This window comes from Myxine glutinosa, unplaced genomic scaffold (genome assembly GCF_964187855.1).
Source record: "Myxine glutinosa unplaced genomic scaffold, kmMyxGlut1.1 SCAFFOLD_393, whole genome shotgun sequence".
NCBI classification, from domain to species: domain Eukaryota; kingdom Metazoa; phylum Chordata; class Myxini; order Myxiniformes; family Myxinidae; genus Myxine; species Myxine glutinosa.
The window spans coordinates 99,939-172,027 of NW_027616499.1; the positions used below are offsets into that span (position 1 = coordinate 99,939).

Sequence of the window (72,089 nt, forward strand, 5' to 3'; positions counted from 1 at the left end):
GTGTTAGTGTTGAAAAACCACTTTTCGCACTTGTGTTGGTGCAGGAAACCACTTTTACACTTGTATTAGTGTGGAAAAACCACTTTTCGCACTTGAGTTAGTGTTGAAAAACCACTTTTCGCACTTGTGTTGGTGCAGGAAACCACTTTTGCACTTGTATTAGTGTGGAAAAACCACTTTTCGCACTTGTGTTAGTGTTGAAAAACCACTTTTCGCACTTGTGTTAGTGTTGAAAAACCACTTTTCGGACTTGTGTTAGTGTTGAAAAACCACTTTTCGCACTTGTGTTAGTGTTGAAAAACCACTTTTCGCACTTGTGGTGGTGCAGGAAACCACTTTTGCACTTGTATTAGTGTTGAAAAACCACTTTTCGCACTTGTGTTGGTGCAGGAAACCAATTTTGCACTTGTATTAGTGTTGAAAAACCACTTTTTGCACTTGTGTTAGTGTTGAAAAACCACTTTTCGCACTTGTGATAGTGTTGAAAAACCACTTTTCGCACTTGTGTTAGTGTTGAAAAACCACTTTTCGCACTTGTGTTAGTGTTGAAAAACCACTTTTTGCACTTGTGTTGGTGCAGGAAACCACTTTTTGCACTTGTATTAGTGTGGAAAAACCACTTTTTGCACTAGTGTTAGTGTTGAAAAAGCACTTTTCGCACTTGTGTTAGTGTTGAAAAACGACTTTTCGCACTTGTGTTTGTGCAGGAAACCACTTTTGCACTTGTATTGGTGTGGAAAAACCACTTTTCGCACTTGTGTTAGTGTTGAAAAACCACTTTTCGCACTTGTGTTAGTGTTGAAAAACCACTTTTCGCACTTGTGTTGGTGCAGGAAACCACTTTTGCACTTGTATTAGTGTGGAAAAACCACTTTTCGCACTTGTGTTAGTGTTGAAAAACCACTTTTCGCACTTGCGTTAGTGTTGAAAAACCACTTTTCGCACTTGTGTTGGTGCAGGAAACCACTTTTGCACTTGTAATAGTGTGGAAAAAACACTTTTTGCATTTGCGATAGTGTTGAAAAACCACTTTTCGCACTTGTTAGTGTTGAAAAACCACTTTTCGCACTTGTGTTGGTGCAGGAAACCACTTTTGCACTTGTATTAGTGTGGAAAAACCACTTTTCGCACTTGTGTTAGTGTTGAAAAACCACTTTTCGCACTTGTGTTAGTGTTGAAAAACCACTTTTCGCACTTGTGTTAGTGTTGAAAAACCACTTTTCGCACTTGTGTTAGTGTTGAAAAACCACTTTTTGCACTTGTGTTAGTGTTGAAAAACCACTTTTCGCACTTGTGTTGGTGCAGGAAACCACTTTTGCACTTGTATTAGTGTGGAAAAACACTTTTTGCATTTGTGATAGTGTTGAAAAACCACTTTTGCACTTGTATTAGTGTGGAAAAACCACTTTTCACACTTGTGTTAGTGTTGAAAAACCACTTTTCGCACTTGTGTTAGTGTTGAAAAACCACTTTTCGCACTTGTGTTGGTGCAGGAAACCACTTTTGCACTTGTATTAGTGTGGAAAAAACACTTTTCGCACTTGTGTTAGTGTTGAAAAACCACTTTTCGCACTTGTGTTGGTGCAGGAAACCACTTTTGCACTTGTATTAGTGTGGAAAAACACTTTTTGCACTTGTGATAGTGTTAAAAAACCACTTTTCGCACTTGTGTTAGTGTTGAAAAACCACTTTTCGCACTTGTGTTGGTGCAGGAAACCACTTTTGCACTTGTATTAGTGTGGAAAAACCACTTTTCGCACTTGTGTTAGTGTTGAAAAACCACTTTTCGCACTTGTGTTAGTGTTGAAAAACCACTTTTCGCACTTGTGTTAGTGTTGAAAAACCATTTTTCGCACTTATGTTGGTGCAGGAAACCACTTTTGCACTTTTATTAGTGTGGAAAAAACACTTTTTGCACTTGTGTTAGTGTTGAAAAAACACCTTTCGCACTTGTGTTAGTGTTGAAAAACCACTTTTTGCACTTGTGTTAGTGTTGAAAAACCACTTTTCGCACTTGTGTTAGTGTTGAAAAACCACTTTTCGCACTTGTGTTAGTGTTGAAAAACCACTTTTCGCACTTGTGTTGGTGCAGGAAACCACTTTTACACTTGTATTAGTGTGGAAAAACCACTTTTCGCACTTGTGTTAGTGTTGAAAAACCACTTTTCGCACTTGTGTTGGTGCAGGAAACCACTTTTGCACTTGTATTAGTGTGGAAAAACCACTTTTCGCACTTGTGTTAGTGTTGAAAAACCACTTTTCGCACTTGTGTTAGTGTTGAAAAACCACTTTTCGCACTTGTGTTAGTGTTGAAAAACCACTTTTCGCACTTGTGTTAGTGTTGAAAAACCACTTTTCGCACTTGTGGTGGTGCAGGAAACCACTTTTGCACTTGTATTAGTGTGGAAAAACCACTTTTCGCACTTGTGTTGGTGCAGGAAACCAATTTTGCACTTGTATTAGTGTGGAAAAACCACTTTTCGCACTTGTTAGTGTTGAAAAACCACTTTTCGCACTTGTGTTGGTGCAGGAAACCAATTTTGCACTTGTATTAGTGTTGAAAAACCACTTTTTGCACTTGTGTTAGTGTTGAAAAACCACTTTTCGCACTTGTGATAGTGTTGAAAAACCACTTTTCGCACTTGTGTTAGTGTTGAAAAACCACTTTTCGCACTTGTGTTAGTGTTGAAAAACCACTTTTTGCACTTGTGTTGGTGCAGGAAACCACTTTTTGCACTTGTATTAGTGTGGAAAAACCACTTTTTGCACTAGTGTTAGTGTTGAAAAAGCACTTTTCGCACTTGTGTTAGTGTTGAAAAACGACTTTTCGCACTTGTGTTTGTGCAGGAAACCACTTTTGCACTTGTATTGGTGTGGAAAAACCACTTTTCGCACTTGTGTTAGTGTTGAAAAACCACTTTTCGCACTTGTGTTAGTGTTGAAAAACCACTTTTCGCACTTGTGTTGGTGCAGGAAACCACTTTTGCACTTGTATTAGTGTGGAAAAACCACTTTTCGCACTTGTGTTAGTGTTGAAAAACCACTTTTCGCACTTGCGTTAGTGTTGAAAAACCACTTTTCGCACTTGTGTTGGTGCAGGAAACCACTTTTGCACTTGTATTAGTGTGGAAAAAACACTTTTTGCATTTGCGATAGTGTTGAAAAACCACTTTTCGCACTTGTTAGTGTTGAAAAACCACTTTTCGCACTTGTGTTGGTGCAGGAAACCACTTTTGCACTTGTATTAGTGTGGAAAAACCACTTTTCGCACTTGTGTTAGTGTTGAAAAACCACTTTTCGCACTTGTGTTAGTGTTGAAAAACCACTTTTCGCACTTGTGTTAGTGTTGAAAAACCACTTTTCGCACTTGTGTTAGTGTTGAAAAACCACTTTTTGCACTTGTGTTAGTGTTGAAAAACCACTTTTCGCACTTGTGTTGGTGCAGGAAACCACTTTTGCACTTGTATTAGTGTGGAAAAAACACTTTTTGCATTTGTGATAGTGTTGAAAAACCACTTTTCGCACTTGTGTTAGTGTTGAAAAACCACTTTTCCCACTTGTGATAGTGTTGAAAAACCACTTTTCGCACTTGTGTTAGTGTTGAAAAACCACTTTTCGCACTTGTGTTGGTGCAGGAAACCACTTTTGCACTTGTATTAGTGTGGAAAAACCACTTTTCGCACTTGTGTTGGTGTTGAAAAACTACTTTTCGCACTTGTGTTAGTGTTGAAAAACCACTTTTCGCACTTGTGTTGGTGCAGGAAACCACTTTTGCACTTGTATTAGTGTGGAAAAACCACTTTTCGCACTTGTATTAGTGTGGTAAAACCACTTTTGCACTTGTATTAGTGTGGTAAAACCACTTTTCGCACTTGTGTTAGTGTTGAAAAACCACTTTTCGCACTTGTGTTGGTGCAGGAAACCACTTTTCGCACTTGTGTTAGTGTTGAAAAACCACTTTTCGCACTTGTGTTGGTGCAGGAAACCACTTTTGCACTTGTATTAGTGTGGAAAAAACACTTTTCGCACTTGTGTTAGTGTTGAAAAAACACTTTTCGCATTTGTGTTAGTGTTGAAAAACCACTTTTTGCACTTGTGTTAGTGTTGAAAAACCACTTTTTGCACTTGTGTTAGTGTTGAAAAACCACTTTTCTCACTTGTGTTGGTGCAGGAAACCACTTTTGCACTTGTATTAGTGTGGAAAAAGCACTTTTTGCACTTGTGTTAGTGTTGAAAAACCACTTTTCGCACTTGTGATAGTGTTGAAAAACCACTTTTCGCACTTGTGTTAGTGTTGAAAAACCACTTTTCGCACTTGTGTTAGTGTTGAAAAACCACTTTTCGCACTTGTGTTAGTGTTGAAAAACCACTTTTCGCACTTGTGTTAGTGTTGAAAAACCACTTTTTGCACTTGTGTTAGTGTTGAAAAACCACTTTTCGCACTTGTGTTAGTGTTGAAAAACCACTTTTCGCACTTGTGATAGTGTTGAAAAACCACTTTTCGCACTTGTGTTAGTGTTGAAAAACCACTTTTCGCACTTGTGTTAGTGTTGAAAAACCACTTTTCGCACTTGTGTTAGTGTTGAAAAACCACTTTTTGCACTTGTGATAGTGTTGAAAAACCACTTTTCGCACTTGTGTTAGTGTTGAAAAACCACTTTTCGCACTTGTGTTAGTGTTGAAAAACCACTTTTTGCACTTGTGTTGGTGCAGGAAACCACTTTTTGCACTTGTATTAGTGTGGAAAAACCACTTTTCGCACTTGTGTTAGTGTTGAAAAACCACTTTTCGCACTTGCGTTAGTGTTGAAAAACCACTTTTCGCACTTGTGTTGGTGCAGGAAACCACTTTTGCACTTGTATTAGTGTGGAAAAAACACTTTTTGCATTTGTGATAGTGTTGAAAAACCACTTTTCGCACTTGTGTTAGTGTTGAAAAACCACTTTTCGCACTTGTCTTAGTGTTGAAAAACCACTTTTCGCACTTGTGTTAGTGTTGAAAAACCACTTTTCGCACTTGTGTTAGTGTTGAAAAACCACTTTTCGCACTTGTGTTGGTGCAGGAAACCACTTTTGCACTTGTATTAGTGTGGAAAAACCACTTTTCGCACTTGTGTTAGTGTTGAAAAACCACTTTTCGCACTTGTGGTGGTGCAGGAAACCACTTTTGCACTTGCATTAGTGTGGAAAAACACTTTTTGCACTTGTGTTGGTGCAGGAAACCACTTTTGCACTTGTATTAGTGTGGAAAAACCACTTTTCGCACTTGTGTTAGTGTTGAAAAACCACTTTTCGCACTTGTGTTGGTGCAGGAAACCACTTTTGCACTTGTATTAGTGTGGAAAAAACACTTTTTGCATTTGTGATAGTGTTGAAAAACCACTTTTCGCACTTGTTAGTGTTGAAAAACCACTTTTCGCACTTGTGTTGGTGCAGGAAACCACTTTTGCACTTTTATTAGTGTGGAGAAAACACTTTTCGCACTTGTGTTAGTGTTGAAAAACCACTTTTACAACTTGTGTTAGTGTTGAAAAACCACTTTTCGCACTTGTGTTAGTGTTGAAAAACCACTTTTCGCACTTGTGTTAGTGTTGAAAAACCACTTTTCGCACTTGTGTTAGTGTTGAAAAACCACTTTTCGCACTTGTGTTGGTGCAGGAAACCACTTTTGCACTTGTATTAGTGTGGAAAAACCACTTTTCGCACTTGTGTTAGTGTTGAAAAACCACTTTTCGCACTTGTGTTAGTGTTGAAAAACCACTTTTCGCACTTGTGTTGGTGCAGGAAACCACTTTTGCACTTGCATTAGTGTGTAAAAACACTTTTTGCACTTGTGTTGGTGCAGGAAACCACTTTTGCACTTGTATTAGTGTGGAAAAACCACTTTTCACACTTGTGTTAGTGTTGAAAAACCACTTTTCGCACTTGTGTTAGTGTTGAAAAACCACTTTTCGCACTTGTGTTGGTGCAGGAAACCACTTTTGCACTTGTATTAGTGTGGAAAAAACACTTTTCGCACTTGTGTTAGTGTTGAAAAACCACTTTTCGCACTTGTGTTGGTGCAGGAAACCACTTTTGCACTTGTATTAGTGTGGAAAAACACTTTTTGCACTTGTGATAGTGTTAAAAAACCACTTTTCGCACTTGTGTTAGTGTTGAAAAACCACTTTTCGCACTTGTGTTGGTGCAGGAAACCACTTTTGCACTTGTATTAGTGTGGAAAAACCACTTTTCGCACTTGTGTTAGTGTTGAAAAACCACTTTTCGCACTTGTGTTAGTGTTGAAAAACCACTTTTCGCACTTGTGTTAGTGTTGAAAAACCACTTTTCGCACTTGTGTTGGTGCAGGAAACCACTTTTGCACTTGTATTAGTGTGGAAAAAACACTTTTTGCACTTGTGTTAGTGTTGAAAAAACACCTTTCGCACTTGTGTTAGTGTTGAAAAACCACTTTTTGCACTTGTGTTAGTGTTGAAAAACCACTTTTCGCACTTGTGTTAGTGTTGAAAAACCACTTTTCGCACTTGTGTTAGTGTTGAAAAACCACTTTTCGCACTTGTGTTGGTGCAGGAAACCACTTTTGCACTTGTATTAGTGTGGAAAAACCACTTTTCGCACTTGTGTTAGTGTTGAAAAACCACTTTTCGCACTTGTGTTGGTGCAGGAAACCACTTTTGCACTTGTATTAGTGTGGAAAAACCACTTTTCGCACTTGTGTTAGTGTTGAAAAACCACTTTTCGCACTTGTGTTAGTGTTGAAAAACCACTTTTCGCACTTGTGTTAGTGTTGAAAAACCACTTTTCGCACTTGTGTTAGTGTTGAAAAACCACTTTTCGCACTTGTGTTGGTGCAGGAAACCACTTTTGCAGTTGTATTAGTGTGGCAAAACCACTTTTCGCACTTGTGTTAGTGTTGAAAAACCACTTTTCGCACTTGTGTTAGTGTTGAAAAACCACTTTTCGCACTTGTGTTGGTGCAGGAAACCACTTTTGCAGTTGTATTAGTGTGGAAAAACCACTTTTCGCACTTGTGTTAGTGTTGAAAAACCACTTTTCGCACTTGTGTTGGTGCAGGAAACCACTTTTGCAGTTGTATTAGTGTGGAAAACACACTTTTTGCACTTGTGATAGTGTTGAAAAACCACTTTTCGCACTTGTGTTAGTGTTGAAAAACCACTTTTCGCACTTGTGTTGGTGCAGGAAACCACTTTTGCACTTGTATTAGTGTGGAAAAACCACTTTTTGCACTTCTGTTAGTGTTGAAAAACCACTTTTCGCACTTGTGTTAGTGTTGAAAAACCACTTTTCGCACTTGTGTTGGTGCAGGAAACCACTTTTGCACTTGTATTAGTGTGGAGAAAACACTTTTCGCACTTGTGTTAGTGTTGAAAAACCACTTTTACAACTTGTGTTAGTGTTGAAAAACCACTTTTCGCACTTGTGTTAGTGTTGAAAAACCACTTTTCGCACTTGTGTTAGTGTTGAAAAACCACTTTTCGCACTTGTGTTAGTGTTGAAAAACCACTTTTCGCACTTGTGTTGGTGCAGGAAACCACTTTTGCACTTGTATTAGTGTGGAAAAACCACTTTTCACACTTGTGTTAGTGTTGAAAAACCACTTTTCGCACTTGTGTTAGTGTTGAAAAACCACTTTTCGCACTTGTGTTGATGCAGGAAACCACTTTTGCACTTGCATTAGTGTGGAAAAACACTTTTTGCACTTGTGTTGGTGCAGGAAACCACTTTTGCACTTGTATTAGTGTGGAAAAACCACTTTTCACACTTGTGTTAGTGTTGAAAAACCACTTTTCGCACTTGTGTTAGTGTTGAAAAACCACTTTTCGCACTTGTGTTGGTGCAGGAAACCACTTTTGCACTTGTATTAGTGTGGAAAAAACACTTTTCGCACTTGTGTTAGTGTTGAAAAACCACTTTTCGCACTTGTGTTGGTGCAGGAAACCACTTTTGCACTTGTATTAGTGTGGAAAAACACTTTTTGCACTTGTGATAGTGTTAAAAAACCACTTTTCGCACTTGTGTTAGTGTTGAAAAACCACTTTTCGCACTTGTGTTGGTGCAGGAAACCACTTTTGCACTTGTATTAGTGTGGAAAAACCACTTTTCGCACTTGTGTTAGTGTTGAAAAACCACTTTTCGCACTTGTGTTAGTGTTGAAAAACCACTTTTCGCACTTGTGTTAGTGTTGAAAAACCACTTTTCGCACTTGTGTTGGTGCAGGAAACCACTTTTGCACTTGTATTAGTGTGGAAAAAACACTTTTTGCACTTGTGTTAGTGTTGAAAAAACACCTTTCGCACTTGTGTTAGTGTTGAAAAACCACTTTTTGCACTTGTGTTAGTGTTGAAAAACCACTTTTCGCACTTGTGTTAGTGTTGAAAAACCACTTTTCGCACTTGTGTTAGTGTTGAAAAACCACTTTTCGCACTTGTGTTGGTGCAGGAAACCACTTTTGCACTTGTATTAGTGTGGAAAAACCACTTTTCGCACTTGTGTTAGTGTTGAAAAACCACTTTTCGCACTTGTGTTGGTGCAGGAAACCACTTTTGCACTTGTATTAGTGTGGAAAAACCACTTTTCGCACTTGTGTTAGTGTTGAAAAACCACTTTTCGCACTTGTGTTAGTGTTGAAAAACCACTTTTCGCACTTGTGTTAGTGTTGAAAAACCACTTTTCGCACTTGTGTTGGTGCAGGAAACCACTTTTGCAGTTGTATTAGTGTGGCAAAACCACTTTTCGCACTTGTGTTAGTGTTGAAAAACCACTTTTTGCACTTGTGTTAGTGTTGAAAAACCACTTTTCGCACTTGTGTTGGTGCAGGAAACCACTTTTGCAGTTGTATTAGTGTGGAAAAACCACTTTTCGCACTTGTGTTAGTGTTGAAAAACCACTTTTCGCACTTGTTTTGGTGCAGGAAACCACTTTTGCAGTTGTATTAGTGTGGAAAACACACTTTTTGCACTTGTGATAGTGTTGAAAAACCACTTTTCGCACTTGTGTTAGTGTTGAAAAACCACTTTTCGCACTTGTGTTGGTGCAGGAAACCACTTTTGCACTTGTATTAGTGTGGAAAAACCACTTTTTGCACTTCTGTTAGTGTTGAAAAACCACTTTTCGCACTTGTGTTAGTGTTGAAAAACCACTTTTCGCACTTGTGTTGGTGCAGGAAACCACTTTTGCACTTGTATTAGTGTGGAAAAACCACTTTTCGCACTTGTGTTGGTGCAGGAAACCACTTTTGCACTTGTGTTAGTGTTGAAAAACAACTTTTCGCACTTGTATTAGTGTGGAAAAACCACTTTTCGCACTTGTATTAGTGTGGAAAAACCACTTTTCGCACTTGTGTTAGTGTTGAAAAACCACCTTTCGCACTTGTGTTAGTGTTGAAAAACCACTTTTCGCACTTGTGTTGGTGCAGGAAACCACTTTTGCACTTGTATTAGTGTGGAAAAAACACTTTTCGCACTTGTGTTAGTGTTGAAAAACCACTTTTCGCACTTGTGTTAGTGTTGAAAAACCACTTTTCGCACTTGTGTTGGTGCAGGAAACCACTTTTGCACTTGTGATAGTGTTGAAAAACCACTTTTCGCACTTGTGTTAGTGTTGAAAAACCACTTTTCGCACTTGTGTTAGTGTTGAAAAACCACTTTTTTCACTTGTGTTGGTGCAGGAAACCACTTTTTGCACTTGTATTAGTGTGGAAAAACCACTTTTTGCACTAGTGTTAGTGTTGAAAAAGCACTTTTCGCACTTGTGTTAGTGTTGAAAAACGACTTTTCGCACTTGTGTTGGTGCAGGAAACCACTTTTGCACTTGTATTGGTGTGGAAAAACCACTTTTCGCACTTGTGTTAGTGTTGAAAAACCACTTTTCGCACTTGTGTTGGTGCAGGAAACCACTTTTGCACTTGTATTAGTGTGGAAAAAACACTTTTCGCACTTGTGTTAGTGTTGAAAAACCACTTTTCGCACTTGTGTTAGTGTTGAAAAACCACTTTTCGCACTTGTGTTGGTGCAGGAATCCACTTTTGCACTTGTGATAGTGTTGAAAAACCACTTTTCGCACTTGTGTTAGTGTTGAAAAACCACTTTTCGCACTTGTGTTAGTGTTGAAAAACCACTTTTTGCACTTGTGTTGGTGCAGGAAACCACTTTTTGCACTTGTATTAGTGTGGAAAAACCACTTTTTGCACTAGTGTTAGTGTTGAAAAAGCACTTTTCGCACTTGTGTTAGTGTTGAAAAACGACTTTTCGCACTTGTGTTGGTGCAGGAAACCACTTTTGCACTTGTATTGGTGTGGAAAAACCACTTTTCGCACTTGTGTTAGTGTTGAAAAACCACTTTTCGCACTTGTGTTATTGTTGAAAAACCACTTTTCGCACTTGTGTTGGTGCAGGAAACCACTTTTGCACTTGTATTAGTGTGGAAAAAACACTTTTCACACTTGTGTTAGTGTTGAAAAAACACTTTTCGCATTTGTGTTAGTGTTGAAAAACCACTTTTTGCACTTGTGTTAGTGTTGAAAAACCACTTTTTGCACTTGTGTTAGTGTTGAAAAACCACTTTTCGCACTTGTGTTTGTGTTGAAAAACCACTTTTCGCACTTGTGTTGGTGCAGGAAACCACTTTTGCACTTGTATTAGTGTGGAAAAAACCCTTTTTGCACTTCTGTTAGTGTTGAAAAACCACTTTTCGCACTTGTGTTAGTGTTGAAAAACCACTTTTCGCACTTGTGTTGGTGCAGGAAACCACTTTTGCACTTGTGATAGTGTTGAAAAACCACTTTTCGCACTTGTGTTAGTGTTGAAAAACCACTTTTCGCACTTGTGTTGGTGCAGGAATCCACTTTTGCACTTGTGATAGTGTTAAAAAACCACTTTTCGCACTTGTGTTAGTGTTGAAAAACCACTTTTCGCACTTGTGTTGGTGCAGGAAACCACTATTGCACTTGTATTAGTGTGGAAAAACCACTTTTCGCACTTGTGTTAGTGTTGAAAAACCACTTTTCGCACTTGTGTTAGTGTTGAAAAACCACTTTTCGCACTTGTGTTAGTGTTGAAAAACCATTTTTCGCACTTGTGTTGGTGCAGGAAACCACTTTTGCACTTGTATTAGTGTGGAAAAAACACTTTTTGCACTTGTGTTAGTGTTGAAAAAACACCTTTCGCACTTGTGTTAGTGTTGAAAAACCACTTTTTGCACTTGTGTTAGTGTTGAAAAACCACTTTTCGCACTTGTGTTAGTGTTGAAAAACCACTTTTCGCACTTGTGTTAGTGTTGAAAAACCACTTTTCGCACTTGTGTTGGTGCAGGAAACCACTTTTGCACTTGTATTAGTGTGGAAAAACCACTTTTCGCACTTGTGTTAGTGTTGAAAAACCACTTTTCGCACTTGTGTTGGTGCAGGAAACCACTTTTGCACTTGTATTAGTGTGGAAAAACCACTTTTCGCACTTGTGTTAGTGTTGAAAAACCACTTTTCGCACTTGTGTTAGTGTTGAAAAACCACTTTTCGCACTTGTGTTAGTGTTGAAAAACCACTTTTCGCACTTGTGTTAGTGTTGAAAAACCACTTTTCGCACTTGTGGTGGTGCAGGAAACCACTTTTGCACTTGTATTAGTGTGGAAAAACCACTTTTCGCACTTGTGTTGGTGCAGGAAACCAATTTTGCACTTGTATTAGTGTGGAAAAACCACTTTTCACACTTGTTAGTGTTGAAAAACCACTTTTCGCACTTGTGTTGGTGCAGGAAACCAATTTTGCACTTGTATTAGTGTTGAAAAACCACTTTTTGCACTTGTGTTAGTGTTGAAAAACCACTTTTCGCACTTGTGATAGTGTTGAAAAACAACTTTTCGCACTTGTGTTAGTGTTGAAAAACCACTTTTCGCACTTGTGTTAGTGTTGAAAAACCACTTTTTGCACTTGTGTTGGTGCAGGAAACCACTTTTTGCACTTGTATTAGTGTGGAAAAACCACTTTTTGTACTAGTGTTAGTGTTGAAAAAGCACTTTTCGCACTTGTGTTAGTGTTGAAAAACGACTTTTCGCACTTGTGTTTGTGCAGGAAACCACTTTTGCACTTGTATTGGTGTGGAAAAACCACTTTTCGCACTTGTGTTAGTGTTGAAAAACCACTTTTCGCACTTGTGTTAGTGTTGAAAAACCACTTTTCGCACTTGTGTTGGTGCAGGAAACCACTTTTGCACTTGTATTAGTGTGGAAAAACCACTTTTCGCACTTGTGTTAGTGTTGAAAAACCACTTTTCGCACTTGCGTTAGTGTTGAAAAACCACTTTTCGCACTTGTGTTGGTGCAGGAAACCACTTTTGCACTTGTAATAGTGTGGAAAAAACACTTTTTGCATTTGCGATAGTGTTGAAAAACCACTTTTCGCACTTGTTAGTGTTGAAAAACCACTTTTCGCACTTGTGTTGGTGCAGGAAACCACTTTTGCACTTGTATTAGTGTGGAAAAACCACTTTTCGCACTTGTGTTAGTGTTGAAAAACCACTTTTCGCACTTGTGTTAGTGTTGAAAAACCACTTTTCGCACTTGTGTTAGTGTTGAAAAACCACTTTTCGCACTTGTGTTAGTGTTGAAAAACCACTTTTTGCACTTGTGTTAGTGTTGAAAAACCACTTTTCGCACTTGTGTTGGTGCAGGAAACCACTTTTGCACTTGTATTAGTGTGGAAAAAACACTTTTTGCATTTGTGATAGTGTTGAAAAACCACTTTTGCACTTGTATTAGTGTGGAAAAACCACTTTTCACACTTGTGTTAGTGTTGAAAAACCACTTTTCGCACTTGTGTTAGTGTTGAAAAACCACTTTTCGCACTTGTGTTGGTGCAGGAAACCACTTTTGCACTTGTATTAGTGTGGAAAAAACACTTTTCGCACTTGTGTTAGTGTTGAAAAACCACTTTTCGCACTTGTGTTGGTGCAGGAAACCACTTTTGCACTTGTATTAGTGTGGAAAAACACTTTTTGCACTTGTGATAGTGTTAAAAAACCACTTTTCGCACTTGTGTTAGTGTTGAAAAACCACTTTTCGCACTTGTGTTGGTGCAGGAAACCACTTTTGCACTTGTATTAGTGTGGAAAAACCACTTTTCGCACTTGTGTTAGTGTTGAAAAACCACTTTTCGCACTTGTGTTAGTGTTGAAAAACCACTTTTCGCACTTGTGTTAGTGTTGAAAAACCATTTTTCGCACTTGTGTTGGTGCAGGAAACCACTTTTGCACTTGTATTAGTGTGGAAAAAACACTTTTTGCACTTGTGTTAGTGTTGAAAAAACACCTTTCGCACTTGTGTTAGTGTTGAAAAACCACTTTTCGCACTTGTGTTAGTGTTGAAAAACCACTTTTCGCACTTGTGTTGGTGCAGGAAACCACTTTTGCACTTGTATTAGTGTGGAAAAACCACTTTTCGCACTTGTGTTAGTGTTGAAAAACCACTTTTCGCACTTGTGTTAGTGTTGAAAAACCACTTTTTGCACTTGTGTTGGTGCAGGAAACCACTTTTTGCACTTGTATTAGTGTGGAAAAACCACTTTTTGCACTAGTGTTAGTGTTGAAAAAGCACTTTTCGCACTTGTGTTAGTGTTGAAAAACGACTTTTCGCACTTGTGTTTGTGCAGGAAACCACTTTTGCACTTGTATTAGTGTGGAAAAACCACTTTTCGCACTTGTGTTAGTGTTGAAAAACCACTTTTCGCACTTGCGTTAGTGTTGAAAAACCACTTTTCGCACTTGTGTTGGTGCAGGAAACCACTTTTGCACTTGTATTAGTGTGGAAAAAACACTTTTTGCATTTGCGATAGTGTTGAAAAACCACTTTTCGCACTTGTTAGTGTTGAAAAACCACTTTTCGCACTTGTGTTGGTGCAGGAAACCACTTTTGCACTTGTATTAGTGTGGAAAAACCACTTTTCGCACTTGTGTTAGTGTTGAAAAACCACTTTTCGCACTTGTGTTAGTGTTGAAAAACCACTTTTCGCACTTGTGTTAGTGTTGAAAAACCACTTTTCGCACTTGTGTTAGTGTTGAAAAACCACTTTTTGCACTTGTGTTAGTGTTGAAAAACCACTTTTCGCACTTGTGTTGGTGCAGGAAACCACTTTTGCACTTGTATTAGTGTGGAAAAAACACTTTTTGCATTTGTGATAGTGTTGAAAAACCACTTTTCGCACTTGTGTTATTGTTGAAAAACCACTTTTCCCACTTGTGATAGTGTTGAAAAACCACTTTTCGCACTTGTGTTAGTGTTGAAAAACCACTTTTCGCACTTGTGTTGGTGCAGGAAACCACTTTTGCACTTGTATTAGTGTGGAAAAACCACTTTTCGCACTTGTGTTGGTGTTGAAAAACTACTTTTCGCACTTGTGTTAGTGTTGAAAAACCACTTTTCGCACTTGTGTTGGTGCAGGAAACCACTTTTGCACTTGTATTAGTGTGGAAAAACCACTTTTCGCACTTGTATTAGTGTGGTAAAACCACTTTTGCACTTGTATTAGTGTGGTAAAACCACTTTTCGCACTTGTGTTAGTGTTGAAAAACCACTTTTCGCACTTGTGTTGGTGCAGGAAACCACTTTTCGCACTTGTGTTAGTGTTGAAAAACCACTTTTCGCACTTGTGTTGGTGCAGGAAACCACTTTTGCACTTGTATTAGTGTGGAAAAAACACTTTTCGCACTTGTGTTAGTGTTGAAAAAACACTTTTCGCATTTGTGTTAGTGTTGAAAAACCACTTTTTGCACTTGTGTTAGTGTTGAAAAACCACTTTTTGCACTTGTGTTAGTGTTGAAAAACCACTTTTCGCACTTGTGTTAGTGTTGAAAAACCACTTTTCTCACTTGTGTTGGTGCAGGAAACCACTTTTGCACTTGTATTAGTGTGGAAAAAGCACTTTTTGCACTTGTGTTAGTGTTGAAAAACCACTTTTCGCACTTGTGATAGTGTTGAAAAACCACTTTTCGCACTTGTGTTAGTGTTGAAAAACCACTTTTCGCACTTGTGTTAGTGTTGAAAAACCACTTTTCGCACTTGTGTTAGTGTTGAAAAACCACTTTTCGCACTTGTGTTAGTGTTGAAAAACCACTTTTCTCACTTGTGTTGGTGCAGGAAACCACTTTTGCACTTGTATTAGTGTTGAAAAACCACTTTTCGCACTTGTGTTAGTGTTGAAAAACCACTTTTCGCACTTGTGATAGTGTTGAAAAACCACTTTTCGCACTTGTGTTAGTGTTGAAAAACCACTTTTCGCACTTGTGTTAGTGTTGAAAAACCACTTTTCGCACTTGTGTTAGTGTTGAAAAACCACTTTTCGCACTTGTGTTAGTGTTGAAAAACCACTTTTCGCACTTGTGTTAGTGTTGAAAAACCACTTTTCGCACTTGTGTTAGTGTTGAAAAACCACTTTTTGCACTTGTGTTGGTGCAGGAAACCACTTTTTGCACTTGTATTAGTGTGGAAAAACCACTTTTCGCACTTGTGTTAGTGTTGAAAAACCACTTTTCGCACTTGCGTTAGTGTTGAAAAACCACTTTTCGCACTTGTGTTGGTGCAGGAAACCACTTTTGCACTTGTATTAGTGTGGAAAAAACACTTTTTGCATTTGTGATAGTGTTGAAAAACCACTTTTCGCACTTGTGTTAGTGTTGAAAAACCACTTTTCGCACTTGTGTTAGTGTTGAAAAACCACTTTTCGCACTTGTGTTAGTGTTGAAAAACCACTTTTCGCACTTGTGTTAGTGTTGAAAAACCACTTTTCGCACTTGTGTTGGTGCAGGAAACCACTTTTGCACTTGTATTAGTGTGGAAAAACCACTTTTCGCACTTGTGTTAGTGTTGAAAAACCACTTTTCGCACTTGTGTTAGTGTTGAAAAACCACTTTTCGCACTTGTGTTAGTGTTGAAAAACCACTTTTCGCACTTGTGTTAGTGTTGAAAAACCACTTTTCGCACTTGTGTTGGTGCAGGAAACCACTTTTGCACTTGTATTATTAGTGTGGAAAAACCACTTTTCGCACTTGTGTTAGTGTTGAAAAACCACTTTTCGCACTTGTGTTGGTGCAGGAAACCACTTTTGCACTTGTATTAGTGTGGAAAAAACACTTTTCGCACTTGTGTTAGTGTTGAAAAACCACTTTTCGCACTTGTGTTGGTGCAGGAAACCACTTTTGCACTTGTATTAGTGTGGAAAAACACTTTTTGCACTTGTGATAGTGTTAAAAAACCACTTTTCGCACTTGTGTTAGTGTTGAAAAACCACTTTTCGCACTTGTGTTGGTGCAGGAAACCACTTTTGCACTTGTATTAGTGTGGAAAAACCACTTTTCGCACTTGTGTTAGTGTTGAAAAAGCACTTTTCGCACTTGTGTTAGTGTTGAAAAACCACTTTTCGCACTTGTGTTAGTGTTGAAAAACCATTTTTCGCACTTGTGTTGGTGCAGGAAACCACTTTTGCACTTGTATTAGTGTGGAAAAAACACTTTTTGCACTTGTGTTAGTGTTGAAAAAACACCTTTCGCACTTGTGTTAGTGTTGAAAAACCACTTTTTGCACTTGTGTTAGTGTTGAAAAACCACTTTTCGCACTTGTGTTAGTGTTGAAAAACCACTTTTCGCACTTGTGTTAGTGTTGAAAAACCACTTTTCGCACTTGTGTTGGTGCAGGAAACCACTTTTGCACTTGTATTAGTGTGGAAAAACCACTTTTCGCACTTGTGTTAGTGTTGAAAAACAACTTTTCGCACTTGTGTTGGTGCAGGAAACCACTTTTGCACTTGTATTAGTGTGGAAAAACCACTTTTCGCACTTGTGTTAGTGTTGAAAAACCACTTTTCACACTTGTGTTAGTGTTGAAAAACCACTTTTCGCACTTGTGTTGGTGCAGGAAACCACTTTTGCACTTGTATTAGTGTGGAAAAACCACTTTTTGCACTTCTGTTAGTGTTGAAAAACCACTTTTCGCACTTGTGTTAGTGTTGAAAAACCACTTTTTGCACTTGTGTTGGTGCAGGAAACCACTTTTGCACTTGTATTAGTGTGGAAAAACCACTTTTCGCACTTGTGTTGGTGCAGGAAACCACTTTTGCACTTGTGTTAGTGTTGAAAAACCACTTTTCGCACTTGTATTAGTGTGGAAAAACCACTTTTCGCACTTGTATTAGTGTGGAAAAACCACTTTTCGCACTTGTGTTAGTGTTGAAAAACCACTTTTCGCACATGTGTTAGTGTTGAAAAACCACTTTTCGCACTTGTGTTTGTGCAGGAAACCACTTTTGCACTTGTATTAGTGTGGACAAAACACTTTTCGCACTTGTGTTAGTGTTGAAAAACCACTTTTCGCACTTGTGTTAGTGTTGAAAAACCACTTTTCGCACTTGTGTTGGTGCAGGAAACCACTTTTGCACTTGTGATAGTGTTGAAAAACCACTTTTCGCACTTGTGTTAGTGTTGAAAAACCACTTTTCGCACTTGTGTTAGTGTTGAAAAACCACTTTTTGCACTTGTGTTGGTGCAGGAAACTACTTTTTGCACTTGTATTAGTGTGGAAAAACCACTTTTTGCACTAGTGTTAGTGTTGAAAAAGCACTTTTCGCACTTGTGTTAGTGTTGAAAAACGACTTTTCGCACTTGTGTTGGTGCAGGAAACCACTTTTGCACTTGTATTGGTGTGGAAAAACCACTTTTCGCACTTGTGTTAGTGTTGAAAAACCACTTTTCGCACTTGTGTTAGTGTTGAAAAACCACTTTTCGCACTTGTGTTGGTGCAGGAAACCACTTTTGCACTTGTATTAGTGTGGAAAAAACACTTTTTGCATTTGTGATAGTGTTGAAAAACCACTTTTCGCACTTGTTAGTGTTGAAAAACCACTTTTCGCACTTGTGTTGGTGCAGGAAACCACTTTTGCACTTGTATTAGTGTGGAGAAAACACTTTTCGCACTTGTGTTAGTGTTGAAAAACCACTTTTTGCACTTGTGTTAGTGTTGAAAAACCACTTTTCGCACTTGCGTTAGTGTTGAAAAACCACTTTTCGCACTTGTGTTAGTGTTGAAAAACCACTTTTCGCACTTGTGTTAGTGTTGAAAAACCACTTTTCGCACTTGTGTTGGTGCAGGAAACCACTTTTGCACTTGTATTATTAGTGTGGAAAAACCACTTTTCGCACTTGTGTTAGTGTTGAAAAACCACTTTTCGCACTTGTGTTGGTGCAGGAAACCACTTTTGCACTTGTATTAGTGTGGAAAAAACACTTTTCGCACTTGTGTTAGTGTTGAAAAACCACTTTTCGCACTTGTGTTGGTGCAGGAAACCACTTTTGCACTTGTATTAGTGTGGAAAAACACTTTTTGCACTTGTGATAGTGTTAAAAAACCACTTTTCGCACTTGTGTTAGTGTTGAAAAACCACTTTTCGCACTTGTGTTGGTGCAGGAAACCACTTTTGCACTTGTATTAGTGTGGAAAAACCACTTTTCGCACTTGTGTTAGTGTTGAAAAACCACTTTTCGCACTTGTGTTAGTGTTGAAAAACCACTTTTCGCACTTGTGTTAGTGTTGAAAAACCATTTTTCGCACTTGTGTTGGTGCAGGAAACCACTTTTGCACTTGTATTAGTGTGGAAAAAACACTTTTTGCACTTGTGTTAGTGTTGAAAAAACACCTTTCGCACTTGTGTTAGTGTTGAAAAACCACTTTTTGCACTTGTGTTAGTGTTGAAAAACCACTTTTCGCACTTGTGTTAGTGTTGAAAAACCACTTTTCGCACTTGTGTTAGTGTTGAAAAACCACTTTTCGCACTTGTGTTGGTGCAGGAAACCACTTTTGCACTTGTATTAGTGTGGAAAAACCACTTTTCGCACTTGTGTTAGTGTTGAAAAACCACTTTTCGCACTTGTGTTGGTGCAGGAAACCACTTTTGCACTTGTATTAGTGTGGAAAAACCACTTTTCGCACTTGTGTTAGTGTTGAAAAACCACTTTTCGCACTTGTGTTAGTGTTGAAAAACCACTTTTCGCACTTGTGTTAGTGTTGAAAAACCACTTTTCGCACTTGTGTTAGTGTTGAAAAACCACTTTTCGCACTTGTGGTGGTGCAGGAAACCACTTTTGCACTTGTATTAGTGTGGATAAACCACTTTTCGCACTTGTGTTGGTGCAGGAAACCAATTTTGCACTTGTATTAGTGTGGAAAAACCACTTTTCGCACTTGTTAGTGTTGAAAAACCACTTTTCGCACTTGTGTTGGTGCAGGAAACCAATTTTGCACTTGTATTAGTGTTGAAAAACCACTTTTTGCACTTGTGTTAGTGTTGAAAAACCACTTTTCGCACTTGTGATAGTGTTGAAAAACCACTTTTCGCACTTGTGTTAGTGTTGAAAAACCACTTTTCGCACTTGTGTTAGTGTTGAAAAACCACTTTTTGCACTTGTGTTGGTGCAGGAAACCACTTTTTGCACTTGTATTAGTGTGGAAAAACCACTTTTTGCACTAGTGTTAGTGTTGAAAAAGCACTTTTCGCACTTGTGTTAGTGTTGAAAAACGACTTTTCGCACTTGTGTTTGTGCAGGAAACCACTTTTGCACTTGTATTGGTGTGGAAAAACCACTTTTCGCACTTGTGTTAGTGTTGAAAAACCACTTTTCGCACTTGTGTTAGTGTTGAAAAACCACTTTTCGCACTTGTGTTGGTGCAGGAAACCACTTTTGCACTTGTATTAGTGTGGAAAAACCACTTTTCGCACTTGTGTTAGTGTTGAAAAACCACTTTTCGCACTTGCGTTAGTGTTGAAAAACCACTTTTCGCACTTGTGTTGGTGCAGGAAACCACTTTTGCACTTGTAATAGTGTGGAAAAAACACTTTTTGCATTTGCGATAGTGTTGAAAAACCACTTTTCGCACTTGTTAGTGTTGAAAAACCACTTTTCGCACTTGTGTTGGTGCAGGAAACCACTTTTGCACTTGTATTAGTGTGGAAAAACCACTTTTCGCACTTGTGTTAGTGTTGAAAAACCACTTTTCGCACTTGTGTTAGTGTTGAAAAACCACTTTTCGCACTTGTGTTAGTGTTGAAAAACCACTTTTCGCACTTGTGTTAGTGTTGAAAAACCACTTTTTGCACTTGTGTTAGTGTTGAAAAACCACTTTTCGCACTTGTGTTGGTGCAGGAAACCACTTTTGCACTTGTATTAGTGTGGAAAAACACTTTTTGCATTTGTGATAGTGTTGAAAAACCACTTTTGCACTTGTATTAGTGTGGAAAAACCACTTTTCACACTTGTGTTAGTGTTGAAAAACCACTTTTCGCACTTGTGTTAGTGTTGAAAAACCACTTTTCGCACTTGTGTTGGTGCAGGAAACCACTTTTGCACTTGTATTAGTGTGGAAAAAACACTTTTCGCACTTGTGTTAGTGTTGAAAAACCACTTTTCGCACTTGTGTTGGTGCAGGAAACCACTTTTGCACTTGTATTAGTGTGGAAAAACACTTTTTGCACTTGTGATAGTGTTAAAAAACCACTTTTCGCACTTGTGTTAGTGTTGAAAAACCACTTTTCGCACTTGTGTTGGTGCAGGAAACCACTTTTGCACTTGTGTTAGTGTTGAAAAAACACCTTTCGCACTTGTGTTAGTGTTGAAAAACCACTTTTTGCACTTGTGTTAGTGTTGAAAAACCACTTTTCGCACTTGTGTTAGTGTTGAAAAACCACTTTTCGCACTTGTGTTAGTGTTGAAAAACCACTTTTCGCACTTGTGTTGGTGCAGGAAACCACTTTTACACTTGTATTAGTGTGGAAAAACCACTTTTCGCACTTGTGTTAGTGTTGAAAAACCACTTTTCGCACTTGTGTTGGTGCAGGAAACCACTTTTGCACTTGTATTAGTGTGGAAAAACCACTTTTCGCACTTGTGTTAGTGTTGAAAAACCACTTTTCGCACTTGTGTTAGTGTTGAAAAACCACTTTTCGCACTTGTGTTAGTGTTGAAAAACCACTTTTCGCACTTGTGTTAGTGTTGAAAAACCACTTTTCGCACTTGTGGTGGTGCAGGAAACCACTTTTGCACTTGTATTAGTGTTGAAAAACCACTTTTCGCACTTGTGTTGGTGCAGGAAACCAATTTTGCACTTGTATTAGTGTTGAAAAACCACTTTTTGCACTTGTGTTAGTGTTGAAAAACCACTTTTCGCACTTGTGATAGTGTTGAAAAACCACTTTTTGCACTTGTGTTAGTGTTGAAAAACCACTTTTCGCACTTGTGTTAGTGTTGAAAAACCACTTTTTGCACTTGTGTTGGTGCAGGAAACCACTTTTTGCACTTGTATTAGTGTGGAAACCACTTTTTGCACTAGTGTTAGTGTTGAAAAAGCACTTTTCGCACTTGTGTTAGTGTTGAAAAACGACTTTTCGCACTTGTGTTTGTGCAGGAAACCACTTTTGCACTTGTATTGGTGTGGAAAAACCACTTTTCGCACTTGTGTTAGTGTTGAAAAACCACTTTTCGCACTTGTGTTAGTGTTTAAAAACCACTTTTCGCACTTGTGTTGGTGCAGGAAACCACTTTTGCACTTGTATTAGTGTGGAAAAACCACTTTTCGCACTTGTGTTAGTGTTGAAAAACCACTTTTCGCACTTGCGTTAGTGTTGAAAAACCACTTTTCGCACTTGTGTTGGTGCAGGAAACCACTTTTGCACTTGTAATAGTGTGGAAAAAACAATTTTTGCATTTGCGATAGTGTTGAAAAACCACTTTTCGCACTTGTTAGTGTTGAAAAACCACTTTTCGCACTTGTGTTGGTGCAGGAAACCACTTTTGCACTTGTATTAGTGTGGAAAAACCACTTTTCGCACTTGTGTTAGTTTTGAAAAACCACTTTTCGCACTTGTGTTAGTGTTGAAAAACCACTTTTCGCACTTGTGTTAGTGTTGAAAAACCACTTTTCGCACTTGTGTTAGTGTTGAAAAACCACTTTTTGCACTTGTGTTAGTGTTGAAAAACCACTTTTCGCACTTGTGTTGGTGCAGGAAACCACTTTTGCACTTGTATTAGTGTGGAAAAAACACTTTTTGCATTTGTGATAGTGTTGAAAAACCACTTTTGCACTTGTATTAGTGTGGAAAAACCACTTTTCACACTTGTGTTAGTGTTGAAAAACCACTTTTCGCACTTGTGTTAGTGTTGAAAAACCACTTTTCGCACTTGTGTTGGTGCAGGAAACCACTTTTGCACTTGTATTAGTGTGGAAAAAACACTTTTCGCACTTGTGTTAGTGTTGAAAAACCACTTTTCGCACTTGTGTTGGTGCAGGAAACCACTTTTGCACTTGTATTAGTGTGGAAAAACACTTTTTGCACTTGTGATAGTGTTAAAAAACCACTTTTCGCACTTGTGTTAGTGTTGAAAAAGCACTTTTCGCACTTGTGTTGGTGCAGGAAACCACTTTTGCACTTGTATTAGTGTGGAAAAACCACTTTTCGCACTTGTGTTAGTGTTGAAAAACCACTTTTCGCACTTGTGTTAGTGTTGAAAAACCACTTTTCGCACTTGTGTTAGTGTTGAAAAACCATTTTTCGCACTTGTGTTGGTGCAGGAAACCACTTTTGCACTTGTATTAGTGTGGAAAAAACACTTTTTGCACTTGTGTTAGTGTTGAAAAAACACCTTTCGCACAACCAGGGAGCAGAATGGGTGAAGGAATCTGTTTTGGTTTTTATAGGCGCAAGCTGGTCAAGGCAGGAGGAGAGAGTGTGGTTGTAGTAGTCAGTGAGGTCAGAGGGGCTGTGCAAATCAACGAAGGGAGAGGTGGACAGTTTTTCGGAGAGGGAAGATGAGAATGAGGTAGGTGAAAGAGAGTTTAGCTTACGAAAGTTGATTATGCGTTTTTGCCTTAGTGCTGGGGTGGGAATGTTGATGGTCATAGTGATGGCTAAGTGATCGGAGAGAGTGAGGTCAGAGCCAGAGAGATGGTGTAGATGTAGTCCAATAGAACAGACAAGGTCCAGAATGTGACCATGGTTATGGGTGGGAAAGTTGACATGTTGAGTGAGGTTAAAGCAATTAAGAATATCAATGAAGTCAGCGGTTATTGCGGAATCAGTGGAGTCCATGTGGATATTGAAATCACCGAGGAGGAGGGTTGAGGGGGAGAAGGAACAGAGCTGGGTCAGAAAGTAAGAGAAGTCAGACAGGAATGATGGGTGTGGTTTGGGAGGGCGGTAGACAACTGCCATGACTGACTGTGTGTGACCAGAAAGTTTAAAAGCCAGGTGTTCAAATGATGGAGCAGATGAGATGGAGACGGGGCTGGTCTTGATGTCCTGTCAGTGTATTACAGCAATTCCACCACCTCGGCCCTCCGAGCGTGGTTTGTTGATGTATGAGTAACCATTGGGTGTAGTGAGGTTGAGTGAGAGGTAGTCCAGAGGTTGTTGCCAGGTTTCAGTCAGACAGAGAAAGTCCAGTTTATTGTCCAGAATGAAGTCGTTTAGGATGTGGCTTTTATTGTTGAGGCACCGGGTATTGAACAGAGTAAGCTTCATATTGCTTTGTATGGTGTGGATGGACTCGGGTGATTTTGCCAGGGCTTGCAGACAGGGGGCGCGTTCGTGTATGTTGTTGTGATGACGTAGTCGACGGGTGAGAGTGTGCTCAGCTGACCAGAGTGAGGGGATGGAGTGACCTGCCTGGGAATATACAAACTTGCGACCGGAGCCTCTATGGATGTATCTGGGTCGTCGTAGGAGTCCGTGGTTTTTGATGACAGAGATGCATGGCGGAGTGGAGTGGTTGTTGAGTTGAAGAAGCCTAGCGGTGGAGTACCTCAGAGCCATGCCAGGTAGGAGTGAAGGGGCACAGAGCCCGGAGAGGTCCTCTCACAGATCACAGATCACAGATAAGGATAAGGAATTCAATTAATTATATTCTTTATAGGATAAGGAATTCAATTAAAACATTTTTGGCTGGGATACCACTTCACCAATGATGACATCATTATCATGCTTTTGTTCTCCATTGGGAGTACTTGACAATGTGCCAGGTTTCAAATTTTGCCATTCAGCGGTTTCTGGGAAATAATTTTTTAATTACTTGCGTTTAATCGAGGATGGCTGCCATACCACGTCACCTATGACGTCACAATTATCATAAAAAACATTCTGCATGGGTGCCACTCCTACCCTCAAAGTTTCGTCTCAATCGGGCACGTGGTTGCTGAGAAAAACAAGGTTTAGCCCGTACGGATGGATGGACGGACAACCCGAAAACATAATGCCTCCGGCCACCTTCAAGGGCAGAGGCATTAAAAAACTATTTTCCCAAAACAAGGCTGAAAGCCACTACATGGAAAGAGCTACAAGGAAAAAGAAAAGGAAAAACTGGCAAAACCTTCATCTAGTCCTGAAACGAGGAAACGTCTTCACAGGACCACTGTGCAGGAGGGGGTATCTAGGCCAGTGGAAAAATTAATTTTCCTACACCCATTGGGTGTATTTCAAAAGACCCCATATCCGTACTGGAAGGCTGGTGGCTACTGAAGGGAGCTCATCGACCCTTTCTCAGGTGTTGTTTTTAGTCCTTGCAGGGTGTCACAGTCACCCTCCCCGCTAGCAAAGCCCTCAGGTACTCAATGACTTGCATCCTTCCAGGCAGACACTTTCCCATTCACAGCCACTCTTGGGTTCCTATCACTCCTCCAGTTAGTTCTTAGTATAAACTTCTTAATGTTTAGATGCAGTACATGCATTACACTTTCCTCGTGCATCCAATCTTGAACTTTCAAAGTCAGCGCTCACTAATGTGGAGGATTGCTGGAAGTGAGCACTGTATTTGAAATTTGCATTTTGATTAAATGTTGGGCTGTTTCGACTCCCCATTAAAGCACTTCCTTCTTTGAGATGCAGATAGATCTTCTTTAGTACAATGCACGTGGCTGTGGAAAGCATCATTTGCAGGCAGGTTCAACGTACATCCGAAGTAAGGCACACATTGACGAATCGTCCTTTCTGTGAATTACCAGGATGGCAGCATATTGCTGACCCGGGATTCTATCCCAGGCTACACAGCTCAGAGGTGAGTGTAGGAGCTTGCGACACGAAGGGGAAAGAAAAAAGTGTGGTTAAAAATATATATATAGTGATCTTCACCCCCTCTTTAAACGTGACATTTCTTGGCTTCATTGTCAACTGTATTTGAAGATGCTTGGTGGGGTAGCACAGTGTAGTTAGTGGTGGTGTTTGCTGTCTGAATGTAGAAAACACAAATACCTGATGCAGTCTGATTTTTCACCTGCCTGACTGCATTTTTATTCTCACATTTTCTTATTTGTGACATTTATTTAACGACAGCTTTACAAAATCTTTCTTTTCTGCAGGAATGCTGAGCTTAAAGTGATAAATGAATCTGTTGAGGAAGAGTATGCTGAACCCCAAGTAACAAATGTATCTGCTGGGGAAAAGCTGCGAACTGGTGAGTTTTGAGAAATAATCTTTTCACAAAATATATTATCGTCTCATTTACAAGTACAACAAGAGTGACCTGAAAATGTTTGTTGTTGATTTGTTTCTTTTTCAATTTGCTGGTGGTGCCTGCTTGTTCCTCATGACAGTGATACAAACAACTTCCTCTCATCACAGTAATCTTTCCCGTGAATGCTCCAGACTTTTTGTTTTGATCCTCCAGGAACGCCATGGCGGTGTTTTAGTAGCTCCACTCGGTCACAGGTGTAACTTTAGTGCAGAGGCATCCGATGTGTAATATTTGGCCAAGCTGAGCATCACCTCAAGCAATACAAAACAATACTGATTGGTGATATTGATGGAAGAGGAGGAAGACAAGGATTAAAATGGACAGACAAGATGATGGAATAGATGAGGAAGTTAAAGATACAGCTGCTGAATAAACATTTGAATGGTGTTCCGTAAGAGGCAATCTCTGGATTGTAGACGGTACCAGATGATGGTGAGAGAGCAAATTAATTTAAAATGAAAATATAAAACGGCATGATCACTGAGGTGGAGGAAACGCTCAAAGGAAGCAAGTAATAGGTTTGGGTTGGGAAGGGTTAATGCGGTTCAGAAAGATCATGGTCAGGAGGATGGATGACGTGAGATGGTGGTTAAACTGGGTGTCCCGTCTGCCAGCATGAGGTGGTGAGTGTTAAAGATCACATAGTGTCCTTCACAAAGAGGAGGGAGCTATCACTGGCACCTTGGGCGAATTCCAAATTCCTCTCATCACCAGCTGAGGACACTGCATCAACGGTACATCTGCCTTCTTAGCCAATGATGCTTGGTACTCCACAGTCTTGTTTGTGCTAAATAGAACATGGAAAAAGCCTGCTTTGTCTGATTCGAAAATATAAATCCCATTAACATCCTTCCACAAACATAAATTTGCCTTCTTTGTTGTTGTCCAACACTGTTTCAGATGCCTATTTGTGTGTTTTTTCCACCATTATTCCTTTATCCTTTTCCTGGAGAGAATCCACCATTTATAAATTATACTGTGTCCAACAGGGCTGTACACAACAACAACAACAACAAACAACAGGCATTTTAAGGCCATTTTCCCTGCAAGAGCGGGGGTTAGCTTTGCGGTCCCCATGACAATCTTCTCCATTTTGCCCTATTTTCTGCATCCCTCCTTGTTAACCCCCTCACCCGCATTTCTTCTTCAACCCTCTTTAGCCAAGTCTTTCTCGGTCTTCCCTGTCCTCCATTTCCTTCTACATTCATTTCCATCACTCTTCTCAACCAGTCACTTTCATCCTTCCTCAACACATGACCAAACCATCTCAACCTGTTTCTCTTCACAGCATCCATCACAGGCTCTATTCCCATCATCCTTCGCAATTCATCATTTGTCTTCCTCTCTCTCAACGATATTCCACACATCCACCGAACCATTCGCATTTCCACCCTTTCCAGCCTTGGTTGCTGCTCTATGTTCATTACCCATGTCTCGCTCCCATAAATCATAACACTTCTCACACATGCAGCATACACCTTTCCCTTCATCTTCAACGACACTCCCCTCCTCGTCAGCACGCCACTCAGTTCCCGAAACTTCTTCCATGCACATCTCACTCTCGCAAGCGTTGCCGAGTCTGATCCACCTTCTCCATTCAGCATGTCTCCGAGGTAGCAAAATGTTTTCACACCTTCCAGCTTCACGCCATCTCCAAGATCCAACTCAACATTTCCTCCATCTGCAGCTCCCTCTGTGCACACCTTACACTTGAATGTAGCTGCCACACTGGTTAATGACCCTCTCAAACCACTACATTTTTGATGAACCCACTCAGCGCACATTGTACATTGAATGGAATTCGCTCCGACACCCTTCCTGCACATAGCACACGGCCACTTCCCAGTTCTTTCTACCTCACCACATGCTTTACCACTTGCCATCACCTTCGTTTTTCTGATATTCACCTTCAGACCTTTTGTCTCCATACATTCCTTCCACTTGTTCATCTTCTCCTTCAGTCCATCCATACATTCTGCAATTAACACCAGATCATCTGTATACAACAACTCCCACGGTAAACCCTCCTTTACGTTCCGAGCCAGCACCTCCATCACAGCTACAAGGCTGTACAACCACCGTTTAGAGGCCATTTTTCCCCGCAAAGCGGGGGTTGGCCTTTTCGGGGACCGTGGTAATTGTTGTTTTTTGGTCCCCTTTTTGAAGCAATGTTTTACGGCCGGATGCCCTTCCTGACGCCAACCCTTTTTGCCGCCTTCAACGACAAACAGGGAATTACCAGTGAACTGGTACTCAATTAGCCGACCTCGGAAGGATGACAGGCTGAGTCAACCCCCCTGGCATTAATTCGGCGATCGACCGAGATTCGAACCCAGGATCCTAGGATCCTAAGCCGGCACCCTAGCCGCTAGCCCAACACCAGGGCTAGGCCCAACACCAGCTACAAGGCTGTACAGATGTAGTGAATTTACCTCTGAACTGTGCAGTCTGCTTTGCTTCTCAAACTGATCGTGCACTTTCGAATAAAGAGCTAGTCTTGCACGTCTTACACCTTACACCGCCTTACACCGTCCTTACACCGCTAGTCTTACACCGCACCTTTCCTATGCCATCTCCAGGCGCTGCATAACCTCATTTCCGGGCACCGAAGGGGGCTCGGTAATGACGCCCGCTAAAAGGGAGTACTCGGTTTTCACTCTGGTTGTTTGTTTTCTTGCTTTCTTGTTTGTTTGTTTGTTTGTTTGTCTGGGCGATATCTCAGCCATCCTTTAAGCTGGGAAGCTGAAATTTCAGCACAATAGTGAGCAAGTACTTTGTCAAAAAGGCTATTTTTTGTTTTTTGATTAATCAATTAATTGATGAGCTATTTAATTATTAGCGATTAATTGCCACTCTTATACATTTACTTTCTCTTCTGACCATTATCTCAGGCACCTTTTGAGTTAGGAAGCTGAATTTGGACATGCCAAGGATCCTGGGTTCGAATCCTTGTTGATCGCTGAAGTAACACCAGGGGGGTTGAAGGCCTGTCACCCTTCCGAGGTCGGCAAATTGAGTACCAGGTCACTGGTAATTCCCTGTGTGTCGCAACAGGCGACTAACAGGGTTGGCGGCAGGAAGGGCATCCGGCCATAAAACATTGCTTCAAAAAGGGGGCCATGGTGCCCGAAGTGATTTGGCTGCAAAGGCTATTTTTGATTTATTGATTAATCAATTAATCGATTAATTATTTGATTAATGACTAATGTTTTTATTTTTTTTGATTTACAGATTCGGATGAAATGGTGGTGCTTTATATGTTCTATTGGCGAATTGATTATTTATTTATTTATTTTTTATTGTTCTTTATTTATTTTTCTTTATTAATTATTTATTTATTTTCTTTCTCATCTGGCCAATATCTCAGGCACCTTTTGAGCTAGGAAGCTAATATTTGGACATGAGAGTGACCAGGTGATGTGGCCATAAAGGATATTTTTGATTTATTGATTAATCATTGAATCAATTAATTATTTATTGATTAATCAATTAATTATTAAAATTTTTATTAATGACTTTCATTAAATTTCTAAAAGATTCATCTTCGGATGAAGCAGTAGTGGTTTTGTTATGTTATTAGCCAATTGATTAAGAAAATATTTTATGATAATTGCACACCGCACCTTTCCTATGCCATCTCCAGGCGCTGCATAACGTCATTGCCGGGCACCGAAGGGGGCTCAGCAGTGACGCACGCTGAAAGGGAGTACTCAGTTTTCACTCTGGTTGTTTTCTTTCTTTGTTGTTTTCTTGTTTTCTTGTTTGTTTGTTTGTCCGGGCGATATCTCTGCCATCCTTTGAGCTCGGAAGCTGAAATTTCGGCACAATCGTGAGCAAGTCCTTTGTCAAAACTGTATTTTTTGTTTTTTGAATAATCAATAAATTGTGGAGTTTTTAAATTATTAGCGATGAATTAAGTACTTATTTAATTAATCAAATTTCCTTTCTCTTCTGACCATTAACTCAGGCACATTTTGAGTTAGGAAGCTGATATTTGGACATGCCAATGACTTGGTGATTTGGCTGCAAAGGCTATTTTTGATTTATTAATTAATCAATTGATCAATTAATCGACTAATTATTTAATTATTCGATTAATGACTTAGAATTTTTTTTTTTAAGTTACAGATTCTGATGAAATGGTGGTGGTTTATGTGTTCTCTGACCGAATTGATTAATAATTTAATTTTTTAATGATTATTATTTATTTATTTTCATTATTAATCATTTATTTATTTTCTTTCTCATTTGGCCAATATCTCAGGCACCTTTTGAGCTGGGAAGCTAATATTTGGACATGACAGTGACCAAGTGATGTGGCTATCAAGGATATTTTTGATTTATTGATTAATCATTTAATCGATGAATTATTTATTGATTTAATCAATTAATTATTTAATTTTTTATTAATGACTTATTTAATTAAATTTCTAAAAGATACATCTTTGGATGAAGCACGAGTGGTTTAGTTTTGCTATTCGCCAATTGATTAAGAAAATATTTTGTGATAATATTTTATTGATTTTAATTATACAATTAATCAATCAATTTATTGTACACCTCTCCCTTGCAATGCAGTCTCTATGAGCTGCACTGCGGTATTGCCGGGCGCCGGAGGCACCCCAGCAATGCCGCACCGTAGGATATTTAATTATTTGGCATGGGGGCGGTGTAGTTTGAATCTATCTGTACTTGTTTTTGGCTTTTTTGGTCCGACGAAGGGTTGATGCCAGAAATGTCAACTTCCCCTCGCTTCCAACTGTGGAAAGCATTGCTCGATCAATGTCCTTCCTGGTGATTCCATCCGTTCCAGTAAATCAAATGGTGCTTCACAGGTGGTGTGTTTGCTCACAAATGTGTGGTCCCTTTGAAGGAACTTGTGCTGGGTATTCTGTCTGGTCACATTAGTTTAGAGACATTAAACATCTCATGGTGTCTTTCATGACGAGTTGGCAAGTCAACGCCGGCACCCTGAGCAAATTACAAATTCCTGCCTTTACCCAATACAATCATGTCAGGCCTCGCCAACCAGTTCCTGAAAGACTTGGGTCAATTCTGCATGTTCTGAGCCCTTGACTTCTTAGGAAGGGATATGGTTTGTGAACATTTGGCTGGCAAAGAATAAGACAAAGACTCATTGATGAAATTGATGTCTCATTTCCACAATGTACACACATCTGAACACGGTGATGTTCTCTCCATTGATCTTTTTCTGTCTCAATATCTGTTTTATGTTCATTTTGCCTCTTCTTTCCAGGATCTTCTCTCCGTCATGGTGAAGATGATAAGCGTACTTTCAGTTATAAGAATAGAGTACTTCCAGAGTTCGATGTGGGGCATGTCGTGGTAAGCAAGACATTCAATTACCTTTTTCCAGTAATTGCTCGGTTTGTGTCACGGATGCTTTCCTGAAATGTCCGACGATTATCAAAACGATTTAAATCAAAATAATTTTTATTCCTCCACCGACGAAGTCGCCAGAGACATTATGTTTTCAGGTTGTCCGTCCGGATGTCCTTCCGTCCATATGACCATACGTACGTCTGTGGATCCGTCCGTGATAGGATTTCGTTACTGCGTTAACTTAAGAAGGGTTGAAGGGATGTTAGTCAAACTTGGTGCAGGTATGTATAATGAGTTAAAAATGAACTGATTCGATTTTGGGGTCATGAGGTTAAAGGTCATCGGTCATGTTAGGTAAAAATCCTGTTACCGTGATAACATGTGAACCAGTGATGTGATTCTGACCATAGGTGGTCCAAGTGCGTATCGTTTGATACAAAGATGAACTTATTTGATTTTGGCATCAAGAGGTCAAAGGTCAAAGTCTGTGATAGGTGTCGAACTTGAGAACGACGAAAGCAATCTAATTCAAACTTGGCACAGGTATGTTTAATGATTTGAAGAATTATTGATTCGATTTTTGGGGCAAGAGGTCAAAGGTCAGAGGTCCCGTTAAGTAAAAAAAATCTGTCACTGTTCTAACTTGCGAATCGGTGATGGGATTTTGCCTAAACTTGATATAAGTATTGTCATGCGAATCCCTCAGGGTTAACACCAAGGACCGCAGATGGACCAAAATGGCTTTACTGGAGGCGACGATCAAACACGGATTTTACTTCTGTAGCGCGGGAAGAAGAAGGGAAGTGGAAGCTGTGGCAAAAGCGCTTACCTTCAGCGAACCGACGGCAGCTTCGATCCTGCAGGAAAATTAATGAACTCGAACAACGAATTAGAATGTACAAAAATAGAGATTTATTCATGGACCCGATACAATGAAACGTGACGGCAATCAAATAAACTAAATCCTATATTGGGATCCCACACACCAGAATCAACAACAGGACACAGGAATGAATGAAAGGAAAATAAGCATTATGGTGTGTATTTGTGAAATGTGGTGCATCTTAACTGTCCGTCTGTAGTCGTGTCGTATCCACCATGGCTCCAAGCTCCGGTGCGGAGAAACCCTCCGTCCGCCTTGCACGCTTCGCTAGGCCCAAGCCAACGCCCTCGCTCCAAACCCCTCGCCGTTCGCACACGAGGTCCCGCCCGTTCACAGCACCGAGCCTCACTCCTGCACCACGCATATGGTGAACCAACGACCACCAGGACCTCTCAAGACCAAGAAGAAGCGCAAGAGCTTCAAGCACAGAGAGATATCGTGCAAGAGACAGAGCTAGAGCTGGAGTTGCTGAAAAATGTCCTGCAGCGCCCTTTTATAACCTGGGCGGTGACGTCAGCCTTGGCGCGCCACCAACCAGTGCCTTCCACCGAACCTTCTATCGCCTTCCCTCCAATCACATGTTCCCTGTGGCGTGGTCATAGCTCGTGTCACGCGATGTTGCTAGGCCTAGCTGGTGGTGTAGCTGACGGCGGCCACCCGGCGGTGCCCCGATCTGGCTTCTTCCAAAGTCGTTGTAAGGGAAGGGGATTTAATTACTGTGTGCGCTAAAGGGCCTATCTAAGTGTTTACAGGTGTGCATTGCCATAAGGGACAAAGGTTTGACGACAGAGGGGACGACGAACAAAGGAATCTTTATCCATAATCCCTGCACTATATAGCACGCCCTGCTCCCTCGTAGTGGGGACATCAATACAGCTTATCCCGGCAAACCTGACTAACATAGAACTTATTACAGGTAGATTCCTTATCGCGACAGTCGAATACCTTCCTATACAGATCTACCTGGCTCCAGATATTCCTCTACCCCACCGACATAATAGTATGTATAATGATGCGAAGATGCACTGATTACATTTTTTCATCAAATGTGAGAAATGAGGTGATTTTGTGATTTTGGTAAGGTCATATGTCATGTCAGCTAAAAAGGTGATACTTGAGAACAGCTGAATGGATTTATATGAAACATGGCACAAGTACTGTATGTGTAATGATGTAATAATGTGGGCGTATTGGTCGATGTCACGACGTCGAAGTGTCGTTCTAGTTATCATTAGCATTACTAGGATAAGCTTGTGATGCGTTCTTAATGTTGCCACTTCACATATTGTATTTCACTTTTTACCGATGATATTCCTCTGTTTTTGAGTAATGCCAGCTATATTCAAGTACACAAACGTACAGTAGTTCTGTCGACGATTTTGCAATCTTCCAATTTGGTACTTTGCGATGTATAATGGCATTTTTATCAGTCTTGCAAGTTCTGAAAATGTTCGAGAATCAAAGGTGTGGCTTATAAAGCGACGTAAATGTGAGTTGAGGCGACGCAAGTAGGGTATTGCTATAATCGCGTGACGACATAATGGGTGGTCTTACTCTATTTATTTATTTATTATATCAATTATTTCCTTCTTTTTAGTTCCCATGAGATATCTTATAGTCGTTGATGTGAGATGCCTAGCCTGGGTTTGAATCCCAGCCCAGCTATAAACTGTCATTCCTGTGTTTCATAGGCAGGGTGATTCATCAATGTGTGTGCCCTCCCTCGGATGGATTTTAAACTGGTCATCCTTGTGCCGGAATTAGTTGTAGGACATCGAATATCCCATGGTGTTCTTCACAAATAGGAGGCAAACTATCGCTGGCACCATGAACACATTTCAAATTCCTTTCCTAACTTCTTGAGCCGGAGTCGCGACTTCACCAGCATTGTGGCCAAATATCTGCTCTGCCTGGAGCAGGGGTTCCCAACCTTTTTTGTGTTATGGCCCCCTTGGCTCCCAGAGCACATCCCCAGCACCCATCTCCCTTTTTGCGAGGGTCGAGCGGCAGAGCGTGTGTAAGCAGGCTATGGGGGTCTGGGGGCAAGCCCCCCAGAAATGTTTTGATTTATATGTGCTCTGTGGTGCATTCTGAGAGGTGTTTTTTTTCCTTTAATTGGCTATTTTGCTTGTATGAGAATCGGTAAATTATTACACAGAAAATGAGGAATTCCAAGTGGCCAACATGAACATTTAGTTCCATAGTTTTTTTCTGTTCCTTACTGGCTCCCAACTACATCGTTTTTGGAAGAAGCAAACAAAGCAACGTCGCTCGAATGATGCATGTTTGATATGAGATTTTAATATTATCAGTAACAACACTATGGACAGCATATAATAGAACTGTCACACACGAAAACAGTATGAAAAGGTTCCAAGTCAAGAATATGTGAAAACTAAAAACCTCTGTTATGTCTGTATTTAACACAGTGTGTTATGATCACACAAAATGAAACTCAATTCGACAACAACTCAGGTAATCAAAACTCGTGACGCGGTGCATGCGCCGTAAAAGTGAATTAAAAACTCAGTGGGATGGCTTAAATTGCATTTTAGCTACCAATTGGGGTATCCATGGTTGAGTCACAGTCAGGGCACAGTGGAGGTCATCTTCCACGTGGATCCGATTACGCTGTTTCAATTTGATATTCAACAGCGTGGAAAACCCCACTTCGCAGAGATAGGTAGACGAGAATGGCAGAAGCAACCGGATAGTTATCTGGCTGATATTAGGGAAGCGACCCATTCCCTCCCAAAACTCCGTCAAGCTCTTCTCTTCTAATGTGTCTTTGGCAAATCAATCGTTTCGGAGATTCAGGAATTCATCTTGCATTGCCTCCGGCATGCTCTCCACGCAAAGGTTGACGGAAAAAGGATTCCTCACAATTTTTGCCTCATTCTTGTCTAAATCACAAAAATACTTATGAAATTCCAGCTCCAGTGACTGCAGATGCTCAAGAATATCATTTTTCAGTATGGGATTTTTTTTTTTTTTTTTTTTTTTTTTTTTTGTATACAAGATCGAGGCTCGTGAAAGAGCGAACATTAATCACACAGAAAGACAAACCGACACATAAAACATATAACATCGGGAGCGGTAGACAAGATAGGGAGAGAGGGGGAAGGACACAAACACAACATTTGAGAGCAGGGACCGAGAGACATGGAGACATCGAGAGATCTGAGAGAGGGCGAGGGCTTTGGGGGGGGGGGGCATGGGAAGGGGGCGGTGGGAGAGGTATAAAACATATGGACACTGCCAGGATTTCCAGGAAAGAAGTTGGAATTTCAAACAAGGTGGATCTGGGGTGAATTAGCGGGGGTAGAAAAGATCAAGGTTTTGGATGGGTGAAGATAAGAGATGGTGGTGAACAGCTGTTTTAAAGACCTGGAGGGAGGAGTGGGATTGAAGGGAGTGAGGGAGTTTGTTCCAGAGGCGGGAGAAAAGAGGAATGAAAGAGTGAAGGTGAGCAGAGAGCCGAGATTTCGGCAGTTTAACCATCAGAGGGTTGCTGGCAGATCTTGTGCGACCTGTAGGAATATTTGGGGGACAGAGCACAGAGAGAGCTGGGGGTGCAAGGCCGGAGAGGAGTCGGTAGAAGACAGAAAGACCACCTACCTGCCTGCGGTGAGTGAGTGAAAGGCCCTCAGAGATAGCTTCATCGCGGGAGATTCCAATAATTCTGAAAGCTTTGGTTTCAACAGCGTGAAGCCGAGCTAGGTGTGAGGCAGGAACACCGGCCCATAGGGGAGAACAGTATTCCATTGAGCTGCGGATGAAAGCCTTGTATGTGGTGAGGATCTCAGGTGTGCCGAGGAAGGACTTCGCACGACGGAGGATGCCCAGTCGGCGACTGGCTTTGGAGGCCAGCTTGGAAATGTGGTTTTCCCAAGAAAGATCATGGCAGATAGTGAGACCCAAAATCTTGAGCGACAGAACTTCTTGGAGAGGATTGTTGAGAAAGTAGATGGGAGGGTTGTCCAGTCGATCTTTTCGGAGAGACATAGTAAGAGTGTGAGATTTGTCAGGATTGAAAGACATGTTCCACTTGTTTGACCAGTCTGTGATTTTGTCCAGGTCTTCAGAGAGTGAGGAGGCAGCAGACTGCCGATCTGAGGGAAGAGGAATGGAGCGGCAGAGAGTGGAGTCATCAGCAAAGAGATAGAGAGGATTTTCGAGAGAGTCAGAGAGATCATTGATGAAGACCAGAAAAAGCACGGGGCCCAGAACACTGCCTTGGGGAACTCCAGCCTGAACAGGAAGAGGAGATGAGAGAAACCCATTCAGGGCCACACGTTGACGACGACTAGAGAGGAAGTCCGCCAGCCATGCATGGAGATTTCCATGGATACCAAAGGAGGAGAGTTTGGTGAGCAGAGCGGGGTGCCAGACCGTGTCGAAGGCACGTGATATGTCGAGGGAGACAGCTCTAATTTCCTGTTTGGCATTGAGGACCTCCATCCATTGTTGAGACAGCAGAAGCAGCATGTCCAGAGTAGAGTGACCTGGTCTGAAACCAAATTGATGATCAGAGATCAAGCCATTGGAGAAGAGGAAAGATTTCATATCCGAAGCAATGATGGATTCCATGACTTTGCTGATAATTGGGAGAAGGCTGATTGGTCTGTAGTTGCTAGGATCTGTTTTTGCACCTTTTTTGTGCAAAGCGGTGATGTTGGCTGATTTCCAAGCAGATGGCAGTTGACCTTGAGCAAAAGAGAGGGTGAAGAGAACAGAGAGAGGGTGAGATAGAGCAGCAGAGCAGGATTTTAGGACCCGTGGGCTGATGCCGTCGGGTCCAGTTGCAGAATCAGAGTCGAGGGTTGACAGAAACCTTTCCACCTTGTCAGGAGGAAAGGACACGGAGTCCAGGAGCAGCAGGGTACGACTGGGTATGGTGGGTACAGAGAGGGATGGGTTTGGGACACAAGATTTAGAGGCAAACACAGAGTTGAGGCATTCAGCTTTTTCACGTGCGGAGTCAGCTGTGTAGCCGTTTGAGGTAAGGGAGGGGATGGAGGGGGAACAAACACCAGAAACGGATTTGACCAGACGCCACCAGGATTTGGAAGAGGGAGACAGATAAGAGAGTTCGGTCTTGAGAACGTGAAGATATTGTTTCCTGGCTCTCCTGAGGGTGGACACACGCTTGTTTCGGGCTTTGTGAAAGGAAATGAGATTTCCTTCCGTTGGATTTGCTTTCCAGGAGACGAAGGCAAGTTGTTTCTGGGCAACAGCCTCACCACAAGATTCCGTGTACCATGGATGGGAGGAAGGGTATGACAACTGAAGACGAGATGGGATAAATCTGTGCATGAGAGAGAGCAATTTACTTTGGAAGAATTCCCAGGATGAGTTGATGTCAGAGGTGGTAGAGATGGGAGACCAATCCAGATGATTGATGGCTGCTTGAAGACCGTGCCAGTTGGCCTGAGTGAAATGCCAGACTCGTCGACGCTGAGCAGGCTCCCTGAGGATGGTCAGAGAGATGTCCACTTTAACAAGGACATGATCAGATGATCCGATCGGAGCAGAAGAAGAGCAGCAGACATTTTCAGGGAAGTTAGTCATAACCAAGTCCAGAAGAGAAAATGTTCCGTTGACTGAGATCCGGGTCGGGAAATTGACAGATTGTGTCAGTCCCAGTGAGTCGCAGAAGTCCTTTGCTGAGGAGCCATGGCTGGTGAGAGAGGTACCCACACCCAGCCAACTGGCATGATGACAGTTGAAATCACCACATATGAGGAAGAGAGAGTTGGGATGAGTAGATAGAAGTTGGTCCATATCGTCAGACAGCGAGATGTAGATGGAGTCATCACTGTTTGGTGGACGGTACAACACACATATGAACAAGAGGTGGGAGCGAAGGGGAAGCCGTAGCCAGAGGTATTCCTGGGGGTGAGGTGGAGAGAGTGCAGTGCAGGGCGAGTGAGGAAGAGAGTTTTTGATAAAGATAGCAACCCCGCCTCCAGGACGAGGCTCAGGTCTATCACACCGGAGGAGGGAGTAGCCCGGGAGAGATACTATGGATTGAGCTCTTTTCCCATGCTGTCTTGCAATTCAGACATTCTTTCGAACATGGCAATGTTTCCTGTGTTCACATTCCTGTGCCAGTTTTGGAGCTTGGCAACAAATCCTCTGAGATGATCGTGGAAAAGAATAATATTAGTCGCTCTTCCTTGGAGCTTGAGGTTCAGCTGGTTCCGCTGCTCGAAAATGTCAGCAAGATAAGCAAGTTGTTCGTTCCACAATTCTTTGTCGTAATGCTGCAGGAGGTCATGTTTTCCTTGAAGATTCAAGAAATGTTTGACTTCCGCACGAAGTTCAAAGACGCGGTTCAGAACATTCCCTTTTGAAAGCCAGCGTACAGCAGTATAGTACAGCAACGTTTCATGTTCCGCGTTCATGTCTTTGCACAGCTCCTTGAACATTTGGGTGTTGAGAGCCCCTGCCTTGATGTAGTTAACAATCTTGATTACGACTTCAATAACTTTCTTCAATGAGAGAGAGAGAGTCTTACAAGCCAGGGCATAGCGATGAATCGTAGTGGGTTCCTTTCGCTTGTGGTGCCAGCATCTTCACTTTTGCTTGGAATCCGGATTTGGAACCAAGCATGGCAGGAGCACCGTCAGTGCAGACACCGCATACATTCTCTCACTGAATTTCTCCCGCATCGAAGAACGACTTCATTTTTTCCATGACGTCGTTAGCTTTTGTCATTGTTTCCAGGGCACTACAGAACAAGAATTCTTCCTTGATATCATCTTCCTTGACATAGCGAACGGATGCCAGTAGTTCGGAGCAGGAACTAACATCGGTTGATTCATCATGTTGAAAAGAAAACAAGCCAAAAGGCACCACCTTAATCTCATGGATGATCTGTTGTTTCACATGTCACGGATACGATGCTGCACTGTGTTATTCGATAAAGACACCTGTTCAACTTTGCGAGCCTCTGCCTTGCCGAGAACCCGTTCGACAATGAGGAGGGTACAAGGCTTGATGAGTGTCTCCCCAATTGAGTGGGTTTTTTTCTTCTTTGCAATTTCAAGAGAAACTTCATAAGAAGCCTGGACAGTTGCTACATTTTGTTGTTGAAAAGCTCCTCCCTCATCCAACTTCTGTCGCTTTAAAAATTTTCAAGCAGCTTGAAAAATTCGGGATCCTGCTTTGCATGTTGTGCGTGATTTGTCTCGAGGTGCAACTTCAACTTGGATGGCCTCATGGATTCAGGACTCAAAACCTTGTGACACAGCACACATTGTGGTTTCTCTTGGCCAGACACGGTAATGGATGTGAATCCAAGCTTTATGTATTCGTCAAGATACTTTCTTTTTTTACTCCCAGAAGCCATAACGTCAAATCTGTAATAAGTAAAAATCAAAACAATATCAAATTCAAAACAATAAAAAAAAAAAAATATTGTAACGGTTTTGAGAACCTGCACTTAGTAAATTGTTTGTAAAGTTCCATTGTAAATAATTCCCTGTAAATACTCCTGTAAATATCCCCATTTCTTGTAAAGGTCAAAGGTCGCACCCAAGCTAGTCCACATTGCAACAGGCAGGACACCATAGGACCTCTCAATAGACATTTCCTTAATATGTGTTTAGTTAAGGCTGTGTTTCCAATAGTTGAATCGACGTTGCATTAATCAAATAACCTAGGCCCCTTGCAACCCCATTCATCTGGCGGCGCAGCCGCCCTTTCATTGGTGCCAAAGTTCTGCCAACTGGATCCACTGGCCCGTGTGAGACGCCATAAGCCATGAGGTAAAGCCCGAAAAAGGAGGCAGAGCGCCAAGATGGAGGTGTGGCCACGTCATCTCACCATCAAGGTCGTGGCCGGTAAGCCCTCGCCGGCTAACCAAGGCTGAGGGGAGTCGACCGGGAGGCGTACCCTCAGAGACGCGGCTTGATTCGTGCGGCGAGCAATAAAAGCGGTCACGGGGACTGCTTACGGAGATGAGTGAGGGAGCACGCAGATGAGACAGGAGAAGAGCACGTAGAGGAGAGGGAGGAGCACAGACGTGCACGGAGAACCTTTTGTTGGCCCAAACATTCCTTTGTGCGTACGAGAATCGGTGCGCTCGCCGCAGCAATATCACCAGCGCTGCCGGCCGGGTTTTGCCGCTGAACCAGAGCGTGGGCGTTCGAGCGGGACCTCGACGTCGTGCCGTCATCCCCGGACCTTTTCCTGCTCCGCCAGCTCCTTGGACCGTCTCATCCTTCCAGCCATTCCTACCATTGCCATCTCCCACCCGTGTAAGTGTGTCTGTATTGTCCTGGGCGTATGATAAGTAAGACCGTATAGATAAGCTTGCCCTGTGTCCTGCTTTGCCTCTTTTGTATATTCTTGCCCTTTCGTTTTCCTCTTGTAGAAGAGAAATAAACCTGTGTACCTTCTTTACCTTTGGTTTCTCTCTTCATTCGATCGCTCTCGTCCTTTCTTTCAATTGAATATCTGTGGCACGATTTGGCCAACCGCTATAATCGGGTGTAGTCTGTTAATAACGGCCCGAGTCGCAGCGCGCTTCGCTCGGCGCATCCATTGACGCTGCGGCCCGGGTGGAAATATCTCCTCGCTTACGGCCGGTCCTAGTACGCAGGTATTTGGGGATACCACCATTGACCCATGACCCTGGCTACGACCGACCGGAAGTGACGTCATATTTCCAGGACCGGGAGGATCGGCCAGTGAAAACGACCAGGGGATTGACCCCCAATTGATAACGGGAGTGCCGACCCCAGATCCGCAACAATATATATATTTTAGTATGGTTCAAATTACCCCATGGCCCCCCGAGAAATACACCATGGCCCCCAGGTTGGGAACCACGGGCCAAGAGTATGGTACATGAATATGAATATGAATATGAACATGATGATGATGATTATCGAGTTGATGTGAAATAATCATTTAAACATGGCTTTGTCATTACCCTTGCCAGAAGAGAGGGTATTGCATTTGTCTGTTAGTTACTTGGCAATTTTTTTTTTTTGGACAAGGATGTTGATCACGTGTGTGTGTGTGTGTGTGTGTGTGTGTGTGTGTGTGTGTGTGTGTGTGTGTGTGTGTGTGTGTGTGTGTGTGTGTGTGTGTGTGTGTCTGTGTGTGTCCGTCCGTCCGTCCGTCCGTCCGTCCACTCACTGATACTTGCCTGCATGTAACAATTTGAAACTGATCTTCACAAAATCGTAAAGTTTGTGGTCCGACAAAATGAAGTCAAATGGTTTCTTTTGGTCAAACACTTTTTTTCAAATCTCTAAAATCCTCAATTTTCATCCCATTGACTTGAAATTTGACGAGGATTTGTATATCTGGTCACTGAATTCAATCATCATGCATATTTGAGGTCAACATAGGCCAAAAGGTCACCAACGTTTCTCGGATTACTAAAATCCTCAATTTTCATCAGATTAACTTGAAATTTGAAAAGGATTTGCATATCTGGTCACTGAATTCAAACACCAAGTATTTTTGAGATCAACATCGGCCAGATTTCTAGAATCCTCAATTTTCATCCGCTTAAATTGAAATTTGGAGAGGATTTGTATATCTGGTCAGTTAATTCAACCACCAAGTATGTTTGAGGTCAACATCAGCCAAAAGGTCAACATAGGCCATAGGTCAACAAATAAGCTGCAATTTCTAAAATCCTCAATTTTCATACAATTGACTTGAAATTTGAAGAGGATTTGCATTTGAGGTCACTGAATATAACCACCAATTATCTTTGAGGTCAACATCAACCAAAAGGTCAACATAGGCCAAATTATTTAAAATTGTTAATTTTCATCTGATGACTTGAAATTTGAAGAGGATTTGCACGTCGGTTTACTGAATTCAACCACCAACTATTTTTGAGGTCATCATGGACCAACAACCAATTTTAGGGATTTTGCAAGTATCGTGCCATGCACGACATATTTGTTGTGTGTCTGTTACTTGGCAAAAAAAAAAAAAATTGACGTTGAATGTTGATCATTCCTGTTTGTGTGTGTGTTTGTGTGTTTGTTTGTCTGTCCGGTCACGTATACTTGCCTGCAGATCACAATTTTAAACTGATCGTCACGAAACTTCACCAAATGGTAGAGTTTGTGGTCGGACAAAATCAAATTTATTTTGAGGTCAAAAGGTCAGCTTAGGCCAAAGGTCAAACACTTTTTTTTCAAATTTCTAAAATCCTCAATTTTCATCCGATTGATTTGAAATATGAATAGGATTTTCATATCAGCGAACTGAAACCAACCACCAACTATTTTTGAGGTCAACATGGACCAAAAGGTCAACCGAGGCCAAATTTCTAAAATTGTCAATTTTCATCCGATTAACTTAAAATTTGAAGAAGATTTGCATATCAGGTCACTGAATTCAACCACTAATTATTTTTGAGGTCAAAAGGATGCACTACTGAGTGCCATTCTGCTTTGTTTTGTTTTGCCAAGTGTTGCTGCATGAGTGATTTTTCATTTGTCTGTCTCAGTCTGTCTGTCTGTTTGTCTTCACAGAATAAATATGATTTTCTCTGCAAGCGTTGGTCCGATTGGCAGGAAATTTTCACCATCGACATTTGACAGGAAAATTTCACTCATTTTGCAGAGTTTTTAAAAGATAATTACGACATCATAGGTCACATGGTACGGGCGCCATCCTGGAAAAACCGAAAAACTTTGCATCTCCATATCTCCAAAAGCACTGCATAATAAAAATTGAGACATGGCTTATTGTAAAGAACTCTTCATGGGGAATAACATATGTTAATGATGATGTCATAGGTGCCTCCATTATGATGTCATAATTCGATAAGTACTAAACTTAATCCGATCAAAATGAAATTTTATGAGCTCAATCAAGGGGTAAATTAGTGGAGAAAACAAAACGACGTCATCGGTCACGTGGTTCGGCCGCCATATTTGTTTTAACACAAAGCCTTAAAAACCACCAAAAACACGTCCTGGCGAGGGTCTGCAATCTCTGATTGCTCTTTCTTAATTCTATTTTATTTCAGAAGCAATGTTGTGAAGCTCTGTTTGTGCCTTTGTTTTCAGTTCGATGAGTGGGAGGTTATCTCCAAAATTGGAGAAGGAAGTACTGGATTCGTTTACAAAGCAAAGAATGTCAACTCTGCAAAAAAGGTACAAGCTGTGTGATGTACCTGCTATGTCTTCATTTCACTTTCTGGGAGATGGAACAGTTTGTGGGAGAGCGAGATAGAACACAGAACTGTACACGGTGGAAAATACAGACAGCAGGCAGTGTAGAGGGACACGACGGGGAGACACATGGAAGAAGGACGAGAGCAAAGGGATCGGGAAATTCTGCATCTGAATGTATCGTATCTTCTCTATTTCTGATGAGATGAACGATGCTTTTTGTTTTGACTTGCAGGCCCCACATCACTCCTGCAAAAAATTACATCATAGATGTGATTGCAATGAACAAATAATGTGTAATCTGTGACAGATGATGGTTGAGTGTCAAATATCACCAAAAATAATGTGGAAAATCACTGGATGCAAAGTTGAGGGGGCTTCTTCATTCCTACCATTGATTTTTCTTTTCTTTTTTCCCCTCAATTCACACTTTGATGCCCATCACTGCTCCTCACCCCCTCCCACTCCCTCATCGCTTGTACCTCAATGTTTTGTCCTTCCAATTCTTAACACTCGACTAGATTCACTTGTGGTGTATTGATGTAATCGTTTACCTATTCCCCTTTTTATCGTCCGTCTATGTGAAATTGTTCCTTTCTGTCATTTATCTCCGACGTTGACTTTAGTATAAACAGATATAATAATTGTACATCACCACACACCAATATCATATATTTTACTCATTTTCCCAAATTGTAACTGAGATGTTGTAATACCATCTCTTGTCGCCTCTTTCAGGTTGCTTTGAAGTTGACAAAATCTGTGGGAAATGGAGACATTGTAAGTTTGTGTTTATATTGAGATATTGGTGTTTTTAACTGTTGAACTAACAACACAGTTTAACTTACCTCTGAACTGTCCTAGTAGAATCTTTGTCCGTTATACATCTTTGTCTCTTGGCTCCTGAGGCCGTGCATCTCTGTGTGAGAGTTACAATCTTGTGGTTTTGGTAATGGGGTGACCTAACCTGATTCCAGCTTATTGAAGGAATTTGTATAATTTTATCTTTCTGTTTTCTGCTTTTATTTTTTATTTTTTACAGATGTTGCATGAAGCACGCATAATGAAGAAGCTTCATCACTACAACATTGGTAAGTATGGATTTCACTCAAACTTATTGAAGTTTGATTGCAATATAATATATTTATATTATAATAATATGAATGCTTAGAATGAAATGCACCTCCTTAATATCAATTTCATTGACTTCAAGAATGAATTTGATCATGTTTATATAGCAGGCCTGTGGAAAATACTGAGATCTTATGGAATTACACAGAAGATGATCACTCCAACAAGCAAATTCTATAACCACTTTGCATACATTGTCATCCTGAACACCTCTTTATCACAGTGGTTCCCGGTAGAGTCTGGAGTTCACCAAGGTTGTATTATATCTCCTATCCACTTTCTGATTACAATCGACTGGATCATGAGGAATACCACATCATATAGACCTCGAGGCATCCAGTGGACCCTTTCCACCCAACCTGAAGATCTAGACTTTGCTGACGATTTTGCTGTTTTGTCATCAAGGGACACACATTTGCATGGACAATGACAGGCTAGCTATCCAGAAGAAGGACAGATCTTAATGTCCATACCACCAAGACAAAGGTGATGAACAGCAACACCGTACCTCCTGCATCCATTACTGTAAATGGAGAAGCCCGGGAGACTGTAGATGAGTTTACATACCGAGGCAGTCTAATCGGTAAAGACAATGGAGCCAAGAAAGACATCAAGTAAGAATCCGCAAAGCTTGTAATGCAATCGCTCAACTCTATTCTATTTGGAAGTCGAAGGAGTACAGTTTTTTTTTTTTTTTTTGTATACAGAGTCGAGGCTCGTGAAAGAGCTAACATTTATCAAAGAAACAAATCAAACAAACAAGCAAACAAAGTATATAAAAAGGGGAGCGGTCGACAAGATGGGGAGAGAAGGGGAGGAAGCACACAAACACAACATTTGAGAGCAGGCACATCAGGAGATGTGTGGGAGGGAGAGGGCCTGGGGGGAGACAGGATAGGTATAAAACGCAAGGACACCAAGGACTTCCAGGAAAGAAGACAAAAGTCACCTCAAAAAAGTGAATTTGGGGTGAAATTAGCGGGGGTAGAAAAGATCAAGGTTTTGGATTGGGGAAGATAAGAGATGGTGGTGAACAGCCATTTTAAAGACCTGGAGGGAGGAGTGGGATTGAAGAGAGTGAGGGAGTTTGTTCCAGAGACGGGAGAAAAGAGGAATGAAGGAGTGAAGGTGAGCAGAGAGTTGATTTTGGCACTTTAACCATAAGAGGGTTTGCTGGCAGATCTTGTGCGACCTGTAGGAATATTTGGGGGACAGAGCCGAGAGAGAGCTGGGGGAGCAAGGCCGGAGAGGAGTCAGTAGAAGACGAAAAGACCACCAACCTGCCTGCGGTGACTAAGTTGAAAGGCCCTCGGAGATAGCGTCATCGCGGGAGATTCCAATGATTCTGAACGCTTTGGTTTCAACAGCGTGAAGACAAGCTAGGTGTGAGGCAGGAGCACCAGCCCAGAGGGGAGAGCAGTATTCCATTGAGCTGCAGATGAAAGCCTTGTATGTGGTGAGGAGCTCAGGTGTGCCAAGGAAGGACTTCGCACGACGGAGGATGCCCAGTCGGCGACTGGCTTTGGAGGCCAGCTTGGAAATGTGGTTTTCCCAGGAAAGATCATGGCAGATAGTGAGACCCAAAAGCTTGAGTTACGGAACTTCTTGGAGAGGATTATTCAGAAAGTAGATGGGAGGGTTGTCCAGTTGGTCTTTTCGGAGAGGCATCGTAAGAGTGTGAGATTTGTCAGGATTGAAAGACATGTTCCACTTGTTTGCCCAGTCTGTGATTTTGTCCAGGTCTGCAGAGAGTGAGGAGGCTGCAGACTGCCGATCTGAGGGATGAGGAATGGAGCGGCAGAGAGTGGAGTTATCAGCAAAGAGATAGAGAGGATTTCCAAGAGAGTCAGAGAGATCATTGATGAAGACCAGAAAAAGCACACGGCCCAGAACACTGCCTTGGGGAACTCCAGCCTGAACAGGAAGAGGAGATGAGAGAAACCCATTCAGGGCCACACGTTGACTACGACGAGAGAGGAAGTCCACCAGCCATGCGTGGAGATTTCCATGGATACCAAAGGAGGAGAGTTTGGTGAGCAGAGCGGGGTGCTAGACCGTATCGAAGGCACGTGATATGTCGAGGGAGACAGCTCTAATTTCCTGTTTGGCATTGAGGACCTCCATCCATTGTTGACAGCAGAAGCAGCATGTCCAGAGTAGAGTGACCTGGTCTGAAACCAAATTGATGATCAGAGATCAAGCCATTGGAGAAGAGGAAAGACTTCATATCCGAAGCAATGATGGATTCCATGACTTTGCTGATAATTGGGAGAAGGCTGATTGGTCTGTAGTTGCTAAGATCTGTTTTTGCACCTTTTTTGTGCAAAGCGGTGACGTTGGCTGATTTCCAAGCAGATGGCAGTTGACCTTGAGCAAAAGAGAGGGTGAAGAGAACAGAGAGAGGGAGTGAAAGAGCGGAAGAACAGGATTTTAGGACCCGTGGGCTGATGCCGTCAGGTCCAGTTGCAGAATCAGAGTCGAGGGTTGACAGAAACTTTTCCATCTTGTCAGGAGGAAAGGACACAGAGTCCAGGAGCAGCTGGGTACGACTGGGTACGGTGGGTACAGAGAGGGATGGGTTTGGGATACAAGATTTGGAGGCAAACACAGAGTTGAGGCATTCAGCTTTTTCACGTGCGGAGTCAGCTGTGTAGCCGTTTGAGTTAAGGGAGGGGATGGAGGGGGAACAAACACCAGAAACAGATTTCACCAGACGCCACCATGATTTGGAAGAGGGAGACAGATAAGAGAGTTCGGTCTTGAGAACGGAGAGATATTGTTTCCTGGCTCTCCTGAGGGTGGACACACACTTGTTTCAGGCTTTGTGAAAGGAAATGAGATTTCCTTCCGTTGGATTTGCTTTCCAGGAGACGAAGGCAAGTTGTTTCTGGGCAACAGCCTCACCACAAGATTCCGTGTACCATGGATGGGAGGAAGGGTATGACAACTGAAGACGAGATGGGATAAATCTGTGCATGAGAGAGAGCAATTTACTTTGGAAGAATTCCCAGGATGAGTTGATGTCAGAGGTGGTAGAGATGGAAGACCAGTCCAGATGATTGATGGCTGCTTGAAGACCGTGCCAGTTGGCCTGAGTGAAATGCCAGACTTGTCGACGCTGAGCAGGCTCCCTGAGAATGGTCAGAGAGATGTCCACTTTAACAAGCACATGATCAGATGAGCCGATTGGAGCAGAAGAAGAGCAGCAGACATTTTCAGGGAAGTTAGTCATAACCAAGTCCAGAAGGGAAGATGCTCCATTGACTGAGATCCGGGTCGGGAAATTGACAGATTGTGTCAGTCCCAGTGAGTCGCAGAAGTCCTTTGCTGAGGAGCCATGCCTGGTGAGAGAGGTACCCACACCCAGCCAACTGGCATGGTGACAATTGAAATCACCACATATGAGGAAGAGAGAGTTGGGATGAGTAGACAGAAGTTGGTCCATATTATCAGACAGCGAGATGTAGATGGAGTCATCACTGTTTGGTGGACGGTACAACACACATATGAACAAGAGGTGGGAGCGAAGGGGAAGCCGTAGCCAGAGGTATTCCTGGGGGTGAGGTGGAGAGAGTGCAGTGCAAGGCGAGTGAGAAAGAGAGTTTTTGATAAAGATAGCAACCCCACCTCCAGGACGAGGCTCAGGTCTATCATACCGGAGGAGGGAGTAACCCGGGAGAGATACTAAGGATTCAGAGACATCATGAAGGAGGAAAGTTTCTGTTAAGCAGATCATGTCTGGTTTGACAGAAGCAACTTGTATGGAGAGATCAGTTGAGTTTGAACGAAGGCCCCGGATGTTTGAGGTCCATACCGATAATGAAGAGGAAGGGGGAGCATCGGATACAGAACAGGGGGGAGGAGGGGTAGGGTAGGATGTGGAAGAGGTGGAAGAGGTAGGGAGAGCTGTTGAAGGTGTGTCAGATTTCAGAATAGCTCGGAGAAAGGGAAGGATGGGGCGGACAAAAGGTTTGATGGTGATTGGGTGAGGCACAATGAGGTGTTATTTGAGGAGGGGGAAGATCGAGGCAGAAGTTTGGGGGAGATGGAGGTGAGAGTTGGAAGGGGGACGAAGCGGGGAGGACGCTTTGAGGAGGAGGAGTGAGAGGGGGGAAATTGAGAAGAAATGAGGGTGGGGAGATTTGAAGGGGAGGGGCGAGGGGGGAGTTTAGGAGGGGAGTGGCGAGGGGGAGTCTTGGAGGGGAGGGGGAGGGGTGAGGGGGGAGTCTAGGAGGGGAGGGGCGAGGGGGAGTCTTGGAGGGGAGGGGTGTAGGGGGAGTTTAGGAGAGAAGGGGCAAGGGGGGAGATTTGAAAGGGATGGGTGATGGGGAGGATTAGGAGAGGAGTGGCAAGGGGGATGATTTGGAGGGGAGGGGTGATGGGGAAGATTTGGATGGGAGGGGTTATGGGGAAGATTTGGAGGGGAGGGGTGAGATTGGATTTTAGAAAGTGTACAATTAATGGGAAACGAACATTTATTGCAAAATGAGTTTCTTGTGATCTTCGAGTCAAAAATACGTTTAAGGACGCTGGAGGGAGGATGGAGTGCAGGAGAGTTTAGGGAATGTAGAAAAGAGGCACTGAAAGAGATGGAATTTTTTTTCGGGATGGATAGATTTGGTGAGCAAGTCGAAACAAGCAGCCTTTTAAAGAAGAAGAAAAAGGTGTTATAATATACGACGGAATACAGAACTTGAGGGGAAAGTGTAAACATTTTAAGGTTTATAACAGTGAAAACTATCTGGGGAAATGGGGGAGAAACACGTGGTCGAAGAACGAACGAACGAACGAATAAGAACGAATAAACGAATGAGAACAAAGAATAAGAACAGAGAAGGAAATGTTTTTTTGTTTTGTTTTTTTTAGTTGATTTTTAAACAAGGAAGTAGGCTATGGGGTGAAAAGACTGGGAAAACAGAGAACGAAAGTTATTGGAGCACAAACGACGGACCGCTGAGAGGAAAACAAAGCCTCAAGGTTGGACACTGTACAAGGCCTCAAAAGACATGACACGAATTAACACGATTTTCTATACAGGTATGAAAGATTTGCACCGAAAATCTTCCTCGGGACACACGATACGTACAACACCATTAAATAAATACAGTTAGAACGAAAATACAAATGGGAACAATTACTTAACTTCGATTTCGATGGAGAGCGTAGACAGCTGCGAATAAACGAAACCTCGCCGGCAAGACGGGAAGCGGAAGCGACGTGACGCAGCCTGAAGACAAATATAAGACTTTATAACAGCATATGTCAAGTCTGTTCTTCTGTATAGCTCTGAGTACTGGCGGGTAATTAGGTCAGATGTAGGCAAGGTGGAATCTTTCCACAATGGATGCCTTGGAAAATCTGCCGCATCTTCTGGCAAAATAAGATATCCAACAAAGACTTGCATGAAAAAACCGGTTGCCACTGCATTGCCCTTGAAATTCAGTGTCGCCGCCTCCAATGGCTTGGCTCCATGCTTCGAATGTCCCCTGACCAAATCCCCAATGTTGCTTTCGGATGGACAGTGCCAGGAAGGAGGGAACCAGGCAGGCCAAAAACAACTTGGCGTTTGACGATGGTAACTGATCTGGAGGAGTTGGGTCCATCATGGTGTGAGGCACAGAATGTAGCTCAGGATCGAGATAAATGACAAAAGCTTGTAACAGCCTTAAGTCCCATTGGGATGAAGACTATAAGTAAGTAATGATATAATGTAATGTGATATATTTGAGTGTAATATAAGTTTGAGTGGATGGTTAGATGGAGGTGCTGTGTAATTGACATGTCTATGAGGTAAAGTGTTTGTCACTTAATATATTATTATATAAAGTGATGTATGATTCAAGTTATTCGTATGTGGTAATACTTTCAATGAAAGTAATAATTAAATAAGATTGAATAAGGATTCTCCATTGCTGTGTTGATTGACTGTTTGGACACAACTTAGAGGATGTTGGTAATCTGCTGATTTGGACCTGCGGCCAGGGTTGTGGATCTGTTGTTTGGAGAGGTTCTGGCTGAAAGGATCAAAACCTCGATGAAAATCGGTGCCCAGCTGATGATCCGGGCAGTTGGAAAATCAGTCGATAGCTTATAAGTTAAGGTTATAACTTTAACATCATACATTTTCCAAGCACTTACATGCACATAATATATCTGTATGTTTGTAGATTGCATTTTTATGTATATGTTTATGTATATGTATATGTATGTGTTTTTAATCACAGTATATATATATATATATATATATATATATATATATATATATATATATATATATATATATATATATATATACACACACATAGTAGAGGAAACGAAAGTGAAAAAGTGGCTTAGAAATTGATTTGAAAATCATTTTATGTTGGAGACAGGCATCCAGTGGGAAGAGTTAGGGCATGGGGTGGTGCATTGGGAAAGGGTGGATGTCAGCTGAGATTTTCCCGAAAAGGGTCATTTTTAACCCTTTTTTTGCTAAATCAGTATTTCCGAAGTGTTGAAAAAGAGAAGAGATGTTTGTAACAATATCCCATTTATTTGCCCAGCCATTTTACTCTACATGGGGTTTTTATACATCATTTTGTTGCTGATGATATTGCCTACAAAATGCATCTCAGTATTTTAAAAAATATATATAATTAAGGGGTTACCATGGTTACAGTGGGGGTCAAAGGTCAACCTATGGCAAAAATATATAATTTTCTCACACTTTCTAATAGATAGGCAAAATGCCATATAAAACTAAATTTACTGGTTCTAATTGCTTTTATTTATCAATCCTCACATAGAAGAGCAGTTTTTAGTGAGGGAAGATTGATGTAATACCCCTCTGGGCAATTAGTGAAGGGTGAAAATTAACCTTTTCTTCAAAAATACATAGAAATTGTGCAAAAAAACCTCTGTTTTGTATTTACCGGTACATGGAATTGTTAAGTGTGATGTTATAGCATACAGAATGCATTGGAAAATGTCTCCAAACCACCATGGTCAAGATTCCTCGTATTGTTTGAGACTCAATCAAAGAAGAAGTCCTCAAGGCTGGTGAAACAGGAGCATCCCTAGTTGAAACATTTGTCTCCACTCGCCTTATTGAGAAGTCAACAGACTTTCATGCTGCATTATCTAGGAACAAAACACCATCAATAAGCAGGATGTACAAAGTAAGCATTCAACCAAGTGGAGCTGGCAAACAGAAAGAGATCAAAGCTGACAGGAATCTAATCCAAAGACTGTTTGTGGCAGCATAGGGAGGGAGAGATGTGGACCTGAATAACATCCTGAGGCATGAGCTTTCATCAGTCCCACGTGCACTAGCAGACACCAATGGGAAACTCCATTCTACCGACAAGTCCCAGCTTCAAGAAATGCTGACCAAGGACATAGAAGTGTCAAAAAACCTTCCCAAGAATACAGCAAAAACCTGCTTGATCATTGACGGCCCTGCACTGATACAAGCAATTGGCAAGCCTGAGAAATCAGAGACTTTTGGAGATCTGAGCAATGTATTCTGTACCAGTGTCTTAAACCACTTTGGTCCCATGTACTTCAGGGTTTATGTTATGTTCGATCGGTATCAGGAGGTCTCCATCAAGTCTGGCACAAGGGAAAAAAGAGCCGGCAAAACCCGCCCAATCAGACGTGTCATCAGTTCAAAGGACGTGAAGCTCCACTCCAACTTCAACTCATTCCTCAGCCTCTCTGCCAACAAGGCTGACTTGGCAGCATTTCTTTCCGGATCTCTCATAGAGATGGCGGAGAAGGAGCTACAGCCAACATATTAATTAGTTGTTGCCAGTGGGTTTGAGGATTTGATGAGGGTATGGATTTCTACCGGCAGGAGCACCAACTCCATGAACGCAAACCATGAAGAGGCGGACACCAGGATCATCCTGCATGCCAGGGATGCGACACTACAGGGCTACCAGAGATGTGTCCTTCAATGCCGAGACACAGATGTCCTGGTTGTGGCACTGGGCCTGTGAGATCACCTATCTCCAGAGGTGTGGTTCAGTTCAGGATTGAAATCCAAACGTCCCTTCATCCCCAACCATCAGATCTCACGACCAGAAGACCAAATTCAGACAATTATTGCATTCCATGCACTAACAGGTTGTGACAGTCAGCCAGTTCGCCGGTATAGGGAAGAAGACTGCGTTGAAAGTGTTCACTGAAGAGTCAGCATGCCTCCAGAAGATGGGGTCTAAAAACATCAGTGACCAATTGATCCAAGACGCTGAGAAGTTTGTGTGCAAACTGTACCTAAAAACCACCCCTCTTACGGCAATTGATCAAGTTCGCCGAGAAATGTTCCTTCAAGGAAAGCGTTCACTTGATGCTCTTCCCCCCTCCAAGGATGCACTGGAAATGCATATTCGTCGAGCAAACTACCAATGCCTTGTCTGGAAGGAGTCACTAAGCCCAGTGCAAGATCTGCCTGATCCAACAACCAGTGGATGGAAGAATGATAGCAGTGGAAACCTCGTTCCCAATTTGATGACCCTGAGCCCTCTTCCAAAAGCTTGCAAGGAGCTTGTGAGCTGCTTTTGCACATCTGGTTGTGGAAAAAGATGCGGCTGTTTCCGTGCAGGACAAAAGACCTGCATTAGTGCTTGCACTTGTAGGGGATCATGCACCAATTCACAGGATGATGATGAAGATGTGTAGGTAGTCGGAGCCCCGGTTCAAACTATGTTATCCGTGGGTTGTTGGCAAACAGAATAAAGTCTCAAACAATACTAGGAATCTTGACCATGGTGGTTTGGAGACATTTTCCAATGCATACTGTATGCTATAACATCACACTTAACAATTCCATGTACCGGTAAATACAAAACAGAGGTTATTTTCACAATTTCTATGTATTTTTGAAGAAAAGGTTAATTTTCACCCTTCACTAATTGCCCAGAGGGGTATTACATCAATCTTCCCTCACTAAAAACTGCTCTTCTATGTGAGGATTGATAAATAAAAGCAATTAGAACCAGTAAATTTAGTTTTATATGGCATTTTGCCTATCTATTAGAAAGTGTGAGGAAATTATATATTTTTGCCTTAGGTCGACCTTTGACCCCCACTGTAACCATGGTAACCCCTTAATTATATATATATATATATATATATTTTAAATGCTGAGATGCATTTTGTAGGCAATATCAGCAACAAAATGATGTATAAAAACCCCATGTAGAGTAAAATGGCTGGGCAAATAAATGGGATATTGTTACAAACATCTCTTCTCTTTTTCAACACTTCGGAAATACTGATTTAGCAAAAAAAGGGTTAAAAATGACCCTTTTCGGGAAAATCTCAGCTGGCATCCACCCTCCCCCGATGCACCACCCCATTCCCTACCTGTTTCCAGTGGATGCCTGCTTTTAACATGAAATGATTTTCAAAATGAATTTTTCAGGCTCATTTCCTCTACTATTTATATATATATATATTAGCCTGGTGTTGGGCTAGCGGCTAGGGTGCCAGCTTAGGATCCAAGGATCCTGGGTTCGAATCCCGGTCGATCGCTGAATTAACGCCAGGGGGGTTGACTCAGCCTGTCATCCTTCCGAGGTTGGCTAATTGAGTACCAGTTCACTGGTAATTCCCTGTGTGTCGTAAAAAGGCGACAAACAGGGTTGGCGGCAGGAAGGGCATCTGGCCGTAAAACATTGCTTCCAAAAGGGGACCAAAAAAACAACCACGGTCCCCGAAAACGGCCAACCCCCGCTTTGCGGGGAAAAATGGCCTCTAAACGGTGGTGTTTTATATATATAGATATATACTGTAGCGGCTACCGCTGGGTTTTCACAATCGCCTTGCACCTATCAAGGACACGGAGCGATCACCATGCCGGGCTCGTCCATGACGCCTGGGCAGGCCCGCGCTCAACTTGTCGGGATGCCCGGGCAGGCTCGCCCTCAACTTGCCAGGCCGCAGCCAGGACGCTCGGCCACGCCCCCTCTCGCCTTTCCTGGGCAAACGCTCCAGGATAATGTGTGTATATTGTTACGGTCCGCGGATTAGATGTTATTTTACCGAGCGGAGGTATAACCGCGGCCGAACAGTTGTTCCCCACTAAACCCGATTCACCCAACGTTGGCCGTATCACGCCACAGCTACTCAATCTGGAAAACTCTAAAGCGACCGAATGCAAAGAGGAAGAAGACGTACAGAAGAGTAACGGGATTTATTACTATTTACACACATAAGCAAAAAGAGCAGTCACGATTATTTACAGGGGACATGAGACGCAGGTGACACAGTGAAAATTACTAGCTTATACAGACTTAGTTACTACCCAGGACAGAACAAACAAAGACGACTCACACGGGGAATTGCAGAGTGGATTGGCTGGAAGGAGGTGTGTGGCTGGAGGGGGAGGACGGCACGGAGCTGGCTGGAGCTTGATCCCGCACGGGATGTCGGGCTGGACCTCGACGGCCGCTGATGCCACCGATCCTGTAGTGTGCGCGGGATCACGGGTCGGATCACGGTCGGAGCCGACACGCTGGTGGGGGGTCTGGCGTGATGGGTTCTCTCCTCTCTCTTTCTTTTGTCCAACCACTCTTTCTCCACCGACAACTCAATGCAACCAACGCAACCACTCAACGCAACCACTGACCACCCCTGATGACCAACTCAGCTCTTGTCATGGACCTCTCGTTTCAGACTCATCTCCTTGTCTCAGTAAAAGCGCGTCTCTCTTTCTTTTGTCCAACCACTCTTTCTCCACCGACAACGCAACGCAACCAACGCAACCACTCAACGCAACCACTGACCACCCCTGACGACCAACTCAGCTCTTGTCATGGACCTCTCTTTTCAGACTCATCTCCTTGTCTCAGTAAAAGCGCATCTCTCTTGGGGGCGTCTCTCATGGGTTATATATAGCCCCACCCTTGAACCTTTGCGAACCTCCCCGATCGCTCTTCCTCCGCCCTCTCAAACCAAACCCCTCGTGCTCGGTTGGTTGTTCGGGGCTGGCTCACTCCTCCCCTCTATGACGAGGTGGAGACACGCCCTTCTTCTCCGACCCTGCCTCGTGGTCAATGGCGGCAATTGGAGGGGAGGTAATTGGAAATGGCAATTGAGGCCTGGCAATGACGAAAGGGGAAATGGAGGTTTTTGGGAATGGGAATGAAGGGAATCTACTCTTATTTCACTCGGTGCAATGGAGTGTCATTCTAATGGAAGACAAGGCCTTACCCTAAAACACATAATAAGATATAAGCTACTGAACAAGGGTTTTATCGTGTCCTGCAATGTGGTGTTTATGGAATAACTACCGAGACGCCCTTTTTATCTTTACACAACTCCGGAGGCAGGAGGCGCAGAATAAACAATAATCTATCTATAATTCCAGTAATCTCTGTGTGTGTTTGTTTGTACGTTTGTACGTTTGTTTGTCTGTGACCGCTGTTTCTCGACAACCACGGGTCCGATATACTTTAAACTTGCCAGGTATATTGCTGGGGACCCGAGGATGTGCCTTTTCAAGGTTTCATATTAATCGGACAATTACTTACCGAGCTATGTCCAAAAAACGATTCAACCAATCAGAGAGCAGCGAGCTATCGCGTGTGCCGAACGTGGCGGACACACTCTGCCTCGGATGGCACATTTGAGAGCGTATTCATTTATTTCACGTTTGCAAACTATGTTGGCGCTATGTTGGCGTTAAACTATGTTTTAAAACTAATAATAAAACTAATAAAAACGAATTTGCGATTCATCGTAACTGCGATATACGACCTTCCGGAGCTCCTGTGAGAGCGTGCGCCATTTCGGATCGTACGGGTAAGTGCATGCCATATGTTGGCGTTAAACTGTTTTAAAACTAATTAAACGGACAAATTTCATGTCATGTTTCATGTAAATAGAGGGGGGGGGGGGATTGTCACTGTACTCGCAAGCCGTTCGCCGTTCGCTTTGGCGTTGCGAATGGACCAAAACATTTCATGAACCAAACCATTTCATGTAAAGCGTTCGCCGTTCGCTTTGGCGTTGCGAATGGACCAAAACATTTCATGAACCAAACCATTTCATGTAAATAGAGGGGGGGATATAATTTTAGATATAGATATAGTACGGGCATGCCCTAGTAATAATAAAGCACACAATAAAAAAATACAGTCCTCATATCCGCAACACTGCACCCTCCTCCTCTTAGGCACGTCCCGGGCCTACAACTTTTATTTAGTGTGACACGTAGGTGTAGTTCCCTCTACTTTTAACCTGACCCTGAGTGCGACAGTTTTAAAACATAAATAAATGTGTCCCGCTGCTCCATTGCACCCTGCCTAACAGACTCACGCCCACAGTTAACCGAATTGCGGAATGGTCTTCAAACTACACACTGACGGTGGGGAGCATTATTTACAATTGACACTACTTTTATTTACAAAACTAACCCAGGACCTGTGATTGTTCTTTCTGGGGGGGAGACAGTCTGCTCTGCATCGACGCACCATGAAAGCACCTATAACGCACCAACACACCCTCAAGCACCAATCGGTGCAGTCACCACAGTTCAACAATGTTCAATAAATAAAATAAAATCAACAACCCCTAACCCTGCAGGTGGTCTCTTGCTCTTCGGCTCCCTCTGCTGGCTATTATTATTTTCTTCCAGATGTTGTCTTTTTCCTTTGCTGGCGGCCTATTTGCAATAATAAAATGCACCTAACGTGTCCGTTTTATTTTTCTTTATTTATGGCCCACAGGGCCGACTACGTGTGGTTCACCTGTGGGGCATCGGTGCCCTGTGGCCAAGGTCCGCCAGCAAGATTTCGGGCCCTCATGGCCGGTTCCAGCAGAGGGGCCATGCCCCAACCCATGGGGTCCATAAGTGGTGCTCGGCCACAGACATGTGGTCCATAATGTGGTGCATCGATGCAGGCAGTTGGTTCTGGGGGTTCCAGGCACACAATGGAGGACTCACACACGCTCCCCTCGGCGGCCAATGGCGCACAGGTCCTCATGTGGGAGACAAAAGGGGGGACAGACAGATGAGCGAGGGGTAAGGTCACAAGGGTACACATCAATAAGGCAATGCAAGGCGAAATGCGTACGGAGAGCGAAATGAGAAAGCTCGTCCCTACCGTACGTCACCCCCCCTGTCACCTCCACTACCCTTGCCCTTACCCCATATTTACAAAATCTACACATTTACAAATTCGTCGCTAATGTCTCGTCTCCCCATTTTTCCTCTATACCAAATTCGTTCCCACAATCCCTCTACTTCAAAATTTGCCATCACCCAATTCGTCATCAATCCTCATAAGGAGGAAGAGATGGAACATCAAGCACAATGTCACACCCACGTCATGATGCGTCTCACATTCCAAACATCTGCACAATAAAAAATAATCAAAACATGGCATGGTGTGGAGGTACGTCATCTCAGGTGAGTGCATGTAGATGGTGTGAGGAGACTTCCTAATCCTAACTATCCTCTAAATGACTTTAACACACTTTACACTACCCGGGGTCTTTCCCTGCCAATCCATTGGCCAACTTACACTATGGGTTCTAAAAACCAATTCCCATTGACCAAACTGTGGTGCTTCTCAATTTGGGGTCTCACTCCCCCGATTCATCTCCCGGTGCCCTTGCACAATTTCTGGGCTGTGACGTGTCGCTCTCCCAGCAGGTCGACCCACCTGCACACCTCCACCACTGCAGTTGCCACCCGAGCTTACCTAGCTCCTCACCCTAACCGAACTAACTGGGGAAGGCCCCTCCTGGCTCTGTCACCCCTTGGTGCCCTCTGGCACTGGGCTACCCGGGTCCGTCCTCCGGATCCTCGGGCCCCATCCACAACTACCGGCTCCCAGAGCCCACCTGCGGCCTCACCTGGCCGACATCCTCACAGTGGTGGAGTGCCCAAACCAACTACACACACTAACAGGCTACATGCCCAGCCATTTCCACAACACTAATGCACCCATCCAAACATCATTCTTCCACCCGCACCACAGATGCCAATATCCAACCACAATTTACCTATACCCTCTACCTAACACTTACACAACCCGCCCCGGGTATTCGTGATGGGGGTCCACTCTTCCCCCATTCACACCTTCGCACCATCCACTCCACTCCATAGTTTCCACCATACTCACTCCACGACCATCCATTCCAATACTCCATTTATTCCAATACTCCATGTATTCCACACTCCATGTATTCCACACAACCATTCTCCATACACCTGTTGTTGCACACCTGTGCAATCACACCTGGTGCCACCTGCACCCTCCTTCTCTTCCTGGACCATTTGGTCAATACAACTCACATCACTATCACTCACTCATACACTGCTCCATACACCTGTTCAGTTGCACACCTGTGCAATCACACCTGTTCCTTACACACTTTTCACAATACACTTCTATACATCTCCAACACTCGGCATCATCTCATCTAACTACTCCCCTCTGAAACTTGCGCTTCCCAGTCGCCCCTTTAAACTATTGCGCTCCCACGTCATTATCATCCACTCTAATCTACCTGCGTCCCCACTACAGGTATCAGTCACTAACTAAACCTTAACGTTACCTAAGGTCATTTCTCTAGATCCCTACACACGATATATCCTAACCCACCCGGGCTAGTTTTCACTGCCATAAACCCCATAACTAGTGCTCCTTTGCCGCCCCTGCTGTGAGGGATGGTGGATTGGCCATCCCATCACATGGGGCATCTCTTACTATAAATTTTGCTCGTCCAATTTCAACAAATCAAAAATTTGCCAATCATCTGCCAATCACTGTACCATTGCCAATCATCACTCTTGCCAATCCTTTGCCAATCATCAAATTTTGTTTTTTCTAATTTCGGGTCCAGACCACTATCCTCGTCATCACAGTCTACTTACTAGTGCCTCTCGGTGCGCCAATTCACTTCCAGAGCTCGGCTTCGTAAAGCCGAGCAATGAATGCGGGTTGTTTTGTGCCAGCGGCTGGATACGTCCCGCATTCGGTGCAGGGACGGGGGCTTACCCGGGCCGAGATCCCACGCACCACCTCGGCACGGAGCCATCCAATGTCCCGATCTCGACCTGCCGGAACGCTTCAACAAAAAGGGGTCGCCATGACGACCCTTCCTATCGGGCTGCCCGTTCCGCCTAGCGGAGCACGGACGCGGCCGTTCCAAGCGCGGCCCAGCGTGGATCCCGTACGGCGGTCCTTTCGAACCCGCCGTGGTTCGGATCCCCGCTGGTCCTCGCGGCACGCGAAACCCGGCACGCACCGAGGGCCCGATTCGGCTACAAGTCGCTCTAACCTCTAACCCGGTTACCGTCGATGCCTCACCTGCATGCTTACACCCAGCAGCCCGTTCCTTGCTCATACATCCAGCTGTTCCCATGCTCCTCGTCATTGCACCTTCTCTTACACACCCAGGTACACTCATTCCGCTCACAGACTTGGTCGCACACCTGACCACCGAACACCTTGGCACACATTCGTCGTTCGCACACCTCACCAACACACCTCTTCGCGCCCCCTCCTCGGTCACCTCCTCTGTGACAATCACAGGTGTGCTCTCACTCGCACACCCAACCACGTGCCTCACTACCAACTCAAGTGTGCATTCCCACACACGCTCTACCATTCCAGGTGTGCATCCTTCCATTCCAGGTGTACATCCTCTCTCACCTGTCACAACCAACTCACGCTCCATGTCACTCTTACTACTCTCACCTCCACTCTGGACAGCGCACTCACACTTACTCTCGACAGCGCACTCTTTCCTCATGCACCCGTCCGTTACACACCTTCCTCGCGCACACTCTTGTGCACACTCTCCCGTTACACCCTCTGTAACACTCACCACCGGCGTGCATTCTCCCTTACTCTTGACAGCGCACTCTTTCCCCATGCACCTGTCCGTTACACACCTTTCTCACGCACCCTCTTGCGCACACTCTCCCGTTACATCCTCTGTAACACTCATCACAGGCATGCATTCTCCCTTACTCTTGACAGCGCACTCTTTCCCCATGCACCTGTCCGTTACACACCTTTCTCGTGCATCCTCTTGCGCACACTCTCTCGTTACTTCCTCCGTAACACTCATCACACCGCGCTTCCATGTGCTCCCTCGCACACGCGCTACGACCGACTCGCTCTCGACAGCACACTCACTCCTTGGCGCGCACTTTTTCCTCACACACCCCAGAGTCGGACATTCTCGCACACCTCCTTCACACACCGTACCTGTCGCACACTTCACCAACGGCCTCTCACGAACACCCGGATCCAAATCAACTCCCAAGCCGACTGAAGCTCCCCTCACATCATGTACATTTCTGAATATATCGCCACTCACCTTGGCACCTCGTCTCTGCACCTCCTTCGCCACCTGCAAACTCTTTATTTGGTTAGTGAGCACACCATTATGAGTTGAGCACCGACCTTGTACATATTCCATCACCTCCTCCTGTATTTCTCTCTTAGTTTCTGTCCGTTCCTTCTTAGTTTCACTCACCTCTTCTTACACTTCGTCTAATTTTTGCTTCACCTCTTTTATTTCCCGGTGCGTCTCCTCAAGTTCGTCCTCTAAGGCTATCTTGACTGTCTCTATGTGCGTCCTCACCTGCCGGTCCTTCGTCTCCATTATCTCTGTCACCTCGTCCAACCTCGTTGTCAGTCCCTCACGTACCATCTGACATTGCCTCTGTGTCGCTATTAAGTCATTTTTAATGTCATTTTGTGTCGCTTTTAACCTTCCTAGTACCGCAGTGTTCCATTGAACCTGCTCCACTAACCCCGACTGTCCCACCGTCAGCTGTTCCACCTCCTCCGTCAGGTCCTCTATGCCCCCTTGTAACTTTGCCGTCCCATTTCTCACCTCTTTCTCTATACGCTTTTCACCTCGCTTTACCTCCTTGCGTACCCCCGAGACCTCCTCACTTACACCTCGTCGTATCTCCTCTTTTATCTCCTACATCTCTTTTGTAGATGCCACCCTCATCTGTCCCAATTCATCCCTCTGAGCATCCAATTTACTTTCTAACCCGATTTTCACCTCCTCTATCTGGTTCCCCATCTGTTCGATTTCCCGGGCGGATTGCTCCCCTATTTCCCGCAATTTGTCTTCCATCCTATTTTCTAACCCCATTAACCCATTTTTCACCCCCTCTAACTGATTCTCATGGGCAGCCATTCTATTTTCCACCCCCGTTAACCCATTCTTTACCTCTTTTATCCCGTTGTCTAACCCCTCAAATTTAGCTTCTAGCCGTTCCCCCATTTCTCACATTTTGCCCCCCATTTCGCCCCCCATTTCGCCCCCCATTTCGCCCATTTTGCCCCCCAATTCGTCCCTCATTGCCCCCATTTGCTCACTCTGAGCCCTCGCTTCGTTCCTTATTTGCTCACCCATTTTGGCTTCCAATCGCTCACTCTGAGCCCTCGCTTCGTCCCTCATTACCCCCAACATTTTGTTTTCCATTTTTTCACGATCAGCCCTCGCTTCGTCCCTCATTTTGTCCATATAGGCCCCCATTTGCAGGAAAAAAAGGTTCGAATCCACCAGCGGCGCTGCTGCGGTCGCGGGCGCCGTGGCCATGTGCGAGGCGCCATTTTGCGCGCCCGTGACCTCGTGCGCGAGAGCGCCATTTTGTGCGCCTGATACCCCCTCAACCACATTTCCTATGTTCTCCTCCTCCCTTTCCTCCACATACATTTCCCCGAGGTCCTGGGTCGATTCCACCCCGCTTATCTCTCCCACCGGCATCCCGTCGCCTTGACCAGCCATGGCGCGATTTCAAAATTCGGGTTTTGCTTTAAAACACAAAGTTTCAGCAGCTCGTAATTTTGAGCGCGTTAAGCGCGCTTCGGGCCTCGTATCTCACTCCCCGACACCAATTTGTTACGGTCCGTGAATTAGATGTTATTTTACCGAGCGAAGGTATAACCGCGGCCGAACAGTTGTTCCCCACTAAACCCGATTCACCCAACGTTGGCCATATCGCGCCACAGCTACTCAATCTGGAAAACTCTAAAGCGACCGAATGCAAAGAGGAAGCAGACGTACAGAAGAGTAACGGGATTTATTACTATTTACACACATAAGCAAAAAGAGCAGTCACGATTATTTCCAGGGGACATGAGACGCAGGTGACGCAGGTGACAGTGAAAATTACTAGCTTATACAGACTTAGTTACTACCCAGGACAGAACAAACAAAGACGACTCACACGGGGAATTGCAGAGTGGATTGGCTGGAAGGAGGTGTGTGGCTGGAGGGGGAGGACGGCACGGAGCTGGCTGGAGCTTGATCTCGCACGGGACGTCGGGCTGGACCTCGACGGCCGCTGATGCCGCCGATCCTGTCGTGTGCGCGGGATCACGGGTTGGATCACGGGTCGGATCACGGTCGGAGCCGACGCACTGGTGGGGGGTCTGGCGTGACGGGTTCTCTCCTCTCTCTTTCTTTTGTCCAACCACTCTTTCTCCACCGACAACTCAACGCAACCAACGCAACCACTCAACGCAACCACTGACCACCCCTGACGACCAACTCAGCTCTTGTCATGGACCTCTCTTTTCAGACTCATCTCCTTGTCTCAGTAAAAGCGCATCTCTCTTGGGGGCGTCTCTCATGGGTTATATATAGCCCCACCCTTGAACCTTTGCGAACCTCCCCGATCGCTCTGCCTCCGCCCTCTCAAACCAAACCCCTCGTGCTCAGTTGGTTGTTCGGGGCTGGCTCACTCCTCCCCTCTATGACGAGGTGGAGACACGCCCTTCTTCTCCGACCCTGCCTCGTGGTCAATGGCGGCAATTGGAGGGGAGGTAATTGGCAATGGCAATTGAGGCCTGGCAATGACGAAAGGGGAAATGGAGGTTTTTGGGAATGGGAATGAAGGGAATCTACTCTTATTTCACTCGGTGCAATGGAGTGTCATTCTAATGGAAGACAAGGCCTTACCCTAAAACACATAATAAGATATAAGCTACTGAACAAGGGTTTTATCGTGTCCTGCAATGTGATGTTTATGGAATAACTACCGAGACACCCTTTTTATCTTAACACAACTCCGGAGGCAGGAGGCGCAGAATAAACAATAATAATAATAAAGCACACAATAAAAAAATACAGTCCTCATATCCGCAACAATATATATTGCTGCCCGATAAACGGGCTTTTCAGAGTACCTGAGTGTTTTGTTTGAATAAAGCAACTCGGACGAATTCCAGCTTTTTGTCGCGTCCATTCTTCCGATCGACGTGGGAGCCCGAGCTCCTTCATTGGTGACCTACTGACATGGACACGGCAGTGGCCCTTAAACTGCCTACCTTCTGGGAGGCTCACGCGGCGGTTTGGTTCGCACAGGCGGACTCCCTGTTCGCCTTGCGAGGCATCACGGCCGACGACACCCGCTTCCACCATGTGGTAGCAGCGCTCGGTTCAGCCACCGCGGCCCGCACCCTGAGCCTCCTCGAGAGCCCGCCAGCCGCTGACAAATACGGCACGATTAAAAAGCTCCTCCTCGACGCGTTCGCCCTCCCATCGGCGGAACGCGCACGGCGCCTGCTCGACCTGCCCGAGCTCGGCGACACGCGCCCTTCCGAGCGAATGGACTACATGCTTTCGCTGCTCGGCGAGCACTCTCCGGCATTCCTGTGCCGGGAGCTGTTCCTCCGTCAGCTGCCTAGCCCGGTACGCCTCGCCCTGGCAAGCACGACGATCACGGATCCCCGTGCCCTTGCCAGGGAAGCCGACAAGATCTCTGCCGCAGGCCAGCGCATCACAGCAGCGACCTGGGGCCCACCGCCGTCCGACGCAACACCCATGGCGCCCGAGCACCCGGCACGGTCGACGACCGAACTGCCGACGCAATTGGCGGCCGCTACACCGAGCCGACCACCTCCAGCACGACGACCGGGGCCTCCACCTGACCAAGCGTGGTGTTACTATCATGCCAGGTTCGGACAGAAGGCCCGGACATGCCGACCCCCGTGCACCTTCAGCAGGCCGGGAAACGGCCGGGCCGGCGTTCATTACCAGCCATGAGCGCCGGCCACCCGGCTAACTTACTGTTCATCACGGATAAAGCGTCCGGACAGCGCTTCCTGTGCGACACCGGCACCCAACTGAGCATCATACCCGCCTCTGACCAGGACAGGCAGTCCGCAGTTTGTGGCCCCTCCTTGGTTGCGGCCAACGGATCGGCCATCCGCACCTTCGGCCCACGCAACGTCACCCTCTGCTTCGGCGGCCAACGCTTTGCTTGGACGTTTGTAACCGCAAACATGCCCATGGCTCTGCTAGGCGCCGACTTCCTCTGCGCACACGGACTGTTGGTGGACGTCCAACGGCGTTGTTTAATCAACGCCGAAACCTTCAGCTCTCTGGTATGCACAATGAGCAGCTCCGCGCCGACCGAGCTGGCATGCGCCCTCCCGGCGGCGAACGAGTTTGCTCGCCTGCTCACGGAGTTCCCGGCCCTCACGAGGCCGACGTTTTCGGCCGTCACAGTACGGCATGGGATCGAGCACCACATACCAACCACGGGCCCGCCGGTCTACGCCAGAGCCCGCCGCCTCGACCCAGCCAAGCTCGCCATGGCCAAAGCCGAGTTCGACGCTTTAGAACATCTCGGCATCGTGCGGCGCTCCGATAGCGCGTGGGCTTTGCCACTACACATCGTCCCAAAGCCAGGGGGCGGCTGGCGCCCATGTGGCGACTACCGCCACCTTAACGACGCTACCACCCCCGACAGGTATCCGATCCCGCACATCCAAGACTTCTCCGCCCGTCTGGCGGGACGGGTCATTTTTTCGAAAATTGATCTCATACGGGGATATCACCAGGTACCTGTCAGGGCGGCCGACATCCCTAAAACGGCAGTCATCACGCCGTTCGGCTTATTCGAATTCTTACAGATGCCGTTTGGTCTCAAGAACGCGGCTCAGGCGTTCCAGCGCTTGATGGACGGCGTGCTGCGTGACCTGCCGTTCCTTTTCGTTTACCTGGACGACATCCTCGTCGCCAGCACTTCCCGGGCCGAGCACCTCCTCCACGTCCGAACACTGTTCGGGCGCCTCAGCGAGCACGGCCTCATCGTCAACCCGGCCAAATGCCACTTCGGCACGACGGCCATTGATTTTTTGGGCCACCACATCACCAAGAACAGGGCCGTGCCGCTGCCAACCAAGGTCGAGGCCATCACCACGTTCCCGCGTCCCCGCACCATAAAGGCCCTGCAGGAATTCCTGGGAATGGTGAATTTTTATCACCGCTTCGTGCCCCGCGCTGCTCAACTCATGCGGCCCCTCTACGAAGCCCTCCGGGGCAAGCCGGCCAAGCACGACATCGCCTGGTCCGCAGCAATGGACGCGGCCTTCCAAAGCTCAAAGCGGGCCCTCGCCGACGCAACACTGCTCGCTCACCCGGTGCTCGATGCTCCCATCGCCCTCACCACGGATGCCTCCGACTACGCGGTGGGCGCCATACATGAGCAATGGGTGAACGGGGTTTGGCAGCCACTCGCTTTTTTCAGCCGGCAGCTCCGGCCGAACGAGCTCAAATACAGCACGTTTGACCGTGAGCTCCTCGGTCTACACCTGGCCGTCCGCCATTTCCGCCACCTCCTGGAGGGCCGACCTTTCATGGCGTTCGTCGACCACAAGCCGTTAGTTTACGCAATGGCCAAGGTCACGGAGCCGTGGTCGGCCCGCCAACAGCGCCACCTCTCCGCCGTGTCGGAGTTTACCACAGACATCCGGCACGTCGCCGGCAAAAACAACGCCATGGCCGACTGTCTTTCCCGGGCCAGCGCGAACGCGGTCCACCTGGGCGTGGACTTCGCGCTTATGGCGGCGGACCAAACCACCGACACCACGGTGCAAGCCCTCCGGGCGGCGGACACGGGCCTCCGCCTGGCCGACATCCCCTTCGTGGACACTGTCCTGCTCTGCGACGTCTCCCAAGGCCAGCCTCGCCCCATCGTGCCCGTCACCTGGCAACGCCGCATCTTCGCCTCCCTCCACGGCCTTTCCCACCCGGGCCGGAAAGCTTCCCAGAAGCTGGTGTCGGCGCGATTCGTCTGGCACCGCCTTCGTCGGGACGTCCGCGATTGGACCAGCACCTGCACAGCCTGCCAACGGGCCAAGGTCCACCGACACACCCAGGCCCCGCTGGCACCTTTCACCGTGCCCGAACGACGTTTCGACCACGTCAACGTGGATCTGGTGGCCCCCCCCCCCGTCACGGGGGTTCACACACCTGCTCACCATGGTGGACAGGACCACCAGGTGGCCGGAGGCCGTTCCCCTCGTCTCCACCACCACCGCCGACGTGGCGCAGGCTTTCATCGCCACCTGGGTCGCCCGCTTCGGCGCACCGGCGGACATCTCGTCAGACCGCGGACCACAGTTCACCTCCGAGCTGTGGGGCGCGGTCGCCCGCAACCTTGGGGTCAAGCTCCACCGTACTACGGTCTACCACCCCCAAGCAAACGGGTTGTGCGAGCGATTCCACCGCTCCATGAAGGCCGCGCTCATGGCCGGCCTTCAAGACGGCGGTTGGGCCGATCGGCTGCCGTGGGTCCTTTTGGGCCTCCGCATGGCCCCCAAGGAGGACCTCCAGGCATCCACCGCCGAGCTTGTCTACGGCCAGGCGCTACGCATCCCGGGCGAATTCGTGCCCGACGCTACCAGTCCCTGGTCCGCAGCTCACCAGCGCTCGGACCTCCAGGAGGCCGCCCGACAGTTTGCCCCCATGCCAACATCCCACCACGGTGACCCCCAGTCCTACGTCCCCCCAGCACTTTGCACAGCGGAGTATGTTTTTGTGCGTCACGACGCACATCGGGGGCCACTCCGGCCGCCGTACGACGGGCCCTTCCGGGTCCTGCGACGGGACGACAAGTCGTTCGTCATCGACATCGGCGGCAGGTCGGACCGGATTGCGGTGGACCGCCTCAAGCCGGCGCACGTGGACGTCGACCAACCACCACGGGTGGCCCTTCCGCCGTGGCGAGGCCGCCCCCCGTCCACGGTGCCCCCCACTCGACCGCCCACCACCACACCAGCCCCCCCCACGACCCGCCAGGGGTCGCTTCGGCCGGGTCATCAGGACCCCCCTCAAATTGACCCTGCCGGTGCAAGTCGATTCTGGGGGGACGTGTGTAGCGGCTACCGCTGGGTTTTCACAATCGCCTTGCACCTATCAAGGACGCGGAGCGATCACCATGCCGGGCTCGTCCAGGACGCCCGGGCAGGCTCGCCCTCAACTTGCCAGGCCCCAGCCAGGACGCTCGGCCACGCCCCCTCTCGCCTTTCCTGGGCAAATGCTCCGGGATAATGTGTGTATATATATTGCTGCCCGATAAACGGGCTTTTCAGAGTTCCTGAGTGTTTTGTTTGAATATAGCAACTCGGACGAATTCCAGCTTTTTGTCGCGTCCATTCTTCCGATCGACGTGGGAGCCCGAGCTCCTTCAATAACCACCTTTAGAGGCCATTTTTCCCCGCAAAGCGGGGGTTGGCCTTTTTCGGGAACCGTGGTTGTTGTTGTTTTTTGGTCCCCTTTTTGAAGCAATGTTTTACGGCCGGATGCCCTTCCTGACGCCAACCCTTTTTGCCGCCTTTAACGACAAACAGGGAATTACCAGTGAACTGGTACTCAATTAGCCGACCTCGGAAGGATGACAGGCTGAGTCAACCCCCCTGGCGTTAATTCAGCGATCGACCGGGATTCGAACCCAGGATCCTAGGATCCTAAGCCGGCACCGTAGCCTAAGAAATACATACACATATATATATATATACATATATATATATATATATATATATATATATATATATATATATATATATATATATATATATATATATATATATATATATATATAATTATACATGTATATATATATATATATATATATATATATATATATAATTATATATATATATATATATATATATACATATATATATATATATATACATACATATATATATACAGTGATCCCTCGTTTATCGCGGGGGTTACGTTCCAGAACCCCCCGCGATAGACGAAAATCCGCGAAGTAGCGACCATATTTTAATTTTATTATTTATATATATTTTAAAGCTTTATGACCCTCCCCACACTCTTATTAACCTTTCCCACACTCTTATTAACCTTTCTCACACTCTTATTAACCTTTCCCATACTCTTATAAACACTTCCTATACTCTTAAACACTTTTTACACTCTTAAACATACGTAATTTTAACAACATATAAAATTCTAATGGGTACTCACGATTGAAGATACTGTAGCGACGCATGGGTTCCCCAAGCAAGACCAGCATCAGAATCTCCTTGCTCCAGCCGGTGACGTCACCGGCGGGGATCCCCGGTGCCAGAGTGGCTGGTCACGTGACCGCCAAAGCGTTCGGCGCGTGCGGGTATAATCAGCTACACCTGTTGATCACGTGACCGCCGAAGCACGCCACGCTTGAGAGGCGTGGCTTTCGGTTTCTGGTTGTGCTTTATAATGCAGCCCGATAAATGGGCTTTTCAGTGTTCCCGAGTTGGTTTTGAGAATAAATATCTTCTCGGACGAGTTTGTGTCTTGCCCGTCATTTCGTCCGTATCAAGCAAGAGCCCCGGCTCTTCAATACTACAACTTGCGTGATGAAGATGATGATGAATTAGCTGTGCAGTACTGATGACGATGAAGGTGATGACGATGATGAATGTACTGCACAGCCAGAAAGAGCATTACAGTTACCCATTACGTGGGTAACTAGCGCAAATGGAAGCTGCTGCATCTGCGTTTTCCATACGCACGACTCTTTGTCTCTTTGTCTACTGTTCTACTGTACACTATGTACAGTATTTTATTTCTTGTAATATGTTTTAATTACTGTATTTTTCTTATTTTTTTACGTTTTTTAATTTTTTAGGCTAGTAAATGCTTATTTTACCACAAAAATATTTAAAATAATAGTATATAAAAATACATTTATACCGCAAAATCCCGCGATATAGCGAAAAATCGGCGATATAATTTTACATATACTAGCGAGAAAAACCCGCGATGTACCGAAGCCGCGAAAAGTGAACCGCGATATAGCGAGGGATGACTGTATATATATATATAAATATATATATATATATATATATATATATATATATATATATATATATATATACATACATACATACATACATACATACATACATACATACATACATACATACATATATAATATATATATATTGTTGCGGTTTTAGAACCCACACCTGTGTAAATACTTGTAAATAATTCTCATCATTAAAGGTTAAAGTCTCGTCGAGATCACGGCGAGGTCACGTCTTTTCGAAGCTGCTCCATGCGCTCACGCTTTCGAAGCTAAGTGATATTTCTCAATCGTGTTTTTGTCGAGACTGTATCTATCTTTCGGTGTATGTACCTATAGCGTATCTTTTGGAAAATCTTCGGTGCTAATTTTTCGTACATGTATACACAATCGTCGGTTAATGGTATCGAGTATTCTGCGGCCTAGTACTCGTAGGCTTGGACTACCGTACCGTCTCCGACCTTGTGGTTTGTTTTTCTCTCAGCGATTCGTCGAATGCGCTGAAATTATTTTCGTTCACTGTTTCGTCCCAGTTGTTCACCCCGTACCTCCTTGTTTAATATCTGTACTCACAAAAACAAACAAACAAAAAAAAAACCCCAAAAAAACTATTTCCTTCCCAGGTCTTATTCCTTTATTTGTTCTTTTTGTTCGTTCGTTCTTCGTTCGCGATCACGCGGTTAGAAATGTATAATCTCTCCCCTGAACAACTATTTTCTCTCATATATTATAACACCCTTTTCTTCTTTTCCTACAAAAGGATGCTTTCGTCTTGCTCACCAAATCTATTCATTCCAAAAAATATATATAATACCATCTCTTACAGTTCCTCCTTTCTACATTCCCTAAACTATCCAGAACTCCATCCCTCCTCCAGTGTCCTCAAACGTATTTTTGACTCGAAGGTCTCAAACTCATTTTGCAAAAAATGTTCGTTTCCCATGAATCGTACACTTTTCAAAATCCAATCTCACCCCTCCCCTCCAAATCCTCCCCATCACCCATCCCTTTCAAATCTCCCCCCTTGCCCCTTCCCTCCCCTCCCTCCTAAACCCCCCCCACACCCCTCCCCTCCGAGACTCTCCCTCGCTCCTCCCCTCCTAGACTCCCCTCTCACCCCTCCTCCTCAAAGCATCCTCCCAGCTACTTCCTCCTTCCAACTTTCACCTTCATCTCCCCAAACGTTCTGCCTTGCTCTTCCCCCTCCTCAAATAACACCTCACTGTGCCTCACCCAATCTCCATCAAACCTTTTGTCCGCCCCATTCTTCCCTTTCTCCAAGCTATTCTGAAATCTCTGACACACCTTCAACAGCTCTCCCTACCTCTTCCTCCTCTTCCACATCTTACCCTACCCCTCCCCCCCCCTGTTCTGGACCCGATGCTCCCCCTTCCTCTTCATTAACGGTATGGACCTCAAACATCCGGGGCCTTCGCTCAAACTTGACTGACCTCTCCATACAGGTTGCTTCTGACAAACCAGATGTGATCTGCTTAACAGAAACTTTCCTCCTTCATGATGTCTCTGATGCCTTGGTATCTCTCCCAGGTTACTCCCTCCTCCGGTATGATAGACCTGAGCCTCGTCCTGGAGGTGGGGTTGCTATCTTTATAAAAAACTCTCTTCCTCACTCGCCCTCCACTGCCCTCTCTCCACCTCACCCCCAGGAATACCTTTGGCTACGGCTTCCCCTTCGCTCCCACTTTTTGTTCATATGTGTGTTGTACCGTCCACCAATCAGCGATGACTCCATCTACATCTCACTGTCTGATAATATGGACCAACTTCTATCTACCCATCCCAACTCTCTCTTCCTCATATGTGGTGATTTCAATTGTCACCATGCCAGTTGGCTGGGTGTGGGTACCTCTCTCACCAGCCATGGCTCTTCAGCAAAGGACTTCTGCGACTCACTGGGACTGACACAATCTGTCAATTTCCCGACCCGGATCTCAGTCAACGGAGCATCTTCTCTTCTGGATTTGGTTATGACAAACTTCCCTGAAAACGTCTGCTGCTCTTCTTCTGCTCCAATCGGCTCATCTGATTATGTGCTTGTCAAAGTGGACATCTCTCTGACCATTCTCAGAGAGCCTCCTCAGCGTCGACGAGTCTGGCATTTCACTCAGGCCAACTGGCACGGTCTTCAAGCAGCCATCAATCATCTGGACTGGTCTCCCATCTCTACCGCCTCTGACATCAACTCATCCTGGGAATTCTTTCAAAGTAAATTGCTCTCTCTCATGCACAGATTTATACCATCTCGTCTTCAGTTGTCATACCCTTCCTCCCGTCCATGGTACACGGAATCTTGTGGTGAGGCTGTTGCCCTGAAACAACTTGCTTTCGTCTCCTGGAAAGCAAATCCAACGGAAGGAAATCTCATTTCCTTTCACAAAGCCCGAAACAAGTGTGTGTCCACCCGCAGGAGAGCCAGGAAACAATATCTCACCATTCTCAAGACCGAACTCTCTTATCTGTCTCCCTCTTCCAAATCCTGGTGGCGTCTGGTCAAATCTCTTTCTGGTGTTTGTTCCCCCTCCATCCCCTCCCTCACCTCAAACGTCTTAACGGCTGACTCCGCACGTGAAAAAGCTGAATGCCTCAACTCTGTGTTTGCCTCTAAATCTTGTGTCCCAAACCCATCCCTCTCTGTACCCACCGTACCCAGTCGTACCCAGCTGCTCCTGGACTCTGTGTCCTTTCCTCCTGACAAGGTGGAAAAGTTTCTGGCAACCCTCGACTCTGATTCTGCAACTGGTCCTGACGGCATCAGCCCACGGGTCCTAAAATCATGTTCTTCTGCACTTTCACTCCCTCTTTCTGTTTTCTTCACCCTCTCTTTTGCTTAAGGTCATCTGCCATCTGCTTGGAAATCAGCCAACATCACCGCTTTGCACAAAAAAGGTGCAAAAACAGATCCCAGCAACTACAGACCAATCAGCCTTC

At 44.3% G+C, this 72,089-nt stretch overlaps 1 long non-coding RNA gene across 1 annotated transcript; it reads left to right on the forward strand.

Annotated features, from left to right (window-relative positions):
- The first annotated feature begins 25,398 nt into the window (after positions 1-25,398).
- On the forward strand, positions 25,399-43,699 carry LOC144888976 (uncharacterized). Its single transcript, XR_013621498.1, has 4 exons — positions 25,399-25,489; positions 30,807-30,895; positions 42,827-42,913; positions 43,670-43,699. It is a non-coding gene; the product is annotated as an uncharacterized LOC144888976 (long non-coding RNA).
- Positions 43,700-72,089: the final 28,390 nt, after the last annotated feature.